The 72,089-nt window shown below is 34.6% G+C and overlaps 1 protein-coding gene across 1 annotated transcript; it reads left to right on the forward strand.

Moving 5' to 3' along the window:
• Positions 1-17,572: 17,572 nt before the first annotated feature.
• Positions 17,573-53,322, forward strand: Plppr4 (phospholipid phosphatase related 4). The gene is made up of 7 exons (XM_005007825.4): positions 17,573-17,788; positions 33,432-33,617; positions 41,454-41,583; positions 43,695-43,890; positions 45,453-45,510; positions 46,233-46,406; positions 49,456-53,322. The coding sequence occupies exons 1-7, from the start codon at positions 17,711-17,713 to the stop codon at positions 50,779-50,781; spliced, it is 2,148 nt and encodes a 715-aa protein (XP_005007882.2). The 5' UTR covers positions 17,573-17,710; the 3' UTR covers positions 50,782-53,322.
• The last annotated feature ends 18,767 nt before the right edge of the window (positions 53,323-72,089 follow it).

Here is a 72,089-nt window from a genome sequence, read left to right on the forward strand (position 1 = left end):
TCTATTCTTCTGCTATTATTTGTCCACTTTACTCCTTCATTCCACTGTCTGCCTTATTCATTGAGGACTCTCTGCCACTGTTGCTGGAATCTTGGTATATTTTCCTGATTTTATTCGAATTTGGTATGCTTGATAGTATCAAGTAGAGTAGAGACAACTACTCTGAAGATGACAAGACGTAAAAGATATCCATTCCAGTTTTGATTATTAACTGCTTTCAAGTCCTACAATGTCTCCAAAGATGTGTTTTTATAAAAATGGCTATGTAATGCTATGTTTAAGTATATAATGCCTGATGATGTGGACAATTCTATTGAAAATAACAAGGAAAAGCATACTAACTACGGTAGATCACCTAATATTGTGGTCTTATATGTCTTTTTCATTCCATGCTTTTCTAGGAATTTGTTTTGATCTGTTTTCCCTTAAAAATAGAAAAGATAGATATACATGTAGAGATTCAGACAAGGGAAGAATTTCTAAACTATTTACGGGAACAGATTATATAATACATGATGTAATGAACAGATACTCTGAAGAAGAAGAGACACTAAGAAACCCAATGCTAATTCTGTACCATTATGATATAAAATCTAGCAATACTATTATTCACTGTTCAGAGTGATATTAGTGTAGTCTCTTATGTTCAATTTCAGCATACATAAAGATAAAGACAGCTACTTTGAAGAGAATGAGAGATATTATGGTAGTCACTATTGACTTCCTCAAAATCAGATCTTGAAGACCTAAAAAGCCTTCATCATCCCGTAAATATTTCATTACTTCGATAATGTTCAGTATATATTCAATGTGTGTGAAGATGGGGACAACTATTTGGAAGAAAACTAGAGACAATAAAATAGACAGTGAAGATCTCCAGTGGACTTGCTTTGAAATCTGTGTTTCTTTAAATTGTTTCCTTATGAATTGTTTTGTTATGTTTAACCTTACTCTCTTTAAGATAAAAAACAAGTGTGTAGGACTGATAAGCATATTACTAAGTTTTTGTTGGATCATTGAGCAGAAGTGTTTGCAGTGTCACTATTTGAGTGTCACTTTGTATGCTTTAATTTTGTAACTTGAACAATTATTTCTAAGATGACAATATATAACTTATCAACTAGTGATTTCTTACTGTTTATTTTTCTGAAATTCTGTATTATTTTTACCCTTTTTCTGTTGTTGTTTCCTCTTTAAAAAAAAAACAAAGTAATCTATAGATTTAGTGCTGCCATAATAAAAATGTTCTTGGTACTTTTGATTAGTTCTTCTATGTGACTCACAAATAAGTTTATTCTAATATTTACAAGGAAAAATAAAGTGTTCAGAAGAAATAGAAAAGCATGGTCTATTTTATATCAAGATTTATTAGAATGTAGTAATACTAAAAACACATGCCATTGGTATTTGGACAAAAGAGAATTTTCAGAAAGGTATATATGGGCATTTGTCTTATGCATTAAGTATTACAGCTCAGCAAAAAGGATAAATTGCCACTGAATATATTATTGTATGACATTTGCATATCTTTTAGGAAAAGAAATATTGAATCACTTCTCATAAATTAATTCCAAGAATATTATAGATCTGCAGGTATAAATTGTAATAAATCGTTAACAGACAATTTTCACATTTCAGAGCAGAATAAACTTTTAAAACAAGACATATAACTGACGTAACTGTGAAGGAAAAAGTTAATTGCTTATATTTAATTAAAATTCAGAACTTTATATCATTTAGAAATTCTTTTCAGAAAAAAAGTGGAAATTATATTTACAGGACAAAACTGACAAAAATATTCAGAAAACATTTTTAAAATACCTGCAAATGAGAAACAACAAAAACTTCCACCAGAAAAAACATAAATAAAAGACTTCATAAAGACGGGCTACTCAGCTGACCAATGAATGTATGAAAGGATGACACCTCTCAGTAGTTATATAGAGAATACAAAGTCAAACCAAAATGTGATGACACAAATCACTAGCCATATTTATTGCAATTAAATAATTCTACAATACAGGGTATATGCAATAATGAGAATTATCACACATAGTGGTACTAGCACTTAAGAAAAGTCCAACACAATGTAGTAAAATTAAAATATTCACTCCCTGTAGAACCTCCACTATGATTTCTCGAAGATACGAGGGCATATTTTTGCCAGGAGATGTGTATGAGAGTGATAGTAGATGCATTAAATGTAATCAACAGAACCAGAAGTCAGACTAAATGTTTATCTGGAATGCATGATTCCATCATGATGTTTTAACACGACAAAAATTTGTAAAGCAACAGAAAATGGACTACCTTTATATACTCTACATGGATGAATCTTAAAACTATTACATTGAATAAAAGAATAAGCATGCAAAAGAAGGAACACTTGAAGAATTTCTGGCATGCTGGAAAAATGCTCTCTCTCTCTCTCGGCCTGATGAATTATTGTTACTGTAATTCATTAAATTATATATCTGTCTTCTGTACTTTCTTGTTTGAGTGGTTATATTTCACAGTTTTAAAGGTGGAATAAAATATGGCTCAAAGCTTGAATTCATTTGTAGACCGATTGTTCTTAAATATACAGAGATCAGAAGTGACAGTACACAAAAGATATCTCACAAACTAGAGAGCTGATTCAATTTGGGAGCAACTTCTTAGAATTTCAATCCATATGACAGAGAGAAGAGGGAAAGCCTCAAGGAAATATGGAGATCCGTGGAGAAAGTGAAGAGGTTTAAATGGCAAGTCATTAACACATATGTATTTATATCATAGAGCAACATCTTAATTTACATGAATTTATAAAGGAAAATGGTAGATATAAAATACATTCTCTTATGATGAATGAGAACATTTGACAACTGTAGATATGGGTCACCATTAAAATGAAAGATGATCACCAGGTGTGTGACATGCTTAAGTCTGCCTTTTAGATCATCATTCTTGTAAAAGAATAAGGTGATTACATGAAGGCAGAAATTGAGGCAGGATTAACAGTTCGAAGTATTTTTGCAGTATTCTCAGTGAGAAGTAATTAGGCCATTGGTAAGTGTGACATAAATGAGAAAATAGCTTAAGAAACCAGGAGGCCTCAGGGATACATAAGAGAAATAAATAAGAAAAGGGTGTTAGATGGCCAAGTGGAATCAATAAAGTAACACAGGAAGACGAATAATTTTTCAAGAATGACTCACACATAGAGGCATGGGGTACATTCAAATGGTATTTCTGCTAGCAACTGTTTGACAGTTTAAAGGATTATGCATCATTAGTCTCCATTAACAGTAATAATATATAAAATGAGGCCAAGAATCTAACATTGCTTTATTTATTTTTGTTTTCTTTGGTTTTTAATTTTATTTTTTGTAAACTACAGTATGTCTGGCCTATTAAATGTTTATATATCCATTGTTCTAATAAAATGTCCTCTTTTATCTCAATCTCCACCCTTTTTTAAATTAATCTATTTTTTCTTACTTTTTTTTCAATTAAGGGAAAACTAAATTTTAAAATAGCGGGATACATTATAGTAACTTTTTTGTTTTCCTATTAACTTAATATGAACCCCAGTATTGCTCTCCTCATCCTGTTCTGTCAGATTTTACTATATTCTATTTTGTTTGATAGTATCAAGTTTGAGAGTAAAGGCAACCACTTTGAAGGCAGTAAGATTCACTATGATGCCCATTGTGGTTTGACTATTACCTTCTTTCGAAATCCTGAAGGTCTCCAGTGTAGGTTTTATTGATCTTGTTCTGTGCTGTTTTGATCAATTCTATTATACCTGGTGATATAGGCAACTCTTTCTAAAAATAGCAAGAGGCACAATGGTAACCATTTTTGATCACCTGATATTCTATTTTTGCATCATGTACTATGCCCATCCTTCTGTTCTAACCGACTCTGTTTTGTTCAGTTACGTTAGGTTTTATTCTCTTCAAAAAAAGTATTAAGAACTGTGGGAGTAAAAAACCCAAAAAGTGTAATTGTTATTAAAAAGAGAGAAAAGGAAGATGGTCTAAGGGATATAACTGCATGTATGTTTGAGTGTGTAAGATGGAAATCCATATTACTGAGCTTTTGCTGGATCACTGAACGGCACTGTCTGCAATCTCATTGTATTAATGTTCACTTTATATGCTTTTATTTTACAATTTGGACAACTGTTTCTAAGATGACACTATGTAACCTATTAACTAGTGATATCTTACTGTATTTTTTCCTTGAAATTCTGTATTATTTGTACCTTTTTACTGCTTTGTTTTTTTTTTATTTCCTTTCTTTTTTTCTCTTTAAATTAAAAAAAATGTTTATATATCCAAGGACTTCAAAATGAGAACTGGATCTTGTGGTGGACACGTGAAGATTTCTCAACTGTGTAGTTTAAAGAAATCATTCTCCAATCCTCAACTTCTGCGTAAACTCCTTCCTATAACTGATCTACCTGAGAAAATTCCTGTTACAGGTACCATGTTCTTCATTATCATCTTCACATTGGCAACTTGGTCTTACTTTGCAAATGACATGCACTTGTCAGCCTCCTTGACTTAGGTAGTAATCAGATCTCATGATGTAACCCAGAAATTAATGTGCTGAATTTTGAACAACAAACTCCAATTAGAATTAATTTAACCTCCTCAGGGGGAGATACATTAATTAAATCAATGATTATAACCATAAAAGAATGATCAAGTCATTTATGTGCACTGATTCTTGTGCCCATTTCTCTGTCACATATTTTACAGTAATTTGTCATTTTAAACAGATTTGACATAAATTTATTTTTTTATTTCTATTAAATGGAGAACTTCAAATCCAGATAATTATCCCATAGTTACTGTTACTCTTCCGTCACACTAATTTTATTCAGTAAGCCAGTGTTTCTCAGTGAATGAACTGCAGTCCAAAGTCATTTGCTGTTTTCTCATAATATTTTCTTAGCATTTTTCTGAGCTGAGGAAACGGATGACTAATATCTAACTAAAAAATATTTTTCAATACAGTCAAAATTCTGGACCTTCTTATTTCAGTAAAATTTTAGAGATTGTCAGTTTTCTCAAACATTTTAGAATTTTTTAAAAATGATAGTCTTGATTATATAGGTACATTCAGGAGAATTAACAATTTTTTATTACTGAGTGCTCTAGTCCTTTAGGATGCATTGCAGTCTGTTGCTGCTAATGATGCTGACTGACCTTTGTTTAGTGCATTACATGCTTTGTAGTTGGAAATTAGTTGAGAGTAAATTTTATTTGAAAAATTGTCGGGGGCTGGGGATTTAGCTCAGCGGCATAAGCACCTGCCTTGCAAGCAGGCAGTCGTGAGTTCGATCCCTGGTACCAATAAAAACGAAAAAGACCAAAAAAAAAAAATTGTCTAGAGGTAAAGTCTGTGATTTAGTGTGCTCATTTTCCTCTGAGAGGAATTAGGTTCCTACATCCAGTTACCTGTGGGGACTTGTAATACAGGGTCGAATCTGGAGGATTCTTTGAACTGTCTAGGTGATACTCAGAGTAATAATTTTATCCTCTTTCTGGAATTGAGCCTCTCAAGAGTTTAACTCAAAAATGTGTGTTATGCTAGGCTTCTGCATGTGTCAGTTTCTGTGGGCTGGCTCAGCAACTCCTATCTCCAAAATACAAGTCTGACTCATAACTCCCTCTAAGTCATTTACTGGGGAGTTTGTGCCCAGGGTCTCTAGTCCTCCCAGGAGTCACTTCCTTTCTGCCAGCAAATGCTCCCGAGGTCCATGACTCCAGTCCACCTGTTTGTGCCTGCTCTAGGACAGGTCAATCCTCACTAACTTCCATACTATTCTGAGGATATGTACAGTGGCTCTAAGTTTTCTCATCAAAAGTGTTACTCTGGATCTCCTAAATAACCATTCTTTTCTTTCCTTTCCTTTTAGCTGGGAATTGAACTCATGACCTCACACTTGCCAGGCAAGTGCTTATGCTGCTAAGCTAAATCACCAGCCCCCCTAAGTAACATTATTAAATATAGTTCTTTTATAATTATTTTATTAATACATATAGATAAGTATAGAATTCAATGAAATATTCTACTGGACACACATTTAAAGTAATCTAATAGATTCATCTAACAGTACTTATAATAAGCCAAAGTTGTATCATTCATAATAATTTAAGATACTAATATAAAATCTCAGGAAAAACATTGAATTTTAACATTTTAAGTAATATACAAGAAAAAGATATGAAAGCCAGTGATGTGTTTACTAAGTATTCAGTTTCACATGTTAACTATAATTTGTATACTGTGAACTTGTTGAGTACTAGAGTTGTACTCATTTATCTCTGTAACGAGTATCGTGTATAAATTAGTCTCTTGTTTTAGTCTGTTTTTTATTATCATAACAGAATTCTTGAGGCAAAATAGATATATTTGGTATCATGGTTCCGAAGGTACCAAGATCTAGAGGTGACATCTGATGAGGGCTTTCTTTCTAGCCAACAATTCAAGCACCCCAACTTCACATGGGGTTAGTGTGCGTGTGTGTGTGTGTGTGTGTGTGTGTGTGTATGTATGTGGTCATTTCCCATTTTTTTTTACAAAGCCATCAGACTTTATCTAATTCTAAGTACTTCCTAAAAGCCTCACCTCTAAATACCACAGTCAGACTAAATTTCTACCTTCTTAATATCTCACACTGGGAATTATATTTCAACATATGATGCCTTAATTGCCATTCAATACTATATTCAGACTAAAGCACCCCCCAATAAATACTCATTGAACAAGTAAATATTTCATTTCACCCCAAATTTCTTTGAGTATACAGAGGTAGATGCGCTTCAGAAATGTAGCTACCTCTTGTATGTACGCGTGCAAGCTCATGTCAGTTTGTGTGTGTACATTCATAATGTAAGCTTCTTGAAATTATGTCATGTAATAATGGCAAAGAATAACTGGTCGACAATGTAAAACAACCTTGTTCCATCAAATCTAATCATATTCCTTTCTAATCAATACAACAGTTGGTTTCAATATTCAAATGATATTAAGACCAAAATTCCATCTGCTTTTGCTGAAATATTGGTTAATTTACTGTGATTAGCAAGTCATTTCAAACAACTTTCAAAGAACTCAACACAGATTGAACAAATTAAAGATATTTGTATAATGTGGCTTTTGCCATTTTATGACATTTTAAGATTTAAGATTTTCTCTGAGTATCATTTATAAAGGCAAATAAATGTCTGAAATTTAAATGTCATACTAAAATATTACTCTACTATATTTTGTGATATATTAGAGTATATTTTTAGCTTCTGGAAACTTTTATAAAATAAACTGTAGACATTATTTTATAGTCATCTTATTCTTGTGTGTCTGAATTGATGGAGAAGTTCAGAATGGTTAAAGAATTCACATCTGTAGAATGAGGCTATATAGTCACATACTAGTCAAGAGAATGGGATTTAATGTTGCTTGAGACCTCAACCCTAAGAAAACACCCAGTGATAAATGTAATCTGAGGAAAAAGTCATGATTTCTTCCTAGGACAGTGAGATCTACCACCTGGGCTCAGAGTAAACTTGAGACTAAACTTCAGAATTAGTGAGAATTAGCACAGACAGAATGAGCGATGTTGTAAAAGTTGTTGCGTATCATAGATCCACAAGATTTTCATTTGTGGGCCCAACACTATATCAGGTTTCGTGAACCACACCATTTCATTGCCACTCACTTCTGCCACCACAGTGTCCATGCAGCCTGGACAGTACAGAAAGGAATGGGTGTGATTGTATTCCAGAAAAACTATTTATCCAGCAAGCTGAATTTGGCCTGTGAGCCTTGCCAGAGAGAATTAAAAAGTCTTATATTTCTCATGACATTTTTGGTCCATTTGCTGCTCTACCCTTGTTCTCCATTTAGCCCAAGTTAGCTGGCATTGGCTGGGGTGCACTCAGTGACTTGCAATGCTGTATAAACTATGGCAGCATACCATTTGGTGACCACCAGTTAGAGTACTCTCATTTTGGAGTCACATGTTTGCTTATTGGTTGATCCTCAAAAACACAGCACACGCCAGGAGGGTGAAGTCCAGATGGGATACGTTGGTGACACACCTCCCAAATCGGTTTTTCACCAACAACAACTTGTCTCTATTATTTTGGACTAAAATCACCGAGCCCTTTGCCTCCCTGTGAGTTTTTTGTGAGTCTTTTGTTTCCTCCTGTTCAAAGACTTCTTGTTCAGGGTCAACTTAAGCCACGTATTAGATCCTTAACTTTAATCCAATAGAATCAAGATCAGCACTTGGATCTCTTTCTTCCATAAAAGTATTAGTATTTTTATACAGAAGATTCATCTCTTATACTTCGAGAAAACAGAGACGCAGCTTTATTAGACATAAAGTTGTGTAAAACATTTCCCAAAAAATGTATTCAATTTACATTCACCTATGTCAACTCCTTCCAAAACAGTTCTGTTCTGAGATGGCTTCTCTTTTTTCCTGTAGAATGAACTTGCAGTTTTTCTTCATAAAGATGAAATGTAGCCTTGCTTAAAACAAGTTTTTATCCAGTTGTAAAATCATTGGAAGGAGAGGTAGAAAGAAGGACTAGACATTCCTAGAGGATTAGTTAAATTTTTTCAAAATGCAAATTAAACCAACACTTCATATCTTGATTCTTTAAACTGCTAGTGCTATATTTATTTTTACTATCTTTGTTCTTTGTGAGGAGGTTACCACACAAGTGCTGGCCCCAACACACAATTTGCACAATTCACCAATTTAAACTTGCTGGCTTCAACCAGCCACAGAGAGTTTTGCACATGAGCATGTTAGATGTGTCTGCATTTAGGAAAGCTCTCCACTACATTGATGGACATCCTTGTCATCACCATGCCTGCAAGCTGTGGGTGGCACCATACTACACAAGGATGTATAATTTGTGATGTCTTCATTTGTAATCTGTTATGATGCCTTTCAGGAGGTACTGTAGCTTGAAATCAATCAAATGTTGGATGCTAACACTTCATATTTTACTCCCATAGAAAATCGTTAATATTATTCTACATTTTTACTACATAGAACATATATTACACAGATTTTTTTCATTAAAAGTGACAGCACACTTAACAAAAAGTAACTTAGATAAAATTTAGTAGGGAAGGGGGTGATTACTACTTAACTAACCTGAATTTCAGAGAAAATTCTATGGGAGCTCTCTTCATGAATAATTAAATCCAGGGACTAAAATAAATATCCTTAGGTATCTACATATTTTTATATTTTATTCTTTATTAATGCATGCTATTTTGTCCTCTACTACTGTAAAGCTTTCTTCATTTGGCCCAGAAGACATGACCATACTGGGTTTAGAAAGTGCATTTGCGTAACCTTGCTACCAAAGGGGTAAGGAGGTTTCTCTGTTAGACTCCTGTTGGTTTCATGGTCATCTCTAAACAAATCTCCATGGCCAAAGGATACCAGAAATCATGCAATCATTAGGATTCATTTCAGGTGTCTGCTCACCCCCTAATTATCACTATAAAGTTTGACAAAAAATATCTTCATGTCTGATACCATGTATTGCAGGGGAAATTCTTTCCCAATCCATGAAGTTTGTATGAAAGAATAGCTCACTGAGTTAGAATTAAAAATGGTATTCCAGGTAAGTGGTGAGTTAATGAATCAGAGAGTTTAAATGAACAACATCTCCACATCTGCAGAGACAAGAGTAGAGATCCTCTGCGATTTGTGACTCCACCTTTGTATAGTTATATAACTTTTGTACATCAAAAAGCTATTTTTCAAGCATTAATACATAAATTTATTTCCAATGAACAAAGAGGTAAAAGATTTACAAACATAGCTTTCATGCATTTTATGCATTACTACAAAGCTGTATGGAACCATAATTCTAAGTTAAGTGTACTTTAATTGATAAAATGTCCTTGCTTCAGCTTTTTCTGTGTGGCTTTCCAGAACATATTGCACAAACAAAAGTGATTTGAGTGTCAGGGAAGGTTACAAATCACTGTTTTACATCATCTTATATTGTTTTATTGTCTTTCTATATCCATAAAGATATAGAAATATATCCATGTTTTCTTTTATTAATTCTCTCAAAATAAGTTGGGATCTTTTCCAGATTTATCTTAGAATTAGTTATGAAATATCATAATAATTTCCATGGCAATCAAGCTAAGGAAGAACATAAGAAGTGTGAGTTTAGTGTGACAAATAAAAAGGAAGTCACAGCCCCCATAAAAGTTCAGCACTAAGGAATACAGGACAGACGGACAGTCACAGCACAGATACACAGAGGGAAAGAGGACGCTAAGACGGGCACTACAGAAAATATCCAGAAGTTTTCCGAGAAAACAACCTTGGTGACAACCCTGGAAAACTTCACAAGGAATGCGTATCTCCAATAGAATTTAGGAGAATTTGGAAAATAAAACGTTAGTAAATGTATGGGTAACATGGGGGAAAGTGAATAAAGGAGGATTAACCTGTGTTTCATTGAAGTACTTTTTTTTAGCATCCCCAGAGAGATGTTGAATATTCTTATGCAGAGCTAATTAAAATATAAACTTTATGCAACCAGTGGGTAATTACTAAAGACTTGAGAGAACAGAAGTCACTCTCAACTAATTAAAAAAAGTTCTAATTTGTGGATGTCAGACTCCTTTGACACTTCTTTTGAGAGATGAATATGTTTTCAAAGTATCATGAGAGCAAATGCGAGACAGAGGTTTATCCAAAAAATGATAAAATATAAAACCAGAGGTAATTAAATAATTTTTATTTAGAGTTTTACTTTGTTTTGGTTCTGTACTAAACACTATGGGGTCAGTAGAAATTATGGCATTTATTTATGCAATATTCACTATACATCTAATATTTACAAAAGACTATGTTAAGGGTCTTTGTAAAACCAAAAAATAAGATTAATCAGACAAGCTTATACATCCAAGGAGTAAGATACTTTTGGGGGGGAAAATGAGATACACAGAACAACATGTTAACAAAGAAAGCCTTAAGGGATCAAAGGGATGAAAAAGTTCGAGAAAACTTCACAAGGATGTTGTATTTTGATTGAAATTTGAAAGATGGTCCAATGAAGAGTATATAAAAAGCTTTTTTATAAGAAAGCATGGTTTGTGCAATACTATGTAGCCTATGGTGTCTGGAGTTAGTCCCTGCACAAGGAAAAATGGGAGATGAGATGAAAAGACGATAGAGGTCAGACCATGGAAGACCTCCTGTAACTGGCTGGACTTTAGATACAGTTTTCTCGGAATAGGAAAATGAGTATATTTGAGTAAAGGAGTGGCCTGCAGAAAGGAGTGCTTTAGGAGCATTTTCCTAGTGTGAAATTACTGTCAGAAAAAGTTTTGAAGTCATGAAAATTAGCAAGAGAGTTATTATAACATAATAAGGATAATGACAAGCTAAACAAAACAGTAAGAGCAGAAATGCAAAACAAGGAATAAACAGAAGAAAAACATTATTTATCATTTCTCCTGTTTATTCCTATAATTGAAAATAGAGGGCAGATTGTGTCAAATAAAACAAAAATTTTCATAATCAAGTTCTATATTGTGTATTTCAAAATAAGAGCTACTGGTTTTCAGAAAGAGAGGACTCTGGGGGCCGGTGTAGTAAGGATAAAATGCAGAAATATGAGATGGGTGTGTATTCCAGTAAAGAAAAGCATGCTAGAAAGCACAGACACAGATAACATGGTGCAAGTGTGGTTCAAACAAGCTCATCAGAGGACAGGGATGTGTCTGAAAATGTGTCTGCAAACAATGTTGAGTTAGTAGTAAATGAATATCTAATGGAGCAGGAGTCACCCAGGGGGATGTTGTATGATAGAGGAGTTTGAAGGTCACAGTGGACTTGTGAAGCAAATTAATTGGTACCCATGGAAACATGGAGAAAAAAATAATGAAGAGTAACAGTTTATTAGAAAGTCAGAAGAATTTGGAGACAGCACATAATGAACAAAATGTATGAATAAATTGAAGATAATGTTAGGATTTTCAGACCATGAGAATAGGGCCATCTATGCTTTAATTAGTTGCTGCTTGTTATTTACCAAGAAGATAGTGGAGAAACATATGCATAATATGTCCATGTAGGAAAGAGAATAGCCAATTTATGTGCATATATTTCTCACTTTCACATATAAAATCGTATATTAATACAACACATTAAGGTAAGTTAAAAAGGAATTAGGAATTGCTATTCTGAACTCGATAGAAAACAATAAATACATTGTTATAGTATGTAAGCATGAAACAAAACAAATTTTACAGAAATGCACTAAAAATAAAACTTGCAAATTTTATTGTATTCAGCTTTTAAATTAAAAATTTGAGCTTACTTCCAAGATAGTTTTGTGCATAGAAAGTTTGCATATATTTTCTGATCAAAGTTCTTAATTTTCATCTCTTTTAATTTTTGAAAGTCACCATTGAAGATAAACTGTACAAATAGATTATAAAAACCTGACACAGTTTCTTTACAATCATTAAAAACATAACAAACCTTGAAACTATACTTAATCCAACAGGTCTACTTTCACTGACAAAAGCGATATTTAATTTTTTGTGATAACTTGAATGTTTTAAAATCTAATTAAATATCTTTATTTCAAATATTTTACAGTAAAATTTACGTGCTCATTTGCAGAAAGTGCACAAATTTTTAGAGCAGTTGCTTTCCAGCCACTTGGATGCACATAAAAAATACAGCAGTCACCCATGAACAGAATTAACCCATGTAAGACAGATACAGTAGTCACTTTCTTTAGCTGTACCCATGAGGAGCCCTGCTGGGGCTCTCCATTCCCTCAGTATCCACTATAGGCCATGATTTTACTGGCATTGTCATGGCTCTCTTGATGTCTTGAGTCAATTCAAAATGCTTACTTTTTATAATTATTTTGACTTTGGAGAAGAACCAGAAGTTGCATGGTGCCAGACCTGATGTAAAGTGGATAAAGATGTACAGTGATGTTATTACAAGTCCATCTTGCTGTTGGATAGTGTCACTGATGGGGCAGTGACACTCCTGAAATTATGATGATAACTGATAAGAATATTCATAAAAGAGGACTTCCTGAACTACTTTAGAGAGGTGCAAGAATGATGGTATAGCTGTGTTCGAAGTGAGGAGGAGTATTTGGAGGGAGCTTAATGGCAGTGTGTCTTTTATTGTACACTACACTTCATACAATTTTTTTTTATGATCTTAAAAACATCATGCTCAACACAGTCTAAATACCTCATACACACATGCTCAGATATGGTATAGTTTCTTTGGCGTGAGGGACCAAAAATGTAAAGAAGGACCAAAATGTATATTAAATATTGTGAAATAGGAAAAACATGTTCAAATGGAATGAGGAACTAGGGCAGGCAGAGGGGGAAAGGAAGGAAGGGAAAAGGAATAAAAGAATAGAATGAAAAAACAGGAACAAAGCTTTTGTAAATAAGGAGAAAAGAGAAGGAAGAGGAAGGAAATGGGATAATATGAAGAATCAAGATACAATTTCCTACAATGAATGTTATCATTATGTATATCTAAAATATGCCAATGAAATTAATTTTTTAAAATCTCATGTTAATGTCCTCAGAGTAAACAGTTACAATGAAGCTTAAAAAACATGTACATTTTCTGTGGCCACGCAAAACCACTACAGAGGAAAACTACTTTCTTATCTGAAGAGTCTGACAGTTTTAATAATGATGTCAAATGAATTTCTGCTCCTTTTTTCCCAGGTTATTTGTGCTGTAAAGTCCTATGTCTTGTGAAATGTCAGAGTGTTGCTTTTTCAGTGCCATTTTTCATTTGAATGTACTGGGTCAAGATTTCCACTGAAAATGTTCAAGTTCTGTAAAGTACATTAAATTATTTCTAATGCTGTTTATTATTATTACTATTATTATTATTATTAAGTGCTGCAATTCATACATCTGAGGCATGTTCTCTCAGCCCATTTATTGATTTACATGGTGAAGATGAACGGAGAAGTAATTTTTAGTTCAAGAAAGTACTCTGGAGACTCTATGCTGTAAGTGGCTTCATTATCAACTCTTCCTAAGAAGTTGGAGCTCTTGATTACCTTACTTAAGAACTTGTTTCTCAGTGCAGTGACTACTGCTCCATAATAGTTTCTGTAATGTCTATCATAGACGTAATTACATGTTTGTTAAGAGAAGCCAGATGCATGACTCTTAAGATCACAGAGCATGAAACAACCTTCTGGATTCAAAAGTTTCAGGCCCATTAATTACAGGTGCTGTTTTTACATATAATAATAATTTGCTTCTCTGAGTCTGTTTCTTTAAAATGGGATAGTGGTACCCAATTTATAATGATTTTGTGAGAATTAAAGGAGATGTACGAAGTGTTTTAACAGTGCCTATTCTATAATGGACATCATGTAAGTGTTTTATTGTGGCTAATTTATTGCCAGTCCTCTTTATACTTGCATTAATGCTTGCAAATTGTACATATCAGGAACTATGCCTATTCTTTTCTGAACTGTGTCTCTACAGAGAAGAGTGACTCTCATATTACAGAGGATCAATAAATATTTTTAAGGTGAATGGAAGGACAAATGAGAGAGAGGATTGGCCAGTTTTACAGTTCACTCAGTACTTTCACATATATTGTCAAAATCAAACTGTAGAGCACAGCAATTGAAGAGCAACACTTTTGTCGTATAGAAAATTGAACTTCAGAAAAATGAAGTGACTTGAATCCAGAGCATGGTTGAAACATAAATCTTGGGCTTCAGCTCCAGTCTTCTCACTCCAAATGTCACATTCTTCGATTTAGTCTTTCACTCATTTATTTTTTCCATCTCTGCATCCTGTCTACAATATTTTATTTTATAAAATAAGGAAATAATTTCCCCTTCTGACTTTCCCACATTCTTTTGAATAACAAAAGTTAAAGTAGATAATGCATATCAACCCCTCAACACAATTTAAGTCATTATATGCAAATGTTATTAAGGTATCACAAAAGTTGGACAAAAGCCCCTCTACAAGTACACACAAAATAACTTGTTCCATAATAAGGAGAGTTATTGGTTAATCACACAAATAGTTAATGAATGGAATCAAACAACAATTACTGAACATATGTGTGAAAAACTTATGCTACCTGATTTTATAAGTACCATTTAACCAAATTGATTCATTCATTTCTTCAGTTTTACTGATGATCTGCTCTTAGTTAACTGGGATGCATAGGTTTAGTCACTAAGTGATTAAAAAATGCTCCATTTTATAGGGTTTATAATTTTGTGAACAAGACAAATTAGCAAAGAAATTCTTGAGAAACTATAAAGTGGTATTAAGTTCTATAAATCAAAATTAATATAAAGCAATAAAGAGTAATGGGGTTACGAATGCTAGTTCAAAATTATGTCAAAGAACCTTTCCTGAGAAGTTAAATTTGAGCAAAGACATGAATTAGATGAGGTGTTAACCATGCAATACTGATAGAATAGAGTTCGGAAACAAAGGAGTAGTGAGGTAGTGAAAAGCTAGCTGGGCTGCCCAACCAGTGAAGAGCTGAAGGATGCAAGTGAGTTTGGAGATTCTGGCAGGGATATCAGATAGGATTCAAAGAAAGATGAGGAGCATGGATTTTCTGTGGATGCAATAGAAAACTCTTAGATGGTTTAGAGAAAAAAAAAGGCACAATTGGATTTGCTTTTCATAAGATCATTCTGCTATTGTGTAAGGAACAGTTTGCAAGTTGTGGAGGAAGGCAGGGCAGATGGTGGAACAGTTAGGAGGCTAACCTTTGTGCCTCACAATGCAAAAGACAATGGGGGCTGGTGGTGGGCTTGGGGGAGGGGGCAGAGAGGATGAGTAGTCAGTTCTGGAAGATGACAGATCTTTTCTATGACTTGTTTCTCAATAAAATAATTATTAGTCGCAAACAAAGAGATCTGAGAAGTGAGAAGGTGTGAGTGACATACTGCAAACTATGGAAATTACTAGATATCTGTTACTTTCTAGTCACTGAAACACAGCACTGGACACACAATGTAAAGCAGGAGAGGTTTATTTTGGTTCACAGCCTGAGGAGGTTGCAGTCCAGTTCATAGATGGCTGGCTCCAAGGCAAGATGGCATGGCAGCGGGGATGGGGGGGTAGGGGGTGGTGACAGTGCACTGCAGAGAGCAATCAGGGGAGGAGGAGAGAAGACACACCTTTCCAGGCCATATCCCAGTGATCCACCTCCTCCAAGCAGGCATCACTTAGCAATAAGCACATTAGTAGACCGATCCACCAAGTATCATACTTTCCTCCAAACCCCACCTATGATCATATGAGACTTTGGGGGACATGCAGATGTAAACCATTACACTAGAGCTGTGGTGTAGTGGAATCTACTTAAAGCATATGATCCTGACTTTTATGTGAGACAAGATCTGTGTGTGTTTTTCTTCAACCATTGTTAGTTGTTATGGTAAAGCCAGAGAATTCAGTTCAACTGACACTGTGATTTTATCATGTAAGTGTGGTGAATTGGAGAGAGAGGAGAAAAATGAGCAATTATACCACTGGACTCAGAAACCCAATCTTGGTGGAAGAAAGTGAAGGCCGTGAAATGTGAAGCTGAGTATGGATGGTATGGTCCTGGATTGTCAAAGACACCTTGAGCTGACAGACTAAGAATTGGCCATCAAAGCCAGACGTGGAAACTTCAAAGACATCCCAGGGCATGTGGATCAGGGAAATGGGTTATCTTCATTAGCACTGTACAATGTTTTGTTTGGCTGGGTGTTTCTTCCCTCTGAATCACTTGATAGCTGTGGATTCCCAAAAGAATCAGAGCCATGCACACTGCCCAAAAGTGAAGGACTTATTTAGGTTTTAATATCCTCTGAAAACACTCATCTTTTTTACCTTGTGGTAGACGTATGGCAACGAAATGAAAACACGTCCTGCACTTTGGGCTCAGTGAGGATGTCACTTATCAATGATCCCTTTTGATTCAGAAAACCTTCAGTTGATAGTGTTTTTAGTGGGCGCCCTGGGCAGAGATGGTCAAGAGGAGCAGTCATTCCTGATCAACAGCCGGCTACCAGGCGGAGTGAGTTCCTGCCACAGCCTAGTTTTCAGTACTAGCTACATTTTAAAGTCATTTTGGTGGAGACCGTGTTCCTGGTGTAAGTGGCTGTCTTGGTCCAAGAGGACCCTGCTCTCCAGGAGTCCAGAAGTTTGCTTTCCTGGAGTGACCCAGTAGGCTTCCCTGGAGGGGACCAGGTGCCTCAGTTCCTCTCTGCGTTCCAGGAGAAACCTGAAGTGCGTCTCTCCATCCTGATCCTTGACGTCAGTCTCCAACAGTCCTAGAGCCTCGCCAGGGCGGTGAGAGCCAAGGGAGGGACGGAGAGCCGGAGCCATTGCAGCAACAGCTTGGAGGAGGGAGCTGGACATCTCTGGCAAGAAAAACACGAGCTAGAGCAAGGGCAGGAGAGAAAGAGGACTTGCCAGCTCCGGGAACCGCTGGGTTGCTGCAAAGAGGGGCGGGGAGAAGGCGGGGGCGCTGCACGCAGAGCGCCGGCTCCAGCGGTGCCCGCGGGGAACGTGACATCAGCGGCGACAGGCGCTTGCGGCTGGAGGAGGCAGCTCGCTTAGGCTGCGCTGTGCACACCTCGCCTGGGGGAGGACGCGGCCCCGGCAGGCGGCCGGGATGTCGGCGAAGGAGAGGCCAAAGGGCAAAGTGATCAAGGACAGCGTCACCCTCTTGCCCTGCTTTTATTTTGTGGAGGTGAGTTGGCCCAGAGCCTTGGCATAATGCAGATTTCCGAGCAGCTCCGGAGTCAGTTAGGCTCCTGTACTCTTTTGGAGGCGAGACCTTGCCAGGGAGCGCGCTGCTGTCCCCAAATGCCCGACCTTCTTTCTCCCTTTCTCCCTGGTTTTTAAGGTGCTCCCCTGCTGGTGCCTGTGCACACCTGCCGGTGCGGGTGATTACCGCTAGAGGTGTCCCTGCTGGGCGGCCCGTGGGAAGGGATACCTGTGTGAGTGTGGGTCTGGCTCCCTGGCCCCATCGTGTCACTGTGCACAACGACAGGCGGTGACCCAAGGGGCCATAATGCCTATATGTCAGGATTTGTGTCTTCAGTCTACTGAGTATGTGTCTACAACACTGCAAGCTTTTGGTGAGAATCCAAGTGCACACATCTATGCTCCGCGTTATGGAAGCTGGAAGTGTTTATTTAAGTACCATGATAATTGATTGCTTTTATCTTCCTACCCTCTCAAATAAAAACCTTCTTCTATTACATTTACTGTGATGTTCACTGCAGCTTCTAAAATTCAATCTTCATTTCAGGGCACCAATTTACTGACATTTTTCTCATATATATATATATATATTTTTTTTTTAAATTCATGACATCATCTGATTTTACATGATTTGCATCTGTGCATTTATTCTGTGCTAAGCAGTATTACTGATGAGCAATTATCATGCAGATATATTCATAATGAACCTCTAACTTGCCGAATGCAGTATTTGAGGGAGGAACAGTTTATGGGAGGACCATAAAGATTGACAGGTACAGGGATTGCATACACTGTGAACCATTGCACTAGGAAGACATTTTCAAGCAAGCTGTTTATTAAACTACAGGGAAAGAAAAGATTTGTTATGTAGGTTCAGAGAAATCAGATTTTGTTAAGCATAAAAAATTTTCTATGCAATTAGAGTCTGGGTTGCATACAGAATTATGACATTGTTGCTGAACTATAAAAAAATCTTTCCTTGGCTGTCTTTTCAGCCGAATATGGAGGTTTAGCACTTCCTAGTACAGATAGATTCTGTACTTGATGTCTGTGAGGCTTATCTGAGTTGAAGAAAAGTCACTTACCTTGATACTTGAAGGATAGGAGATTGTCAGACTGTTTTTGTAGGAAAGAATATATTTGGAAATTTCTTTTAACTGCCATACATTTTCAGTTTGGGGAAAGATGTATACAACTTGCATAAGTCTCAGAGAAATGATGGGTGACCTTTTTATCAGTGACATTTGGGAATTGTTTTTTTTTTCTTTGTAAAAAATGTGTGATATTTACTTAAAATAATTTATTGATTCATTTATCATCCTTCCTCTATTCACAAGGGACTTTGAAGCCATGGCTTAGGTAATTTTTGTTGAAAAATAATAAAAAGCTTTTTTCAGCAAAAATATGGGTGGCAGAAAATTCCATAATGAAAAGTGTAAAGGAATAGAAAGGTGAGATTCCTGCCTAAAAGTTCAATGTTTTGGGTCACTTGTTGCACATTGGTGACCCACTGTTGTTTTGCACTAAAGCATTGTCATGTCTGGAGTGTTGACATTTGTGTGAGAGAAATCGATTAATTGCTGGGTTTCATTTCTAGGAAGGTACACACCTGAGGTCAGCTATAAGATGAACTGAAGTTGTATGGCCTCAAAGAAAATACTTCGATGAAAGAGGATGTAAAACAGGCAGTTGAATTGTTCTCTTATAGCATCTAAGTGCACTTTAGAGGGCTCTTTAATGTGAATACATGCTTTTTACTCTAGGATTTTAAAAGTAAAAATGTCTTATAATTCATTTAAACACTTTCTCTAACAACTAACATCTCACAAATGTTATACTTCTTCCAAGAGTGAATATAACCCAAGTTCATTAATTTCTCTTTGTCCCATTCACATACTCTATGAATTCTTTAGCAGGACAAGTTATAGAACAGTAACTTGTAAACTTAGGAAGTGTGAATGAACATTTATGGATTGTGGGGATAACAGACATCAAAGGAATAATTACAAAACAGGACTGTAATTTTCTCCCTGGAACATAAATGCATGATGAAAATCATTCAAGAGCCTCTAGAATCTGGGAGAAGGTATTAGCACACCACTTACTTGAAAGGTTGACTGGAAGAACTACCTAGCTCCTTTGTAATGACTCATTTTGAATCAGGTGAGAATGGGCCTTACATCTCTCTCAGAGGATGAAAAAACATAGCTTGAATTAACATGTCAGTAAAATGTACCAGACTCATGACACTTTGGATTGCAGCATAATCTCCCAAGACCTTAGTAATTAAGATGGAAAAGTGAAACACGAGTAAGTCTCCTTCCATCACATATCAATCCAAAGCATATATTTGACCCTCCTCTGTTACTTCAAACTGTAATTGAAGAGGCTAAAAGGGCCAGATCTTGAGAGAAAAGCAAAATATCTGGGTTTCGTGATGCCCTGGACAATTTAAAATGCCTTTCTTTATGGTATTCAAGAAGTTTAAATAGCTATTCCTTAATAAGTGTGACACAAAGAGACTTACTTGGGAAACTGAGGAAACAGAAGCACTCCCTTGAACCAGAAGAAGCTGAAATTAAGTTAGAATGAATTATGGCAGAAAAAGGGCAGTGTGATCTGGGAAGAAACTGGGCCTGCTAGACAGTGATCTGAATCAACCACCTCCTGTTTTACATGCTGCTTGGATAATTCTGGCCATGTTACTTTTCTCATCCTTGAGTTTTTAAAATATGGCTATATATATGTGTGTGTGTGTGTGTGTGTGTGTGTGTTCCTATATATACATATTCATACATATATGTTCCTATACATACATATATGTTCCTATATACACATTCCTGTGTATGTCTCATATCTATCTATATATCTCATATATATACCCTATATAATAGAAATTATTATACTTATCTCTTAGAATACAGAATACATTAGGAAGTTACAGTACCACTGAGATAAGATAATCACACAATGTGTTAGTTTCTTCTGATATGGTGCCCTGATATGCTAGCCTGGACCAGTCCTGAGAAAATCTACCTTGGGAGTTCCTATTGTTCAGCAGAAGCCACATTCTCCTTACTTTTCAGAAGTGGTTTGGCTTCTACAGGTCTGTACTGATGGGCATGATTATGGAGAATGGAGTGTTGTTTAGTTATAATAACAAAGGTGATCATTTATGATCCACTTAAAATAAAGCCAAATGTTTTACAGGTGCCATCTCATTTAATCCTTAAAGATTGTCATTAAAAAGAAGACAGTTTCTATCCAGGCTTGGAATAAGACATGGAAATTTAAAAATGTTAAATAATGTGCCCAAATTTGCAAATCACATTAACCAAGGATAATCAAGTCTCTTTTGAAAAATGACTGACATGCTCAGTTCAGTTTGTCTCTAATGAGAGATTCAAGTTCAAAGAGTTGGTGGGCAATATTCTCTCCCCACATGGACTTGCTAGTGGCCTCTCAACAAGTGCCCATGGCTAGAAGAGGAATAGGAAATTCACAACTCATGGAAAGAGGTTCACGGTATGTCTAACTGTATCTCTGTGGGTACCAGACCAAAGTATCAGCACTAAAACTCTTGTTCCATTTCAACACCAAATTTGATGATAAGGAAAACATTAAGTAATACATATAATCATTTTACTTATGTCATTGGTTGAGTTTCTATTTATCTTCTGATAGAGAGGTTTGTGACCATGGTATATCACAATGGCACTTTGAGAAACACCTGATTTTCAGTAGAGTACATCACATTGGGAATGATTTTCTTAGTTCATCCTGGGATGAGAGAGGTCATGTCATGAAAGGAACTATTAAAGGAGAATATGCAAGACCTTATTAGATTCAATACAAAAGCAGATAAAAAGCAATGTCCACCAAAGAAGAGTTTTCCCTTGCCTTGAAAATTCCACAGCACTCTCTAATTGATGGATATATCACTTACACTGGTGATAGCAGCCAACTTCATATCTAGAACTACTGAAAGGTTTTCCAAACTAAGGAGGCCAGTATTGCAGGTAGCAAGCTGGTTGTCTGGGTACTAAATGTATTTTCTTTATGCTAAGCATTATAATTGCCCCCCTATGCTCGGAATCACAACTTTGTTTTCATTAGGCATTCTGTTCAAAGATCAATTCAGTATGTAACACAAACACATTAAAACTTACCTTTTAACCAAAACATAAAGTCTTAATATTAATTAGAAAGAGAATCTTTTTCTTTAACTATTCTGCTTTATGACATACTTTCTTATTACTAATCTAAATTATAGAGGTGGAGGTGTTGTCTTTGACCTATATCCAAAGATATTTGTTTAGGGCTATAGATAGAGATAGGATTTTGATGTGTCTTGTTGTCACGTATACACAATACATACATGCGCGTGCGCACACACACACACACACACACACACACATTCACACAGCTCTCCACTAAGCATAAAATAATAGCATCTGAAACATATATTTAGAACATTTTAATCTAAAAAATTGAAATTATTTGTTTTAAGTAACATTTTAAAATTTTTCTCTTAATTATAGCAAGCTTTAAAAAATAATTATAGTAAGCTTTAATTCACACAATCTCTGTTGCATTTCATGTTCCATGTGAAAATTACATAACTCTTTTGATCTTTTGCTTGGAAATATAGAGAATTTATTTCCTTTTATGGAAACCAACATCAGTAGGAAATACACCATCACAAAAGTGCTGCATTACATGTACTAAAATAGTTGCTACAGGTATTTTTTCTTGTTCTAGAGGAATAGTCTTCTCAAGAGATACTCTAAACTGTGCCAGCTGAAATGAGCTGGCAAGTCTCTTTCTTTATTAGAGTCATAATGCACAAAGTCTGATGCAAAAGAGAAAGTAAAGAGAGAATAGTAGATTTCTAAGTTTTGGAGATAGAGGTAAAGAGGGGCATTTGTGTAAATATCAGATATTGAACATAGAACTTACTATTAGGAAATTATATTATTCTATTCTATTCTATTCTATTCTATTCTATTCTATTCTATTCTATTCTATTCTATTCTATTCTATTCTTGAGCACCATCTGTGTCTTACTTTGCCTCCATAACCAAGCCCTTCAAAATGTTCTTTATTCTAGTTTTTCCTAACAGGAAAAAATGCAATTGGTATTTTCCAATTTCAAAGGGGTTTTAATAATGATGATGACAATAATCATAGTAAAAATAACATAAGGACAGCCAATTTTAAGTCAGTTTCCAGTAATGACCATATGGATACATTATTTTAGTCCTGAGAACTACCATGCACAGAAGATATTATCTTTACTTTTCAAAACAGGAAACTGTGGCTCAGTGAACCAAGTATCTTTACAGGAATGCACAGCAGCAAGGCAAGGAAGATAGCATGTATATACTTGTCTGTCTCATTCATGCATTATGATTATACCATGCTGTATCACAGGTGCTTTCGATGACAATGTTAAACTTACTGATGACATAGGATTAAAAGACTCACCTCTCCCATGATTTGGCATAAATGTGGAAGAATTGTGGTTGCGGCTCTGTCAGAGGTGTGAAAGAAGAGTTTTTTCCTATTTTTGGCTACTGAATTTGGTTTGCTTAGTGCCATACTTTACTTAACAGTTTATTTCTGGCTTCGATATAGTGAAGGCACAGTGGCTATCTACCTGTAGAGGAACTTCCCTTTGGCAAGCATAAATGGCCCCTGTCAATATGCTGTGCAGCTGAATGAGGAGCAGTAGCCAGGGAGGCAGGGGAAATTTGGGACAAAATAAAATGGAGGAAGGAGTCTCTGATCTATGAGGGAAAATAGAGCATAGAGGAAGGGATCTCCTTGAGATATACAAGCAGGCCAAGCTGGGTTAGGAGAAAAAGTATGAGAACACTGAGGGCATGAATGAAATGTGTGTTGGAGACCTAATGTGTGAGTAAGTCATGGAGGCTTCTTTAGCCATTCAGTGGCTTATTAAGTTTAAAAGCATAGGAGGCATAGTTATTTCTGTTGATTCTGGGAATGTATTATAAATTTTATTCATAGCAAACAGATTTATTCTGTGTATTTATACCTGCAGCATAGGCTATTTCTCAAGTGAGGTGTCTTTTTTAAAATGGGAATAAATACCTTGTTAAAAATTAAAAACTCATAAAATGAAGTCTAATAAAATTATGTAATATAAGAACAATGGATCTGCTTTTTTCTTCTATTATTTATAACAGAACTTAAAAAGTTTCAGGTATCTAAACATATGCTACAGTACCATCAGATGGAACACAGCCTGTGCATCCTGATTCCTGTTCTAGTACTGTTTTCTAAAAACTACTATTTCTGGAATTCTTTATATTTAAAAATTTCTGTCTGTATTATGACACTTAAAATACAAGTCATTCTAATCCTGGCTATGAGCAAATTGTGCTAGCTCTTTGTGCTAAATTTTAAGCACATTCTGTAACATCAAATTGCATTAAATAATATGTTAAAACAATTATGAATGGGTCTCTTACTTTTCCAAATTGTTAGGTTCTTTGAAAAGCATGATTACAGCTAACAGTAATATCATAAATTATACTTTCCAACTTATTGCCGAACTGCACACCTGTAATTTCATATATAACTGATTCACCTATTACTTCTCTTGACGTAAGTTCTCTTACAGACAGTAAAGAAAAGAAACACTGGAAGGACTAAGAGTATAATTTACACCAACAGTTACAAAAGAACTTTGAATTTTTCATTACACCTTCATTTAATTTTTTACATACTATATCTCATTTAATCTTTAAACACAAGCAAGGAGCAGATACTAACTTTCTTTTAAGGATTAAGTGATTGATGCTTAGAGGAATCTAACAAGTTGCCTAAAGCTCAACTATTGTTATTCTCTTGTCTTAGTCACAAAAAAAAATAATGTTTCTATTTAAACAATGAAGGTGTTATTTATGAGCAAGCATCATGAGCTTCTCAACTTTCTGATTTCTTCTAAAATAGATTAGCTGAGAAATGCATATCAAGATAACCAAGGATTGAAGTAATTTCTTCATTATCAAGTGGACTTTGAAATATGGATGCTGAGGACAGAAATGCTAAATTTGAAATAATGTTACACTGATTTCCTGCTCAGTAATTAGACTCCAAACCAAATTCTGCACAGGTCCATTGCTGTTTGTTTGCCTTTTAGATAGAAGACAACTTCAGTCAACACAAAGAACGATAATTGCTTTTTTATTTGTTGTAACACATGGCTTTTGCTTGTTTTAAAACTGACACACTACTTGGTCATAAATTAAAGAGAAAGGGGAGTACAAGTAATTAAAATCAAAGTAATTTACGCAAACGATTAAGAAATCAGTGCATTCAACAAAATAATGTAGGTTAAGAGTGATAACAATGAAGATAAGCTTGGGTATACAACTGCAGTTCAGTCATCTCTCCAAAACCCATGTTGTGGACTGCTTGCCCTAGGCAGGATTCAGAAAATTCATTCTTATACACAGACCCCTCAAAAGCCCAATATTACATCAAGTGTTCTACAATAAGGAGTGCCAAATTAAAATTCTGGGGATTGATCTGCTTTACATTTAATAATAATTTATTTATTTATTGAATAAGTATTTACTGACTGCTTATTCCATGCTTCTCGGTTAAATCAATAGAAACAACATAGAGCCACTTGCGAGCACACATCCTAATTTATAGTAGAACTCTAATAAATTTTCACTGAATATATGAAATCAGATGGTACTAATAATATAAACATAATTTTTTCATTGATGATCTTTTTTTAGCATGTGGAGTCAGTTTTGTCTGTAAAATGATGATGAATGCCTCATCAGAGACATTGCTCTGGATGGTATACTACAGAACAATTGAAGATTAAGCCAATGACCACAATGCATATGAGTCTTCATTTTCAAATTATACTTACTTTATGACCTCGGACATACCTATGGATTGATTGCTTGAGACATAACACTTTAAAGAAGCCATTATTAAAACAATTTGCAGTTTGAATTTTCACAGAAATTACTTTGTTGCATAAGACAGCTGTAGCTCTGTGCCCGTGGTAAAATAATTAGGTATCTACTTCTACTTTACCACAGAATTTACATTTATATATATACTATTACTTGAACTGCTTATTTACCTTATGATCCTGAACAAGTAACTTACTTCCTCCATGTTTTATTTTTCTTTTTTGAAAAATGGTAGAAATATATTAGTCAGGTTGAAGTTTTTGTGACTAATTCTATAAAAGTTATAGGCAACAACTTCTAAAGCAAAGTCAGTGCCTCGTGGATTTTCTCTTTTTCACTTATTGGTATCCATCCTCCATTTTATCTAAAGTAAACTTCCTCTATGGGTGCAGATACTATTGGACTTTCTGAAAAGGAGTTTAGCTTCCTCATTTATTTTCCTTTGATATAACAAATTAGGTATGTTTTAGACAATGTGCATGCAATGATAAAGCAACTCATTATAGTGTATAAATCTATAACAGCTCATTATTGAGATGCCTGCTAATTTCTAATGACAAAGGCACACACACACACACACACACACACACACACACACACACACACTCACAATATGGAGACCACTTACCTTAAGTACCATTATTTGACTTAGTAGACAGAGAAAAATTCACATTTACTGAACACTTTCTATATTCAAATGTAATACTTTACACCAAGTCTTGGGTTCAGAGGTGTTGGTTGTTCATATTCTGTGACACTCTGCCATTCTAATTTTTCAAAGCATTATGGTACTAAATAAAAAATTATGAGCAGCAAGGTTTGTCCAATGTCAATTGCGTGTTTTCCCATATTTAATCATCCCTGAAATAAAGGATAATGTGCTTTACAGAAAATGGTGAATGGGTCAAAGTATCATCTATTCTTTGGGAATAAGTGATCTGATTTAGGTTAGTAGTATGAAATTCACCGAATTTTTTTAAAGAAGTTAGACACACCCTAAAGAATTGGATATTGATCAGAAAACATTCCAATAACTGAGATTTGACAAATTAAAACACAGAATATTCACTGTGAAGATTTGGGCATAAACAGTAAGTCTTCTTCATGGGAACATCTTATTTTAAAAAATAGGCAGCAATCAGTACATACTATACAGAGATAAATTTTTGAAAATTTTTCTATTCAAAAATATCATTTGGTATGTAGTGTCCATAAAATTTTATATGTATAGAAAAGACTTATTTGGTGATTGAAGATTCTCCAAACTTTAAGTCTCAGGCTATGTGATTAACTCATGGTTTATGTGTCTTTTTAGATGGCTGGACCAGGAGATAACAAAGAATGCCTCATTTAATTCATTTACATACCAGATCTCTAGAAAAAACACAAATAATAAGTAGATAGTGTGCTCTGAATAAATGTTGATGCATTAATTGTTGCATTGGTCGAGAAATCTAAAAACCTAATTAAGAATAATCTAGAAAATAAGAGGGACAGAGAGTGCCCTGAGCTTAAATTTGCCCTGGCCTTTCTGTAGTCCTCTGCTGTTAGTAAAGGTTGGTGCAGTAATATTCATCAATGAGAAGAAACTGCTAAGATTTCAGGGCCTGGGTCTTTATTCCAACATGATTAGGAAGGGCCAAGTGTAGTGACTCCTAGGAAACTGCTCTTTGTGGCTTTAAAAGACTTTAAATCATCATTTAGCAGCTCCCAACATGTCTGCATCAACAGGTTTTCTTCTTTCTGCCACTTCCCCCATCTTCACTTTCTTATGATTTCAGAAGTGAGAGCAGCAGAAGAGAAGAGAAAGGGTTGATACAGGTTCTCATGAGAGCTGGCCTTGAAGTGCAGAAAGACCTTAGCAAATGGGTTTCTGTTTCATACTTTTGTAAGGTTGTTTCTTTCATTTTCCAGACCAAAAAAAAAAAGAAAAAATTCACAGTGGGCACATCAACCCCCAATTCAGGTGAAAGCTGTTTGACATGACAAAGAGAAGTCCATGATATTCTGCTCCGAATAGTTAATAGGTCAAAAAATATACCAGGTACATAGTAAACATTCAATAAACATTTGCTAAATAAATGAACTGGCTACTGTGTAACAGAAAACATGAATTTTTGTAGTATTTAACTGGTTTAATAAGTTTGATACCTGATTTAATAAACAATATGAAAAAAATCTCAAATACTGATAACCTTTAATTAAATAATTCCCATGTACATAATGTATGTAAAATACAGAAAGTTTCTTCTCTTAATACTATATGCTTTCTTTATGTAAAAAAATAAACTACTGATAATAAAATATTTAATCTGAAAATATTAAATATACTCTTTTTAGAAAATACCAAAAAACACATTGACAATACCACTTGAATAAATATATGGTAACATTTTCAATAGTAAAGAAAAATTATCTTCACATTTAATTTTGCTTCTTTCCAACGTCTTTGGGAAGGCATATGTCAGTGGTAAAAGTTCTAGAAAGAGGCAGTTTGTACAGTAATTACAACATGAAATCAAGAGCCAGATTTCTTGAGCTGGCAATTCAGCTACATAAGCTTTCATGCTTTGTATTATTTCTCTGTATCTCTTGCCTCATCTGTAATATAGCAATAATAATAGCACATTCATCAACCAGGTGTTGTGAAGATTGCATGAACTCAGACAAGTAAAGTCTTTTAAATGACACCTGGCAAATATTGGTAGCACTAAATTACTATTAGGATCATATTCTTAAAAGTCAGCATTGTGTTATAAGGGAAAAGAAATTACAACTAAAATAAAATAATTTAAAAGCAATAATTTTCAACACTTTAAATATAGGTCCCCAGCCTCTGGTCTTAGTCTCTAATTTGGTTTAAAGAACAAAATGCTTTGCCATATTTTAGTGTCTAATTATATAAAACAATGAAACTTCAGTTAAAGCTTATGATTAAAGCTTATGATTGCAAAACCTACTTCACTACCTAATGGTAGATCAATATTCAGGTAATAAAACAACCACTTATTATTTTAGATTACACTGTTAAATTATTGAGTGATTATGGTTAATCTTTTTAGAGCTGCAGAGACATAGTTCATATTCAAGCATAAAGATATAGAGGAACCAATTTTTCCCAGTAGACCTAACACATTTAGTAGGTCTATCAGCCATTCCTTATTCATTACTATCCCTATTTGGAAAACTTAATTTAAGTTTCTTTTGTTTTTCAACACTAGCAAAATCATTAGAACTCTATAAATTCAAAGCAGAAAGCATTTTCTTGAAATAGAAATAAATTAGGTTCTTTCAATTGGGAGATTTTCTTAACTGGAGTATAAGAACTGTCTAAACATTTGGCATGTCTGTTCCAATTATAGAAATATTCATTAATTTAATCTACACTGAGGATACATAATATGTCAAGAATAAAGAGATAAATAAGATAATTTCTCTGTTCTCAAAGACCTTGTTGAAAAACGAGCACCCCGTATGATGGTTGCTAGGATCAAGGCACACACAAGGTACTGCTATGCCCCAGAGACAGGGTCCAAAAAGAGCCTCCGAGGCGGGGAAAACTTTGGACCCCAAAGTGTGCCAAATTTCTGATATTTTATATTAGAAACCATTCACTAAGGAAGATAAAAATGAAGATAAAACAGATCATGTCCAAAATATAATTTAAAACTCTTAAGATATTACTCAAAAGATAAAAATACAAAAGAATGACTTTGGAGAAACTGCACAAGGAAAAAACCTTGAAGAACTTGGAATACAGTATCAGTGTGATTTGAAAGTGTCTGCCACCCCTTCACTCCTAGTGCCACTTGAACTCCTCACAATGGGCATCTCTTCCTTCTGTCCTTTAAATTTGCATTCGCATTGAAGCCTGGGGCTAGCCTTTCCTGAAAAACATCAGAGAAGTGCCAGATGGCGACATGTGACAGAGCAGCAGCGGGGATGTAACAGGGCACAATTCTTCCAGGAATTTGGCAGACCAGGTTTCAAATATTGGCTTTGCTGCTTAAAAATCAGACACGCCGTTTATGTAATCTGGGGCAAAGTCTTTATCTTGAAATTTATCTTAAATTTCTCATGGAAGTTGTCAGAGTTCAATGAGTAATTGGGGAAACATCTAAAGAAAACCTCAGTAAATGAACTTTTCCTTTCAGGTTTGAATACATACTCAAAAAATTCTACTTCTAAGTCAAAAGGAAATGAGCTCAGAAAGCCTAGATCCTAGCCATGAACAAAAGAAATGGTTTTCATATTTGACTAATAAGCAAGAAGTAAGTAGAGAAATTGTTTACAAGTATTAAGAGTTAAGAACACCAGATTGTCCTTTTTTCAAAGTATACATATCTCTTTAATATCCTCTTTTCCTTTTTGGGATCCCAGCCATTGTAGTAATAAAGGTAATACTAAGTGGCTACACATGAGAAGAAATTTAATTTATTTTCATATTTTTCAAGTTGAGAAAATTTTACTCATCTTTTTTCTGAAGATTCCATATTCACCTTAATGGGGCATGAACATTTAAAAATGAGATGATTAGTAGTTATTTGTATGAGCATTGAAGATCTCAGATCAGATTCTTACTTGCAAAATATATGTATAAAACCCAAGAAGGGATCTAGCAAAGTAGAAAGATGATGAGTTATGTTATCTGGTTTATAAATGAAATATTTAACACTCAAATTAATGAGAGAAATCCTTCTGTATTTATGGAAACCATAGGTTTAAAAGAATGCCTCTTTATGCTACGTGCGATATATTTTTAAGAATTTGAAAATAGAAAATTTCAGTTAAACAGAACTTTGACTTGCACACTAACCCTATGAATTGATGTTGTTTGGATCTTATTGTCTTTACCTGCTATTCACAGTGTTAAGACATAAGACTTTGAAACTAAAGTTCATGGCTTTAAAATCCAAGTCTAGCTTTTAATATTGGTAACTGCTTCTTATTTGCAAATGAGGGTAATTATAGCACCTAACTTCTATTCCACCAGAAAGTTTTAAAATAAATGAGTTAAACATTAGTTAATGAAATTGAATAAAAAGTTTAAGTAATATTTTCTGACAGATAACAAGCACTACATGAAGTATTTGTTAAATTAAAACTAAAATAATGTGTATTTAAGTGGAAATTTCAGTCACACACAAACACCACGAAATACTGATTTATTAGTCAAGACTGAAAGCTACTATTCTGCATTACAAGAAAGAGGACAGGAGAAATAATCAGACATTTTGCATGATCAAGTAATCATGCATAGGAGAAAATATACAGGTTTAGATGTACTTTTTGTTCTCTGGAGAACATTGGGAAAGCTGAAAGATAATGCCAGATTAATCATGCATTACTAATTTTGCCAATAAATCAAATGATCAACTCACTGCAAAAAGATCTCTTCAGAGTAGACTATATAATACTGTCTGGTTAATTATTTTTAAGCAAACATCTAGAAATAATGGGTGGCCAAGAACGCCTTTATCAAAAAAACCTTTCCTGCTTCATTAAGTAAATATTGTATCTTCCACAAATTACAAAGCTTTAAACTAAACAATCTATTTATTTATGTGTTTATTTATTTCAGTTAAACTTATTGGTATGATTTGGATATACATCATGATCATATTTGTCGTAGGGAGTTTATAGCCGTACTTGATATGTTTTGATTATTCTTTTATTCCCAATCCCTCCCTCAAACCCTCTTCCCCTCCTTATTTACAAAAATTTTGTTTTCATTTCTCCTTTTATCATTTTTTTTTCTTTTCCCTTCCTTCCTTTCCCCTTCTCCTCTCCCTAATTCTCATTTCTTTGGAACTTTGCAGTACCTATTATATACTTCGGGCCTTATTCACTTTTGGTTTCTCACATCAGAGAAACAATATGATATTTACACATGTGTCTGATTTATTCCGCCTAAGAGTGTGGTCTCAAATTGCATCCATTTACCTAGAAATGTCAAGTTTATTCTGATTTATGGTTGAGTAGTACTTCATTGCATAAAGAAAACACATCTTTTTTTTATTCATTCTTCGGTTGATGGGCATTTGGATTGCTTCCAAGATTTATCTATTACAAACTGTGCTGCTATAAATACTGATGCACATTCACTGCTATGGTATGATGTTTTTCATTTTTCTGGGAAGATACCCAGAAGTGTAATAGCTGAGTTAAATGGGACCTCTAATCCCAGTTTTTTGAGGAATCGCTACACTGATTTCCACGGTAGTTGCACCAGTCTACACTCCCATCAACAGGGGAGAAGGGTTTCTTTTCCCCACAATTTGGCCAGCATTTGTTACTGGCTGATTACTTGATGATTTCTTTCATGAGTAAGATGAAGTCTCAGGGTTTTGTTTTGTTTTGTTTTTAGTGCTGTATAAGTCTGTACTTCTAGGTTCTAGGAGATAAGGCATTAAGCAGTCTGTACATCTAGGTTCTAGGAGATAAGGCGTTAAGCACAATATTTTCTCCTTGATTGACAGCAGGTCTCCCACAAAGCTATGCTCCTTGATAACCAAGTAATATCCTGTTCCCTGTGTTACAGATAACACTTACATAGTGCCTCATACATTACAGATTGAATAATTCAATTCACTAGTCTACACAAAGTCTACAAAGAACTTTATATATGGAATTTAGGCGATCATACAAACACATGGCCAGTGAAATTAGGATCTCAGATAAACAATAATTATTAGTACAAACATCTCCCAAATATTGCATGTGCTTAACCTAAAAATTATTTGTTGCTAACTAGAATCTTTATTTGACTGGGTGACCTGTGTTTTTATTTGCTGAGTCTGGTAACACTAATCTGGTTATAGTAATAAACTACAGTTTATACATTGTTTAATTAGCCATTGGCACAATTATATGCTATTTAGATTCTGCAATAATTATTACTGGTGGATTTTTACTTTTGGGAGGTTTTTTATTTTAATGAGCAATTAGGGAAGATGAAAAATAAATTAAATGTTAAATCTGCAAGATAATCCAGCAAGCGATAAGAAGTATGGAAGATTCTCGAGGTAGATGTGAAGGACATCATCAAATGATGGAACGAAACTAATTGTGTAAAGAACCAAGGAAGGGACATGAGAAGAAGAAAGAACACCCAATGCAAAGGACCCTGGCAGAAATGACTGACTGCTAGGACAAGAGTGAAGATGAGTCTGATTGTAATGGGCAGGGGTTGAAGAGTGGTGAAATTACAGTGTAGGAAGAGTAAGAAACTGAAGCATGAGCCAAATCATGTAGAAAGTTCCATTCTGAGGGAGAACATCTGGATTTTACTTAAGCAGAATGCAAACCACAAAACAGTTAAGCTAAGGAGTGATGTGAGCTGACATATTTGGGACGCTGTGTATAGATGGGGTGTGAGGCAAAGAAGGGAAGAGAAGCAGCAGTTACAAGGTGTGGGATGCCACAGGCTCAAGGTGTGCGATGCCACAGGCTCATAGCAGGCTGGTGACTGGGCGGGTATATTCATATTTTGAAAGCAGAAACCACCAGGCTTCTAAATGATTTTAATTCTGACCCAGAGAAGAGTCATAAAGAAGGAGAGAAATACCCTTCTTTCCTACTTCAAGATGTCCTGACTCAATGTGTGTCCTGTTTGTAAGAATAAACTTGATCTTATATGTCTTTTATGTCTTTCATTCTCAGCTACCTATATTGGCATCATCGGTGGTCAGCCTCTATTTCCTTGAACTCACAGATGTCTTCAAACCCGTACACTCTGGATTTAGCTGCTATGACCGAAGCCTCAGCATGCCATACATTGAGCCCACCCAGGAGGCCATTCCGTTTCTCATGTTGCTCAGCCTAGCCTTTGCTGGACCCGCAATTACGGTAAGAACTGCTCCCAAACTTGTTTTGTGTGTACCCCAAAACTAAAAATCATCCCATCTATGTAATCAATAAGTTTTAAAAGCAAGCACATTCTAAGTCTTGAACAATGAAGATCATGTCTAATGTATTTTGATGGCGTCTTATAGTTAGTAACTTAAAATTAGACCTATTAAAAGTTTTAAAAAGACTATGATTTCAAGAAATGATTGATATCCAATGATAACTCTAACAAATTATTATGAAAAGAAGTTTTATAACTATACTAGTTCTTAACTGGCCAATATGGGATATCTGATACACTATTAATTATGTACTTTTCACGTATTTATTTGCTATCTGAAGTCTGGAAAATAAATAATTATATGCCAATAGATCTTCTTCACAAAAGTGTGGTTTAGTATCATTTAGATTTCATATTTTGCTAGGTTAGTACTTTTATTAATTATGAGCAATGAGCTCAATTATAAGAGATCAAAATTCATACATACAAATGGAATATGATGCTTTCAATTCAGAATAAGTATTTACATTATAAAATGTGTACATCAACAAATCAAGCTAAGCATGTTGGCACACATTTGTAATTTCAGAATTCTGAAAGGCTGAAACAGGAGGATCAGAAGTTCAAGTCCAGGCTGGGCAACTTAGCTACTTAGTGAAATCCTGTCTCAAAAATTTTTTAAAAGGCTGAGGATATGGCTCTGTGTGCAAATACCCTGAGTTCAATTCTAAATACCAGGAACACAAGGAAGTATCCTAAGCCACTGGACCTGAATTTAAAATAACACATAAAATTTTTATGTGTTAATGCACACCATAAAAATGTACTTTTAGATAAATTCACCAATAAATGAGATTAGCCAAGGCTTTTCATCATCTCTTCTGTTTACATATTATTAACTGAGAGATAAGAAACGTGTTTCACTGGGAAATAATATTTATTTCTAACTTTTTCTTTACCTTGTTCATGTTCATGAATGTCAGAGCAAGAGCTCACTAAATTAAGAGCTGCATTTAAATGAATTTTTATAAGGTACTCTAATGAATTTCAATGCAGTAATTTTAGAAAAAAAAATCCCTGCATAGAATTTTTAAACTGTGTAATCTTTATAATCTATCAATTTATTTTAAAATTCTCTATGCCAAATAGAAAAACAGATGGCCAATAAATGCACAAAGAAATGTTCAACAACTGGCCACTAGACAAATGCAAGTTAAAACAACACTGAGATTTCATCTCACTCCAGAAAATCTAGCTTTTCTCAAGAAATCAAGAAATAACAAATGCTGGAGAGGCTGAGTGGTAGGAACATTTCTTCACTGTTGGTGGGAGTGTAAACTGGTGCCATCACTATGGAAATCAAAATAGGAATTCCATTTGACCTAGCTATTCCTCTTCTTGGTAACTTTATAAAAGAATTAGACATCATACCACAGTGATATATCCATATCCATATTTATATCAACATAATTCCAATTCATAATAACTTGGGAGCAGCCTATATGTCCGTTAACAGATGAGTAGATATAAACTGCTGGGTGTGTGTGTGTGTGTGTGTGTGTGTGTGTGTGTGTGTGTGTATTACTCTACCCCTCAGGAGAATACATTTAGGTCACTTGTAGGAAAATGGATGCACTTTGAAACCATAATATTAAGTGAATTAAATCAGACACACAAGTTTAAATAGTGCCTGGTTATCTTTAGATGAGAAACTCAGTATATAAATAAAGTACAAAATAAATGAAAAAAAAGGAAAAAAGAAAGAAAAAATTATTGTAATCCAACATGGACAATGTATCTAAAAATATACCTTGATTTATTATAATTGTTTTATAAGTTTTGTGTGTTCTCAGCTTGTTAATCTACATGTATGTTAATTATCTTTAAAGACTTATAAAGTGAATAAATGAATCTGATGACAAAAATAATAACATACTATTCACACTATATAAATTATATAAAATAACCTCAATGACAAAACTAGAATTGAATTTTTCACTGAACTTGATCATCAGACTTAAATAAAGCCTCAAATCACTTTGTAAATTACAGTAATGAGTTACCTAAGCTACAATGACTCCAGATTGATTAGAACTATTAATGGTATAGTTGGAAGTTTTGAGACTCTCAGAAATGTGCTTTGTAAATTTTTTTATTTTAAAAAAGCAAAACAAAAAATAGAAATGATACAGAATTATAAAAAATAGAAGAAAACTAAAAATTATTAATATATTGCATATTGTTATCTGAGAAGTAATTGTTTGAGCTACATAATCTAGGCATAAAAAATGATCAGTCAAACAATGACAGCACAAAAAAACATACTTTTAAAGGATGATATTGCTCAAAATATCAGTATCTTCACATCATTTCTCTAAAAAAATCTTTTAAGAAAAAGCATCTCAGTCATTGAGTCATTGAGTTAGAGCAGAAACAATGTTTACTTTTAATCCATCACACCAGAAGGCATTTCTTAATTGGGATATAATGCTCTAATTTATTATAATCGATACATTTGAAATAAAATAATGCAGATGTTCATGATGTTGCTAAAAAGTGCTGATATTTAGTCACATAAACAATTTTCTTTTTAGTGTCCAGAAGTCTTTTACTAGAATGTGTTAAAGCAAGTCCATTGGGAGGATCCCAGCCAGAACAATTTATCTCAATGTAGGACCAGTGACCTTGGCCTCACGACTCTGTTCTTGCTTCTATTGATTTCGTCACCTCACATCAAACAACAGATTTTCAATATGCCCTTTAAAGATTTTTTCTTTGTCTTTTGTCTCTTCTCTTCTTTTTCTTCTCTTTTCTTTTCTTCTCTCCTCTCTTCTGTCTTCTCTTACTCCTTTTTCTTTCTTTCCGTCTTCCTTTCTCCTAGCTTTCATGGTTCTGAGAATTGAACCCAGGACCTTCACTCTGAGAGCTACATTCCCAGCCTTTACAATTTTTTTTTTTTTAATTTTGAAACTGTTTCACTAAGTCACTAAATTACCCAAGTGAGGCTTGAACTTGTGATCCTCCTGCCTCAGTGAGTGCACCACCATATCCAGGTGATGACTACAGTTTTTAGGCACTCAATAAGATACAATTTCAGAGTAGTTTTATTTTGTTTTTGGTTTGTTTGTTTGTTTGTTTCTGTCCTGGGACATGAACCCAGCCCTTCTCATTGAGTTATATCCTCAGCCTTTTTATTGTGAGGCAGGGTCTTTCTAAATTGTCTAGGCTGGGGCTGAACTTTCAGTCCTTCTGCTTTAGACTCTCGGAGTGCTAAAATCACACATCAGTGCCACCACACCCAATAGGGGTGCTTTCTTTATTGAGCTGTGAAAAATGAAAGGGAATCCACCATGCTCTTTTCCGCTGAGCTCACCTAGAAATCCCAGTGCAAACTCCCTACACGGAATTTCCATGAGGCCCCAATGGCTTCTGAACCCCCCTAAATAAACAGAGACACAAGTAGGTACTATTTGCAGCCTTCACCTATCACTTGGAAGCTCCCAGCGTGCTCCAAGGTGTTGGTGACTGTTTTCTGCCACACTGATTTCATGAGTTTTGAGTAAACAACTAGTTGATAAGACAGATTTTTGACATTGCTGACATTCAACACTTTTTTTCCACATTTCAATAAAAAATATTGCATATTCCTAAAACCTGTTCTAATTTCATGCTTCCCTTTAGTTCTAAGGCCTCCCAAATCTTCTCACCATAAATTCTGTGATATCTGTAGTCATCTTGTTCTAAAGCCATAATTCTGACTTTAATTTTAGTATATATACTACCTTTTTAACTTTTCCTCTCTCTTCCTAAAAGTGAAAATAGCAGATTCTAACCTCTTTCAAGGATATCATTTTCTTTCTCATCTTTATGGCAGCATAAACCTGATCCAAAAATAGAGTTGTGGAGAAAGAAGAACACAAGAGCAGGTAGCTTTCCAAAGTCACCCATTCACGTCAGAAAAAGACAAAACAAACCTCAACCAATTTTTATGCAAGCATTAAATACACATCATTTAGTGTTTGCTTCTCAGATTTTTTAATATTTTGAGGTGTATTTAAAATTGTCTTGTATTCATGATGTTCTACATGGACTGTAAAAATTCCTTTCTCATCTGTGAAATGCATATTCTTATTTTTATAAAACAACTTTAAACTAGAAAACATCGTCCTTAGCATTCAATTTTCATTTACTTGAGAATAATAGCAAAATAAGCATTCTGTTTGGGTCCTATGGAGAAAAACAACAAAATGTCAAGCCCATTGTAAATCTTCATGAAATCTACATGAACAGAAAAAAAATGTACACTTTTTCTCCCTGAAAATACAACTTCATTGCATATTTTTTTAAGAATGAATACATCTAACTTTATAGGAGAATTCCATCTGAATTTGATTATACTGCTTTGAGACTCACCTTGGTGTTAGGAGACCACAAAACTGAAATGTCAAATATTAAATCAGTTAGGGTTTCTATAGGACATTCATTGGAAATGTAAACATTAGAGACACTGTAACAATGTTACTGCAAGTGACTGCAATGTTTTTATTGTTTTATTTTGTTTACAAGAAAAGTATTTTAGAGAGATTGGGATGCAGTTTAGTAGAAGAGTTGTTGTTTTACATGCTCAAGGCCCCGGTTCAATCCCCAGTAAAGAAAACAAGAAGACATTTTGGGTATGAGTTAGCCTTATGGAACCATTCCAAGAGGAAGGCCTTTATAGGAAAAGAAAGGCACTTCCTTTCAATAACCCACCTGGAGTAGAGTCATTACAAAATCTCTTCCCATGACATCCCCATCCATGACATTTGACACAACAACAAATTAATTGTTATTTCTTCTTCAAACTTGGCTACAGCAAAAAAAAAAAAAATTACGAAAAGGTACTTGTCATCAACTGTTTTCTGTTTATAAATGGTAACAGTAACAAACAATTTGATTGTTAAACATACACATTTCTATGGGATAAATAAGCAGGTGCATTTAGAAATGCATTAGAAAGCCTCTCTATTTGCCTTGAAAGTCTCTTTAAAACAAATTCAATCACTTTGAAAATGCATGCACTGACATATAGGTCAAGGTTAAGTGAATAGAATTATGAAGAAAAATTAATATGTTCCTTGTGAAGAGGGACAATTGGGTATTATAAATACTGACAAGAAACCTCTATCCATAATCAAGGGAAAGAGTATTGACATACTGTCTTGATATGAGTTTTGAACATATTAAGGCAACTAAAATAACACTCCTAAAATGCCATTTTCATTTGAGACCACTATTGGGTTGTATGATCAGGCATTTTCCTAATAATATTGCACCAGTAAATTCTGATAAAATTTAGCACTCATTGACAAGGTGTAAATTGTTATGCATATAATCGAGAAGAGAAAAATAAAATTATTAACAGAACTTTTATTGAACAATTGAAGATAAAATCAATCTTTTAGTTATACAACACTAAGGAATGGGTGGTTAATTTTCTATAAAGGATGAATTGAGTCGGTGTTGCATTATTCTATAAGTTGGTGAAAGGTATCCTGTCTACACAGACCACAGAACCTACAGCAAGCATTCTGACTGAACTGATGATGCAGTATATTCTTTCAGATGTATAAATATATTAACTCCATGGTCAATTATTTGAAATAAGCGCCTTCTCACTATTTCTATACTGATGAATCAAGTCTAACATACTTCATGATTTTCATATGCATAATTATTGTCAGAGCTATTTTTTGAAATTCTGTATTATTTCTACCCTCTTTCTGAGTGATTTCTTACTGGTAGCATTCTTTTAAGAAATTATTTTAAATTTTTGTACAGATTAAGATTTTTCATAATGGTATATATGTCACATTACCTGTAGAACTAAATATAGCAACTTGCACGTTTGAAGCAGAGGGAAATAAGCTCACTGCCAATAGTTAAAAGCTCATGCTATCATTTTAAACATTTCATAAAAGAGATCCAAATGCAGTAATGAGAACTTGGAAGTTTCCCCTGGAAAGCTAACCCTAACCATAATTTCAGCTCTGAGTATGGTTATAATCTTTATAAAATCTCTTATATCAGAGAGTGTTATCTCAAGAAATCCCACTTTCTTCAGTTCCATACATTTTATACAAATCAACATCTAATTTCACAGCTATTAGAGCAATAATCCCAAATATTTGGAAAAATTTCACAAATACAACTTAAAGTTCCATTCCAGCTGCTATTGTACAGAATATAACAACCTGAATTTTCAGAGAAGTTAGCAAACACAAGCTCCATTGAGAAGACCACGAACAATCTAACAGGGTCAGGCAATGGGTACAAAAGGTAAATATAAAATTATTCCTCCCTCAGAGTATCCTGGTCTGGAAGGAAACACTCAAATTAAAATCCACTTGAGTAAATCTATACTAGAGAAAAGGACAAAGTCTATTGGAACCAACTAATTGAATTTAGGGTACTGTAAGAATATTCAAGGAAAAATTCCTGAAGGAAATGATGCTTGAATAATACTGAGTTCTTACAAATGACTCATTTTTAAGAACTCAGTATTACTCAGGCATCATTTCCTTGAGTCATTTGTAGGAAAATAGATGATCCTTGAGAACATAAGGCTAAGAGAAATCAATCAGACTCAAAATGGTTTCTCTTACATGAGAAGCCCAATGTACAGATAAAGTCCAAACTAAAGGACAGATGGTAAGAAATAGTAAGATGGATCTTTGGCACACAGAAACGGAGCCAAAAGATGGAAAGAGGAAAAATTAAGGCAGAAGGGGAGGATGATGCAGTGCTGCGTACATGCACCAAGTCCCTATGAGGAATATGATCATCATGTTCTTCAAACATATGCACATGAAGGGGACCAAGAGGAGGAAGAGGTGGAAGGGGAAAAAGAGTTTAAAAAGGAATTTAGAATTGAATTCCCCATAATGAAAGTAATCATAATGTACTACAAATATGTATCAACAAAAAATTAAAATCTCATGTGTTTTAAACCTTATAATAAACTGCATTGTTCCTTGACTTAAGATAATCATGAAACTGTGATATGGCTCTATGTCCACCATGAACATGTTGTCTATTTGCTTATCCCAAGGAAATACCATCCTAGACTCTCTTGTAAGCTCCATTCTTCAGTAAGACAGTCACTAGCCTCAAGTGGCTATTTTGAACTTAGATTTATTTATTCTTTTAAATTTACACAACACAAAATTAAATATTCAACTCATTTTTAGTAACTAAATTTCAAGTGTTCAACCACCACATGTGGGTAGTGTTTACCATATTAGACAGTGCAAAAAAATAGTTTCAGTCTTTACAGAAATCTTTATAGGACAACTAAGCTCTAGGCAGTACCTCTTTACATACCTGCATACTTTCCATAGATTCATCGTTCTGTTAAAATCCAAAACAGTTTGATGTAATCTGCTAGTAAAATATTCTGGATCCTAATTCTGGTACTTACTTTATTCCTCCCTAAGCATTCTGTTTTCATGATTTTAGAGGTGAACTGCAAAGTCTCTAACTGGACAGAATCAGTCACCATGTAATTAGTTAAGGAAGTGTCACTGGGTATTGTTGGGCAAAGGGTTTAAAGCCTGATTTCTGGGACTGATGGAAAACACCAGAATATATTAGAGTGCAGAAGATACAACCAAATCCTGATTGTTCACTTCTCACTGCTACTCAGGAAAAATTGCTTATATCTCTAAAATTTTTAAGAGAACACATCTTTGCTTTGTGGAATTGATGATGTGGTAAGACACAATCTATAATTCTTATGTAATTACTCTAACAATTATACCAACACTCTTTTGCCTACATCGCCCCTTGTTTTGCAGATTATGGTAGGGGAAGGAATCCTCTACTGTTGCCTGTCCAAAAGAAGAAATGGAGCTGGACTGGAGCCTAACATTAATGCTGGAGGCTGTAACTTCAATTCTTTTCTTAGAAGAGCCGTCAGATTTGTTGGTGGGTGTGGGGAATCACAAAGAGAGGAAATGTTTTTTCCAATTGAAATGCTATATTTAATTACAGATATTAAGTCTGTAAGGCTATAATTTAGATGTTTAGTTTCAGTACGTGAAGAGTTTTACTTTATATAGGAAGCTGTTAAACACCAAAATTTAGGCTTTGTATCTGGAATATGTTATTTACAGTCAAGGCCTTTGCTTTGAGGGTAACTTGTCATAGATTTCAGTGTATTTTTGTTTTCACTCTAGACAGAGCATGAATTTGTGTTAAAAGGATTTTGCTGAATGCGTGCTTAATTTTTTCTAAATGGAGATTAAATGTCAGCAGGCCAGTATGAGTAAATAACTCTTCAGAAATTAGTCACATCAATGATTCCATTAACTGAATTTTTTTAATCAAGAATTTTCTTCACTGAAAATATCACCATGGAGTACTGCATCATAGCTATTTCTCCCTGGTTTTAGTTTCTAACTTTGCTTCCTATTTTTCATGAAACTTATAAGACAGTGTATAGGGTTGGCTAAACACAGCTGAGTTAAGTCGGTTTCTAAATGCTCATCTCTTCTAGGAAGCATAGAATATCTTAGTGAAATTTGAGCCACATGCCCTTTTTTGTTTGCTTCACTGAGTTGAGTGGTCTTCCACAACATATTACACCAAACTAAATGTTGCATATTCATTTCAGATAAGTCAGTGTACAGGTACTTTTACCTATGCCAGATCAGAGGAATAAGTAGCTACTTTTAATGTCTAGTCAATCTTTAAATGTAACTTTCTCTTCCATGAGAGGAAATATCTGATCTAAATGATTCTCTAAATTTGGCTCCTCTGAGGATTTACTTACCATCTATCAAGATGGTGAAGGAAACAATGGAATCCTCCACAGGATCTGATCGATCATAGTTGATTTCAGGGAAAAATTTCCCTAACATAACAAAATATTTTGGAAAAATGGAAAAACTGCTCTCTCTGAAATGGTGTCAATAACTGTATCCTCCATAGGCCCAGAGATTCTCACTTTCCAAAGGTAAAATAATGAGTTTCCCTCCTTATTGTAACTCTTCATCAAGATTTTGCATGCTTTGGGGGCTGGGGATTTAGCTCAGTGGCATAAGCACCTGCCTTGCAAGCAGGCAGTCGTGAGTTCGACCCCCGGTACAGATAAAAAGGAAAAAGACCAAAAAAAAAAAAAAAAAAGATTTTACATACTTATAGGATTTAGAATGTAGAAATAATATGCAACCAGGACATTTGGTCTGGAGGGGTCTACCGAAGAGTTACCCAGGTTCTTCTCAGAATTTCTAGGAACAACTCATAAATAAGAATCCAAGTAGCCAAGTCAGAACGAATTCAGGTGTCAGGTTGACCTGGAGAGAGATGGTGAATTCCAGATCATCTGTGTAAAAGGAGAAAGCTATTCTCCCGAAGAGGAAACCAAGAAAGCAATTTTCAGAAGGCATACAGTTTCAGAATTTGTTACTTGTGTTTTAAGACTCATCCCAGGAGACAAACAAAAGATAATATAATTTGGATGAAAGATATAAGTATGTCATCCCCAAATTCCAAACATTCAGGCTGGCTCAGGATAAACCGCCATTCTGTGACAGGCCCTGCCGGTCTTCTCTCTTTTAATTAGCAATCATATGTGACCACAGCCTCAGGGAAACTAGATGGGCTAGAGAGCTAGACCATCAGAAAGATATCTATCTTTAGCAGCTCAACAATGCTCAGCAATTTTTTAAAAAAGATTTTAATTTTGCTTTGTTCCCCACATTTAATCCATCTGAAATCAGTTTATCATCTTAGCATGCTTCAGGTGACTGACTGACAAGTGACCTATGGTAAAACAGCATTAAGATCTGTCTAACAAAAGTGACAAAAGTACTTTAAATTACTACTTTGAAAACACTGACTGCTCTTACTTTGCCCTTCAGTATCTATATGGGAATTCGGGTTCTTTTTACTGCCATCTTCTCAAAGTTAGTTCAGAGAAAATGGTCGAAACACATACAAAGTTGACATATTAATATGCAACACACACTATTGACGTTGACACAATATTAGCATTAACCATCAACTTGGTAAGTTGTTTTTCACTTTTCTTCCAGGTGTTCATGTATTTGGACTCTGCTCTACAGCTCTCATCACGGATATCATACAATTGTCCACAGGATATCAAGCTCCATACTTTCTGACTGTGTGCAAGCCAAACTATACCTCTTTGAATGTGTCTTGCAAAGAAAATTCCTACATTGTGGAAGACATTTGTTCAGGATCTGATCTTACAGTTATCAACAGTGGCAGGTTAGAAACTAAGACCTAAAAGCATTCCATCTCACTGTTCTAATTATTCAGTAATTGTTTGGAATACCATTGTAAGTATGCCTTTTTCAGTAATAATGATTTTGATTTTGTCTTTCTTTATACTTTCAATTTAAGGATGTTTTTGATAAAGATAACATAGAAATCCACATTTGGCTCATTCTAAATTCTTCTCTGTCTTCAAATTTCAGCTTCATGGTCTTGCTACTCGTCCTCACAACACTGAATCTACTCATGTTTTATTATCTGCTCATTATGATTTTAGGTAACCACAATAAGCTTATTGTAGGATATTTATGGTCTATTATGATTTAATAAACATCTGTTATAGTTGTATGCTCATTGTATTTTTAATCAAAAGAACCATGTGACTTTTCTCTTTGGTTAAGTTTGAGAAGAAATAATATCAAGAATGACATAAGGTTTATTCGAGTAAACCCAAAATGACCTTAATAGTTTTGGTCTTTCATGTCCAAAAATAAGGAACAGTATAGCTCAAGAAACTACACTGAATTTTGAATGCACTTAATTTTTTCAATAAAGTAAAAATAAACTCCATCACAAGTAAATTACCTGAGGAACTAAAAGTAAATAGATTACAGAGGGGTAAGGGCCAGTGAATTTGTCATTCGATGAGTTCACAAGGATCTTTTGAATAATGAAAGGTAAGTTGGTGAGTACAGTTAATGAGTGACAATCTGATATTTTGCGATCATACACATTCAACTTCTCATAGACAATTCAATGATTTGGTACCTTTGTTCCAGCCCTGTGTTCTGTATTCTTTCTCAATCCTATTACAGTATCTATGTTGAATAATAAGGACGAAACAATTAAGAGAGGAGTAATACTTGTGAATATTGTTTTTCCAAGTCCTTTGTAAGACTTTCCTATGATGTTTTGCCTACCTTTTTTCCATGTCTTTTCTACTACCCTGTGTTCTAGCCCTAGACCCTGCTCTTTCCATTGTTTAACTAAACACTGTGTTCTGCAATTCTTGAGATAATTACTTTAAAGTAGAATATACTGACAAATGTTTTGTTGAAAATATACTTCTCTCTTGTTTTCTAGAATACAAAAAACATTCAGATCTACTATTTTGAAAAATAATTTTGTCTTTTGAAATTTTTATGTAAATAAAACTATATTTAGAAACATCAAAAAAGTTTGAAAGCTTGAAAACCCTAGCTTTTTAAACTTTTACTTTAAATTAACATAATCCTAGTACTAAAGAATAATTATGTTTTCCAACCCAATTTCTATTTTCAAATATCTTTTCCATACTATGATCAACTGATCTCTTGTCACGTTGACATTTAGTTAAATTGGAAAGTTCATCCTACTATTTCTTAACAGTTTTTAACAGTGACTAGAAATGGACTTTTTAAGCCATTTTTTTGTTTCCCCAGAAAACTAAATTATAATTCATTGCTTATTTCCTTATGGCTCTAAGTTGAATATTTTGAACACCTGGTGTTCTTGAATTGATTGTTAGCAGTGTATCTGAGCTAAAAGGCATAATTTGACTGCATTCCTTTTGGCAGGAAGTCGTTCCCTTCTCAACATGCGACCCTCGCTGCCTTTGCAGCTGTGTATGTTTCGGTAAGCAACTAGTTGTTTTTTTGTTAAATTATGTCCCATAGAATAATCCCAGGAATAAATAGTCTCTGGATAACTGATGAGATTGTAAACTTCAGCACTGCAGCCCTTCAGTACAATGGTATCAAAGCAGAAAGCAGATACATTACCACTAGAAAAATAACACAGCAAAATAATTTTTCTACACAATCATAACATTTATTTATTGCATCCTTCTAATGCAGCATTGTATTTTGTGAGGGAATGCTGTGAAATTTATAAATGTTACAAATACTAAACCTGAAAGAATTGCATTAAATGAATACAAATACACAGACAAAACTACTTTCAGTATTTACATAGCAAAGGGGAGCTCTAAGTCAGGTAAATTAGATAAACATTTTACAGTGGATTTTTTTATCTAATTAATATAATGGCCCATGAAATTTTTATGAAAAAATGAGCTAAAACTATATGACAAATTTCATGGTAATTAAACAGATGCCTGACCAATTCTACTACTTTAATATTTTTCAAATTTTATATGATTAAATAAAATACTTTTTATTAGATGAATTTTGCCATGCATTTACCTTCTTGACAGGTAGAGAATACACAGTCTTAGAAAGGGGAAATGGGACAATAAATTTGATATGAACTATATCACTTAGACTTTTTAATTTGACTAGAACTGTTGAATAAGATGATCCTTCTAACATACTCAATCTTCTTCTTTCATTTCTAAGATGTACTTCAATTCCACACTAACTGATTCCTCTAAGCTTCTGAAACCTCTCTTGGTTTTCACATTTATCATCTGTGGAATCATCTGCGGGCTAACACGGATAACTCAGTACAAGAACCATCCGGTTGATGTATACTGTGGCTTTTTAATAGGAGGAGGAATTGCACTGTATTTGGTAAATAATTTATTATTATTATTAAATGAACTACAATTTATAAAGGAAAAACGCATAGTATATTTTGAATAATAGCAATTTATTCCGATGCATTTTATGTTCATGAGAAAGTCTCTGGTCACAGCTCCAAACTATATGTTCCACTTTCCATGTAAATAATTTATTGAATTTCTACTATGAGTCAAAATTGTGATTTGAGAAGAATTACTGTATCTTATCCTTACAGCACGTAGGAGGAGTTAGGAAGAAGGGAGAAAAAGATGGATTATGATTACAAATGCATTTATAATTTTACAGATAAAAAAGTGAATATTAGTAAAAATATAGTTAAAGTGAAGAGGGTACATAATTTCGAGAGGTTCTATAATTTGCCCAACACAAATGTAACACCTGAATACAGCTACATTCCAACTAAAAGTGCATTCTTCAACAGTGTGTTACTTTCAGATCTGACCTCTAAGATAAAAATATATGCAACGTAAGAAAATTGAGATTTTCCATTTTATTCAGTCATGCATTCATTCATTTTATATTTATTCAGTGTTTAGTTTTTTAGAGGTACAAGGCTGAATTTAAAACAGTAAAAAATAAGATGCATTTTGAACAATGAAAAATTAACACAAACATGGTTATGACATGTTAAATGATATAATATGGTATAACAAAGTACTTTACAAATAGTGGACTGCCTAAGAAGTGATATGCTGTTTTTAAAAAATTAGAGGTTTTTTTTTAGGGAAAGGAAAGGAAGAATGACATTCAAGATGAGGAGATAACACTAGCAAACAGATAGTCATGTAAGAGGTCAAGCATAAGGGGTGGATGAGAGAACAGTGGAAATGAGAGGTAATGGCCACATTTCAAGCTTAAGGACGGGGTGATGGTAACTTCATTATCAGACCAGGTAAATAAGAAAAGAAGCAGGTGGTGTGTGGAAAAGGGAGTTGATGAAGTCAGTTAAATCAATAGACTCTAAATAATTGTGTCTGGCATTCAAAAGAACAATCAGCACAGGGTAAGTAGATTTGGATGGAAACTATTGTTAGAAGTATAACTGTAATGTTTGAAGTATATAAATCTACGAACTTCTAAAATAAAAAGAAGCCAGGGATTACCTAGGCAAGTAACAAGAGAAAAGGAAACTGAGAGGAACTTATATAGGAAAAAAATAGTACTCATAGAAACACTTGATAATGGCATTAGAGAAAAGGGTTAGAGAGAATAGTAAAAGTATTAAAGTGTACAAAGATTTACTTCAGTACAGTCAGAATCTTCACTTTAAATCATATATTTATATTGTGTCTTTACTGGAGGGGAAGAGGTCACATTAAAGGTAGTGTAGAAATGGTACATAGGCTTAGGTTGTTATGGGAATCTCAACTGACGATGAATGCTTCAGAAGAAATAAACAGGCTGAGAACCAATTCTCTGTAGGTTTTTTTTGTTTTGTTTTGTTTTGTTTTGTTTTGTTTTGTTTTGTTTTTTTTTTGCTGCTGTTGAAATCATAGTGTTCTAGAGTTGGCCTAGGCTTTACAGATCAAAGGATTTGAATGTGAATTTTAATTTTCCTGCTAATTGACCAAATAATGTAGCCTTTCAGAAGCCTGTTTCTTCACCAATAAAATTGTATTATCTGTCTCATATCATAACAAGCACTAAACAATTATATTACCGCATGTGGCAGTGGATTTTGGAAAGTACAGTCATACCTTACAGGCTCATGGAAGATTTGCTCAAACTCGCAATTCTAAGTACAACTAATTCTAAGTAAAACTATTGGTTAGTTCACTCTGGTGAGCTCTGATGGTAAAGTCTTAAATATATTATTTAATAGAACATTTTAACCAGAATTAAGATAGCTAGAGATGCAGGAACTTGAAACTAATTCATTCCTGTTTGCACTCCATGCTCTGAAACTGGAAATTAACTGTTCTAAATTCATGCTGTTGTCCATTATAAGCATCCGTAAAATGTTAAATCCATGAAATTCCATTGCTTACACTTAAAAAGTAGACAGTGGCTACCTTCTATTGAAATTAGCACATGGGTGGATGTCCCCTGCTTGTCTTATGTTAAAAACCTTAAAACCTAGCAAGATGTACATTGTCTACATATAAAAAGGCTAATGAGTTTGAGTCTGAACTTCAACATCTTCCAAATCTAAAACAAAAAAAAAATTGATAGACTGTGTATGAAGGCAAAACAAAATAAAACTTGGTTCATATTTAGAGCAATGACTCTATTTAATTAAAATTGCTCAATTGAAGGTCAAGTTTTGATCAGAAAAGAATATGGATGCCACAATCCGATTACTGTTTTGGCCAGCCAATTGCACCCCTACAATGCTGAACACACGAGGCTGAACCCAGTATGAGTCGCAACAACATCTATCCGGACCTCATTTCAAAACCTATTATCATACTTTATGAGTAATCCATTGTTCTATATTTTCTGCAGAGTTTTAGTTCCATCATACAGTATGATTGAAAATGGAAGCAAAATAAATCATTTAAGCTATTTGAGGTGTCACTCAATAAGAAGTCTTAAATTCAGAAGAACAAGTTGCTTTGAAAGGTGGAAAAATATCCTTATTTCTCTCATTGTCTGCCTTTTCAAAATAAACAGGGCAGGGCATGGTGGCACGTACTTGGTATCCGGTTACTCAGGAGGCTGAGGCAGGAAGACTGTCACAATTCTGAGGCCAACATGGGCTGCATAGTGAGTTCTACATAGTGAGACCTGGTCTAAAAACAAACAAAAATCCAAGACAAAACAAAAGATAAAACACACTGGGCAAATGGCAAAACATCAGTAGAATGAAGAAAGGAACAGGGTCTGTGCTTCTGAGGCATTAGTTCATTGACTCATGAGATACTGAATACATTATTTCCCTTAAAAAATGTACTCTTAACTTTTTGTTCTTTGCATTAGTCATCAATGTACAGGGAACACAGACCTTAGTTGTGCACATCAATGGGTTCTTCTTAGGGAATTCTTAGTAGCTGTGTCTTTAAGTTGCTTGATAGTATTGTTTTCCTTTGAATACCAGGGCCTGTATGCTGTGGGGAATTTTCTGCCCAGTGAAGAGAGTATGTTTCAGCACAGAGAAGCTCTCAGGTCTCTAACAGACCTCAATCAAGACCCCAGTCGTGTTTTATCAGCTAAAAATGGCAGCAGCAGCGATGGAATTGCTCACACTGAAGGCATCCTCAACCGTAACCACAGAGATGCTAGCTCCTTAACAAATCTCAAAAGGGCGAACGCGGACGTGGAGATCATCACCCCTCGGAGCCCTATGGGGAAGGAGAACATGGTGACCTTCAGCAATACCCTGCCCCGAGCCAACACTCCGTCGGTGGAAGACCCTGTCAGAAGGAACGCGAGCATTCACGCCTCTATGGATTCCGCTCGATCCAAGCAGCTCCTCACGCAGTGGAAGAGCAAGAATGAAAGTCGGAAGCTGTCGCTGCAAGTTATGGAGACTGAGCCGGGGCAGTCACCGCCCAGGTCCATAGAAATGAGGTCCAGCTCGGAGCCCTCCAGAGTGGGCGTGAATGGAGACCACCACGGCCCCAGCAATCAGTACCTCAAGGTGCAGCCCGGCACCGTCCCTGGCTGCAACAACAGCATTCCTGGGGGGCCCCGGGTGTCCATCCAGTCCCGCCCCGGCTCCTCCCAGCTGGTCCACATTCCCGAAGAGACCCAGGAAAACATCAGCACGTCTCCCAAAAGCAGCTCGGCTCGCGCCAAGTGGCTGAAGGCGGCCGAGAAGACGGTGGCCTGCAACCGCAGCAACAGCCAGCCGCGCATCATGCAGGTGATCGCCATGTCCAAGCAGCAGGGCGTCCTGCAGAGCAGCCCGAAGAACAGCGAGGGCAGCACGGTCTCCTGCACCGGCTCCATCCGCTACAAGACCCTGACGGACCACGAGCCCAGTGGCATCGTGAGAGTGGAGGCTCACCCAGAGAACAACAGGCCCATCATCCAGATCCCGTCCACCGAGGGCGAGGGCAGCGGCTCCTGGAAGTGGAAGGCTCCCGAGAAGGGCAGCCTGCGCCAAACCTACGAGCTCAACGACCTCAACAGGGACTCGGAGAGCTGCGAGTCCCTGAAGGACAGCTTCGGGTCTGGAGATCGCAAGAGAAGCAACATTGACAGTAACGAACATCACCACCACGGAATCACCACCATCCGCGTCACCCCCGTGGAGGGCAGCGAGATCGGCTCGGAGACGCTGTCCATCTCTTCCTCCCGCGACTCCACCCTGCGAAGGAAGGGCAACATCATTCTGATTCCCGAGAGAAGCAACAGCCCCGAGAACACCAGAAACATCTTCTACAAAGGAACGTCTCCCACGCGGGCTTACAAGGATTGAGCTATGAGCAGTCGGTCGTCTGGGTGACCTCCCCTCCCACATGTTGATTCGATCTGTTCCAGAGGATTAGGAAGCTTTCTTGCCAAATTAGACTGTTCACCATCAGCCCGGAATTCTACTAACTCTTGAGAACTACCACGCTAAACTTGTAGACTTTACATCACGGGAGGGGTAAAGCACAATGCAAGAACCTAACTAATGTGATGATGTGACGAGTTTTCTTCCTAAAACCTGGCATCCAGTTTCAAAGGTTTTGCAGAGGGTGGTGTCAAAAGAAAGTGGTTTCCTTGTATGTATACTATTTTACTTCCTGAATGTGCCAACTTTGGAGATTTTTCTTTACAATTAGCTGTGGGAATCCAGAACACACATGTTTTTCCCTACAGCAGAGGCCATGCAGTATTATATATTCACTTTGCAGAATCTGCACCTCAAACTCAGTATGGGTGGTGCTGGTTATTATAGTACATATACCATGTAAACTCTCAGACTCTATTTAGCTGTGAAGTAGTGGTGTGCAATTCCTTGTCAAAGAAATGCTACTTTATTAAGAAGATGCTGGCTACTTTGTGTTAGAGTTAGGACATCTGCAGCTTCCCCCGTAGTGGCTCTCACAGTAAAAAGAAAAACAAAACCTTTTATGTGCATTTCTTCAAAATTATGCTTTCTGCAACATCAAAAATTGTGTAGGAATATTTTCAGTGAAAGGGAATAACTAGTACTTTTTCTGCATAGTTCTTCTGCTGCTTACTTTTCATTTAAGTACAGGTACTGTTAATGAAGGAACTGTTTCTTTGTGAGTAAATCTGCATTATTTGAAACATACATTGTTTTAGAGAATCCTTTGAAGTTGTTGTGATTATATTTTGCATTTTATCGCTTCTCTTTAATTTATTACTTAATTTTTTGATATTCTATATATGTTCTATTTTAAAAGCAAAAATAACAATTGACATTCCTTAAGCAAAATATACTACTATGAAGTTACAAACAAGAAATCTGAGCCAAAACTTGACATTGTGGGTTACATTGCCAGAAATGTTGATAAAAATCTATCCTTATATGTCTCCAACTAGCCACTTTAGGTTGCCATCTCAATAAGTAATCCAAAACTTTCATTGTGTTCCACATTGCTTTTCTTTTTTAATATCCTGACAACAAATAGATTAAAATCACAGTGGTTAAGTTTTAACGTGTTCCCTAAAATATTTCTGTGACTTGAGCACCAACAAGAAGAATCTGGGGGGAAATGCAAATTGATAAGTAAAAGTATCTCACAATATAAATTATGAATGTATCTCTTCAAAATATCTGAACAGGCACAGCTTTATTGATAAATAGGCAATCAACTATTTTGCTACCTATCTTGAATTAAACCTTGAGCCTAAATCAAAGGAAACTAATATTGTCAATAAGAAAATTATTTTGAAGTATTTTCCAAGATAAATATTTAAAGTGTGAAGAAATATTTGGTTCTCGGAATTTAGCATTAAACTTTTTTTACACCATTTTTTAAGAATTCTAATGTACACTCAATGATTGCCAAGAGAATAAATGGAAACAGCATAGGCTAGTTGATCTGACCTTAGTTCAATTTTTAATAAGAACAAGAGTTGTCCAGAGATGAACAGTATCACATCATTATCAGTTTCTATGGGAAAAGGGCAGGGCTTTCTAGAGAAGTCAACCTCCTAAAGCATTAGGAATTTAGCTGAAACCAGCAAAATTGAAAACCTGGCAATAAAATACAGACTCAACCATATCCCTCTGGCAGTTTCCTTCTCCGAGAAGAAAGTGGGAATAAGATGCTGCCTTTCCCACTTCTTACCATCGCTACCACCATGACACTCCCATTGGCTTTTGCCAATGTATAGAAGGAAAGATGGGCTGGTTTTAGTACTCTGAAGAAAAACTAAGCTGCAGCATTTCAGGTGCAGTGTGATATTTCCTAATCTTTCATATTTCTTAACAAAAGATTTTAAAGTACTTCTCTAGTCATTGAATTTTTTTTCTTTACATAATATTGATATATTCTTTTTCTACTCAAAAGTGCCAAAGGCTACAGTTTTTAATGACTTAACTAATTGTACCACATTGTTAAGGAAATATATGATAGACACTATAACTCAGACCTCTGCATGTATATTTGATAACACATCTTTTATAAAAAAATTACAAAAAAAATTGTTTACATTCCACTGGTACCTTAATTTAAGATAAATCAGACTAACAGGTGGTATCTCTTCTTAGTGTTCTATTATCTTATTTGCAAATGGGAGCACTTCTTCCTTTGTTAGGCTGTGCTTTATTGATAAAACCAAGTATTGAATAAAGAGAGTTAATTATCTTTTTAAAGTAAATATATTATGAATATATACAATATATAAAGTATTGTGTTTAATAAAATGTTATGCAATGTTTTCCAAACTGATAAAGTTTGTAAAGTGCTATAAATGTATTTTGTTAAGTACAGATCAAAGCTATTGTGTGAGTATATTGTGCTAACATCATAGAAATAAAGATTAGATTTCTTCATCAAAATTGAAATATTTTGGTTTTTACTTCAGACAGAGTATGAATGAATAACAACTTGGCTGATAGGAAATAAGACAAGGATCTAAAAATGTCAGAAATTATTAAATCATAATTGTTTAAAGAGTCACATTAAGAAAGAAGTTTGTCAAACACATTTCTTGTTTATAGTTTTTACACTGTGTTTATTAAAGGAGCTTCTTTATACTTACTTAGATATAGATTATTTTACTATCAATGCCATTATTCTACTAATATTATAGAATATTATTAGAAAGAAACTATGAAAGAGTCAAGATCAAGTGTTCAGAATCAATTTTTGACTAAGATAGTAGCTGTGCGTATTTCCTGAAATATTACCACCCTTTTGTGCACCATGGGCATGGATGTTACAGCTTTTTTTAAAAGATTGCTCACTACTTCTTTTAAGCCACTAATTCTCATTATATAAGTTTCATGCCAATACTTCTACACCTCTTTAGAAGGTATTAACACAAGTTCTCAGGCCACAACCAGGATTTACGCTTTATGATGCTTACATGGTGTGGTATGTAGAATGAAGGATGAAGTTAAGAGTTGTCCAGGATAAACAACTGCCCAGCACAATCAAGTTCATTGACTACCAAGCAACTACATCATGACTACTGCCTAAGGAAGCATTAAAATGTGTGAAGTAACAATGTATTACTTATTACGGGTGAAATGCCTTTCTCAGTTGTGAACTTTTTCATCTCTAAACCAAGAACATTCAGTTATATTACAATTTATAAAGGATAGTTGGAAGTCTCTTCTAACTTTCATGAATTAGCATTATGTATTTTAGCTAGTAAATAAAATAATTAATGTGGCAGTAAAAAATAATTTGCTGACCTAAAAAGGCTAAGTAATGTGTATTATCCTCTTTGACCACAAGACCAGTAGAGGCAAGCTGATTTGGATTGCTGAGAGCCTATATCAACCACTTTGCTACACAATATATCAAAACAGATGCCTTACACACGTGCACCCCTGGCTCCGGTGCCTTTCTCTTGAGGAATCAGATGAGTAGATTCTGAGTTATGTAGCTAAGAATCTATCACTAGTGACATGTAATTTTTCCCTTTTAAAGACTGAGTCTTGATTTAATGTCATTTTATATTATTTTACATTATAGATCATTTTATATTTTATTATTTTAGGTGAAAGGGAATATTAAAAATTATGCTTGATCTAGAGCACGATTTAAGTAAAATAATATAATTAAAAGATAGTAAAAGGAATTAAAGTAGTTTAATACAGAAGGAAAATATAGCCTGCTAAGTAAAGGATTTTCTGTTGACAATACACTACTTAATTTTCTTGGCTGACTATATATGCCTCCTGCATTTAATTCTCTAGAAAACTTTGCAAATATTCCAGTGCCAAATATTCCACTTCGAAGACAACATAGACCTTGGTAATAGGATGTAGATTATGCTAGCTAATGTCTAGATATATAAAATCATCAGAGAGCATGCTACCTATTCGCAAGAAAATATTTAGAGAGCCATTTGATCTAGATATATTATTTCACTGCTTGATTGTTAGTCAGTGAAAGTCCCTAATTACTTGTATTTATGCACCACAGTCAATAATGAAAAGTACCACTCAACTGAGTGTAACCACATTTCCATGACCAATTCTGTATAACAAACTTTTGAGCTCCCCCTATATCTACTACTCCCTGCTCTTAAGATTCATGATCACTGCCTGTGAAAAAATCTATAAAAATTCTAAAGTTTCCTTTTGAAAAAAGGTACAATTGGCCCCTTAGTGGAATTAATCTGAACAAAATAATACATAAAAATTGCATTCATAGGAAGTCTCTTTTCCCCTTCATGACTTCAGTTCCAACTCAATTTTCCCCTTTTGAGTCTAAATTAATGACAAGATATTTATACAGCTATGAAGAATCTTTTGTAAATTACCACAAATGTGTCAAAGATTCAAATATAAACTGTAAAGCTTTTATTTAAAAGAAAAAATTCTTGGTTTCTAAGGCTAGTCTTTTATTAGATACTGATTTGTTAATATTTTCCTACTAGTTTATAGTTTATCTTTTCCTCCTCTCAACAGGATCTTTACGCCTTTAGGGTTGTCTAATGTATTTGTGTATAATTGACAAATAAAATTGTATGTATTTAAGGTGTACCCCATGGTGTTTTAATATATCTACACATTATGAAATATCACCACAATAGAGCAAGTTAACATATCACCCCACACAGTTATCATTTTTGTGTGTGGTGAGAATGTGTAAGACCTACTTTCTTAGCAAATTTCAAATAAAAAGATAGTACAAATTTAAATCACAATGCTTCACATTAAATCTCCAGAAGTGTCTCATCCTGCCTAAATGAAACTTTTTTTTGACCAACATTCTCATTTATCCAAGTCCCTACCTCCTGGTAACTATCACACTGTAGTACTTTCTAAATGGTACAGCGAAATGGCAAAATATGTGGAAAGTTCACCAAAGAGGGTATACAGATAAAACATAGGCAATATTCAATATAATAGCCATTTACAAAATGAAATTTAGCTTCAGATCATTGAAGCTAGAAGTATGCAGAATAGTTAGAGAAATGCTAAGCACCCCCCCCCCAAAAAAAAAACAGATGGTGGAATGGAAGAACAGAAAAAGAGGGGAGAATTGTTTGATGGACAAAACAGAGAAAGCATAGAATATGTGAAGCAGGTTCAAAGGGACTACCAAGAAACTAAGAAGTCTATTGAAAACTGGCATAACAGCTTGAAAGAAACTAAGGACAGACTATCTGAACTGGAGGGCAGATTTGTAATATGGGAGAATGAAATGAAAAACTTCTTAAAAATAACAAAGAAACAAACAGCAATAATACAAAGACAAGAAGATGATAAGAGGATCCATAACTTAAGGATTAAGAACATAAAAGAAGAAGTAGGGACACAAACAAATGAACTACAAAAGCTACTCACAGAAATAATCCAGGAGAATTTTCCTAATTTAGCAAATGGTAAAGATACTCAGATGTATGAGGCATACAGGACCCCAGCTACCTACAACCCAAACAGAGCAACACCCAGGCATATAATAATCAAAATTCCAGAAATCCAATACAAGAACAGAATATTAAAAGCTGTCAGAGACAAGAAACAGACCACTTACAAGGGAGCACCCATCAGAATTACAGCAGATTTCTCTGCACAAACCATCAAATCACGAAGAGCGTGGGGGGAAATAATTCAAGCTTTGAAAGATAATAATCTCCAGCCAAGATTGAGATATCCTGCACAACTGTCCCTGGAAATTGATGGAAAAACAAGGTGCTTCCAGGATAAAGAGGAACTAGGGGAATTTTCAACCACCAATTCAACTCTACGGAGAGTATTGCAAGATATTATAAAAAAGAAAAATACAAAGAATCCAGAAATAGTGGTGGGGAGGCCACAACGAATGGAGCAGAGAACAAAATGAAGAAGACAAACTGACAGCTACTGACAGAAAAAGAGCTCAACAGAAATGAGGCAGAGAAGATTGGATGATAGGAACAGCTATTTTGGAGAAAATGACATCTTAATAGGTAATACTGATTTACTATCATCTTCTTTTGAAGTCTCATCAAGCTTTTGTTCTTCTGTCTCCATTGGTCTAAATAGGTTGTATCTTATTGGATTTTATTATGTACGATAGTATAAGCAAAAACCTTTTAAAGACAAGGTGATTATACAGAAACCATTGTTCATTTTCTGTTAGTCAATTCTAAATACTCTGTAATGCTGTCATTCTCTTAAATGGTTTTACATTGTTTTGGTATATTTAATGCTACAGTATACGAAGTTGTACTCAAGGATTTCAAGGAAAGAGACAATATGGTAACTACTTTTATGTCAGGATTATCTGGTGGTGAAACACTATTCTGCTTAAATGGTTATGTTTTGATCTGCGCTGTTTTGCTGTTATGCCCTCTTTTATCTCAATCTCCACTCCATTATTTACTTTTTTATTTTTACCCTTTTAATTAAGGGAAAAATAAATAAAAATAGCAGGATATATTATAGTAACCCACTTTGACTTTCCATTATCTCGATTTAAAGCCCTGTATTACTCTCACCATCTTGTTTTTGACTGATGTTCCCCTATTCTGTTTTGCTGGATAGTATCAGGTTCGAAAGTTTAGGCATCAGCTGTGAAGATAATGAGATTCATTATAACGCCCATTCTCGTTGACTTTTATCTACTTTTGAAGACCTACAATGTCTCCAATGTTTTGGTTTTGTCGGTTTTGTTCTTTACTGTTTTGTTCAATTTTATTATAACTAATGATATAGGCAATTCTATTAGAGATAGCGGGAGGCATTATGGTAACCATTGTTGATCACCTTGTATTATGTTTTTACATTATCTATTATGTCCACCCTTTTGATTTGACCGATTCTGTTCTGTTATGTCACATTTGGTTTTACTCTCTTCCAAAAAAGTAATAAGAACCATGGGAGCAATGAAACCCAAAATGTGTAATAGTCATTGTACAAAAGAGAGGAAAAGAAAGTGCTCTAAACTATATAACTGCATGTATATTTAAGTGTATAAGATAGAAAATGATATCACAGAGTTTTATTGGATCATTGAACAGAACTGTTTGCAGTATCATTGTTGGAATGTCCACTTTACAAGCTCTAATTTTGTGACTTGAACAATTATTTCTAAGATGACAATATGTAATCCATTAACTAGTGATTTCCTACTGTTTATTTTTTTTCTGTAAATCTATATAACTTGTACCCTTTATCTGCTTTTTTTCTCCTTAAATAAAATTTAAAAAAAACAAAATGAAATTTAGAACTGCAATGAGATATTACTACACACCTGTCAAAATGATGAAGTTAGAAACAATAATATGAAATGCTGGTATTAGTATAGAAAACCTAAATTATTCATGCATTCTAATGGGAATGCAAAATGGTATGCCTATTCTGGTAAATGGCTTGGCAATATATTTTAAAAACTAAATGTTACCACACAACCCAGTCGATACAGTTTGAGAATTTATTACACAGAAATGAAATTCTTTGTCTACAAATTATATATATATATATATATATATATATATATATATATAATACATATACATATGTACATGTTTATGTATGTATATATATGTATATGTATGTAGATATGTATACATATATGTATCCAGACTACTTTTTCAATAACAACCAAAAACTGAGAGCAATCCAGATGTCTTTCAGAGGGTGAATGATTAAACAAACTGTAATATAACCATACAGTGGAATACTGTTCAGCAATAAAAAGAAATGACCTACTGATACACACAACAGCTCAAATGAACTTCCAGAGAATTATGCTAAGTGAAAAAGCCAACACAAATCATTTATATGCTATATGATTAAAAATAGCAAGAAATAAAGTATAAAAATATAAGCAAGAGAGGTATAATTATAATTTTCTAGCAGGGATAGGGATAAGATAGGGGATGTCAGTATAAGCAGCTTCATCAAGATGACACCCATCTTATATAGCTCATCACTTGGCCGGCTCAAATCTTTTGTCTTTCCTAAGATGTGAAGAATGCTTCCTAAGGTTTTTAAATCCTCTTTTATCCTTCAAGACTAAATCTCAGTCTTCTTTTATGCAATTTTAGAACTGAAAGGGGCCTCAGAGAGCACTAATCCCTTTGTGTCTGATCACTGTAATTACTTATGTTTCACAATGAAGAAAAGTAAAAAATACAGAAAATAATTTATTTAATCACACAACTGTTGGATTTCAAGAGCTCACAGGGGAAGACAACACTTATTTCTGTTCACTTTTTAATCCCTTCTGACTAGCTCACCATACAGATTGGTAACCCAAGAAATGATTTGAAATTAATGAATCCTTTTAAAGTCTCAAAAAGGCTAACTTTATCTTTCTTTTTGAGAATACTTACAGATTTCTTTGAGAATGATCCACATATTTACTTAATCACACAATTGTATTATTAATCAATTTGATTAATGAGTAATTTAATATTTACTATATATATTTACTATAAATAGGTAAGTACTACCTATCATAACCAGTGTTTGATGACTATCAGAATAATTGAATAAGGACAATATATTCTGTGAATAATAAAATCATTAAATAAAATAAGTAAACAACAGAATTTAATACACAAAGGAAATAATGAGAGTATTTGGGAGAGACAGAAACATTTGTCCTTTTGATTATGCCCCAAACTACCACAGTTTTCAAAACTCCATTCCAAAACTTTGCAGCCAAATTTCTGCTGTTTGTTTTTCCTCTTCCCATTTGAAGCATTTTTAAAAAGTGTTGACATAATATAAGCCAGATCTCTTGGAACAAACTGTCTCCTTATAATATTTGTGATTTAGCGACAGTTGTTTTTGCAAATGTTTCCACCTCCACAATCATCTCTGTAGAAGAGACAAGTGCCAATAAACAGCACCTTCTTATTCTATCATTTAAAAAAAAACCCAGAAAACTCAAAAGCCCTTTTTATAGTCAAGCATTCAAGGTTATTTTTAAATGCTAAGTCAACTATAAGAACCAAAGACCTATCATGATTGCTTTATAGTTTGCATACCCACTGGTATCTTGAGCCCATCCAATTTATTGCTAGGATACTGAGATTTTTTAAACTTTGGATTAGTGAAAAGTCTTTTTGTAAATTCCATTTTCCAGTCTTTACAATACAGATTAGGGTAGCTACAGAAGTTAAATGATTAGCTATGTGTGAAATATTTAAAACATCAAGTGGCATTTGATCGGTAGTATGTAAGTTTTAGTTCATGCTTTAGCAGAATTATGTGACTTTTTCATCTCTAGTCCTTACCGCTCTAGAATTCTGAACTCAAATGCACAACTACATATTTAACCAATATCACCACATAAATATCTATCTACAATCATTGCAAATGTAATATATTTGAAGTACATTCCTAATTTTTATCCCCCAATTTTAGTTCCCTTTTTAGTGTTAACAGTTCACACTCTGATCTAACTGCCAAAGAATAACTCTAAATTATATGTTTAATCTATTCTTTTCCCTCACCAATTCACTCTCAATTCAGACCCTATCAATTTTACCACCAAAATATAAACTACAATTCCCTTTCTCTAGCATCACTCCCTTTACCCTTAACTGTGCCACTATAAGCTCATGAGACGCTCATCCAGTCATAGGGCCACTATAGTCCTCATATGGCAGGCAGGGTGGATTTTTGTTTGTTTTGTCTTGTCTTGTTTTGGTACGGAGGGATCTAACTCACAAGCTTTCACTTGCCATAGAGCTAAACCCACTGCCCAAGTGTGAATATTTAAAGACACAAATCAAATTAGCTATCCTCCTAAAATTCTCCAGATGGCTTGAAGAACTTAAGGTTCTAAAAACATTAAAATTTCATACTTGGCATCCTGTTCTCTTTACTCTCAGGTAGAAGTTTCCTAATAAATTAACTTCAATATCCAGTAATGTTACCTGTGAGGAGAGGACGTAGCGGAAAAGACTGTAAGTGCCCTCTTTATTTCAATCTCTCTGTGAACTCTAATAATTTCTGGGAGTCCCAGTTAGCTCACTGTTCCCTTTTTTGTTATAGACCAAACAAAACATTTCTCTTAAGCATTAATAGACAGTCATTATTTAGTCAGTGAGCTTCTATTCAAGATAAAAGGCTAGATTTAAATATTTCAGTGCTTCATCACAGTAGTGAAAAATAGGTTTTCAAAGACCCCCAAAATTCTTCGGTTGCTCTCTTTGGAGTAAAAACAAGTCAGTGTGTGTTTTAACACTATTCTTTCAGAACATAATTCTATGAACTCCTATTTACTATCTTTAAAATTAAACATCTTTTAATATATGACCAAGTCACAGGATTGTGAATAGCAAACTCTTCAAAACAAGCTCAAAATTTAGATCCTCCTTACAAACATAACAGGACAGTATAGTCTTTCTTCCCATTCCTATTCTCAGCTTGTTTGCCCAGTCCTGGTAGGAATGTGGATATGGTAGATATCACCAATATCATCAATAAGCAGCCCAGCAAGATATCATCAAAATAAGATATCATCAAAATCATCAATAAGTAGCCCAGCAACTATGGTCCTCCAAAATACTCTCTCTTGGATAAAGTCTTCTGAGAACAGAGCAAAGCTAATGTGTTCAGATGGCAGCAAAGTTAATAGTAAGTAGTTCTTGTGTCAAAACTTGATTTTATTCCAGTGCTCACCAGCTTTCAAGTCAGTGGCTTTTGGGTGGCTGGCACCTGCTCCTGCAGTAGCCACCCAAGAAAAAGTGAGGTCTATTATTCAGTGTGTTGGGCCCTGTGGTAGCTCCTCATCAATCTAGCTTGCTTGCTGGCATTTCACATCCTCTTTAGCTGGATCTCCTGTCTGGCTCCAGATGAAGCTGTGCTGCTGTACGGTGATGCCACTCATCTCTTTCCAGAGAAATCCTGTGGCAGACACTGAGCACACGGCTCAAGTGTCTTTTATTTTTCTGCCTGGCATATTTAGAAATTTCTGTTGCCAACATGGCAAAGAAGAACCAAGACTCACTGGGGAACTGTTTTTTGTTTGTTTGTTTTTATCTTTGTTCAGAAATTTCCAACAAAACTTTGCACTGGAATTTTTTTAATATGAATAAGACAACACTTCTCCACTCAGCAGTTCATCCAATGATGGGAAATCAAATGATTAAAAAATCATCAGTTTTAGCCATTAAAATCCAAAAGACAACATTTGAGTCAGAAGGAGGCTCTTAATGAATAGTAAATGCAGAATTAAGATAATGTTGTTACAACTAAAATGTGACTATCTCTATAACTTTGGTAGTTTTTTGTCTTAGGAAAAGAATATAGTATAATGATCCAATTATTGCAGTCAGCTAATTAGGGCATGATTGCAGTGCTGCTTGATGAATTAAGAAATGCTCTAAGAAAAAAATACAGATTTATAACCATACTTTTTTAAAAAAACTGGCCTTTTTACAGAAGGGAAAGCCAGATTATTAAAATATGTCTTAAAAATCTCAAAACAATCAGTCTTTACAGTTGAACTCCTAAATTCAGTATAAATTTCCTCAGTGTTCAAATAAGTAAATTACAAGTAAATATACAGAAGATTATTTAATTCCCACATAACCTAAAAACTAAGAACAATAGATTTGTAGCATATTGTGTTGCAAGTTTATCAATCCTTGTACCAGCCAGAGTTGCATGGCAGTTGTAAACGTGATACCTGCGAATTACACAGTACACAGTGACAGTCAATTTGTCATGTACCTGAACCCACTCAGTATACAATAGCTATGCCACACATAATTGTGGTTCTTGTATCATGACTTTCACCAGAAATAGGAAAAGAAAATGTCCAGTTAAACACAGTCACTTTATCACACATTTAACTTCTCTCTTTTTCCAAAATTTAGTAAAGCAAATGTAGGAAAGCTATATACTTAGTAATAATACAAGTAATATATAAAAATTAAAAAATAGAAGATGAAGGAAAAATACATTGTGAAGTAGAAATAACATGTGAATATTTTAAATTATTTATAATTTAATTTTTTTTTATCGGTACCTGGGATTGAACTCACGACCGCCTGCTTGCAAGGCAGGTGTTTATGCTGCTGAGCTAAACCCCCTTATAATTTAAAATTTATATTTATCTTTAGTTTAAAAACAGAAGTAAAACTTGCAATCTGGATGTCCATGAAGATATAACACTAAAAAGAAAGAACCCCTGAAACACTGATCTCTGGCTGCCGGGAGTACTCTATTAGATAGGTGTAGTTTATTTTATAAAAATGACCTTATAAAAATGTATACTCAGGTTATTTACATCCCTGCCACACTTTCCATCTGTGTATAATCACCAAACAACCTGTTCCTTGGAGAAGACAGAGGTTTACTTTTGGAGGAAGTGAGAAAGGTATTAGGGAGCATTTTAATGCACAAGACTCAAAACAAGGGCATGTGAAAGTCTGACCTGTAAGAATCCCAGACTTTTTATCCCTTTATTTATTTATTTTGATTTTTGGTAAAATACTGCAATTAGCTGATGCAATCTCTTTCTTTCCCAAGGAAGCATGAAATTGAATGATCTTTTCCTAGCAAAGTAAACTGTTCCATAGAAAGTACTCCCACCTGCTGACATTTGGAGATCCTCCTTAAAAGACTGACATACTCCCTGATCTTCCTATAATATGCCAATAATCAAATTCAGTATTCACATACAGCATTACTAATCAACACTTTAGTGCTTTTCAAAAATATGGATAGCCTATATTTAGGTATTCCTTTGAAATTTATATGTGAAAAATGGAGATCGACAGAAAATACTCAGTAAAATAATACTATAAAAATAAAATTCAGAAAGAATAAATCTTTAAGAGAAAAATATAATCAATCCAAAAATAAAGGAAGGTATTTTATCTGTAAAAAGGAAACATTGCATGAAAAAGAATAATCTCAAAATAAATAAATCCTGAAAATTAAAAAATATTTAAAGAAAAAGTTAGAAAATCTCCAGGAAATTAGGGAAAACAGACGAATAAATGAGCAATGGAGACCAGAGATGGAGAAGAAAATGAGAATAATAATCTTTTAATATTTAAGATGAAGATAAAAAGCACTGAACAATATAAGAGTCTTTCTCAGGACTGAAGGATCTATAAAAAATTCCATTAAATGTTTGAAACAATAGCAAACATAAAGAATCACACAGAGATGGCTGCTACATTTAAAAGCAAAGAAAATAATTTTAGTATCTCCTTAGAGACTAAAAGAGAAAGAAGGATCAGATGATATTTGTCTTCCCAAAAATCAATACTTGATGCCCAAAGACAGTAGAATAAAATTTACAAATTCAAAATTAAGAAATAATCATTTTGATCTAGGATTTGATATCCCTCTAAACCATAACGCAAAAGTACTAGCAAAAAGACTTTTTTAAAAGGCTATAGTCTCAAGCAAATCTAAAAATGGGCATCTGAGATGAATACACACTTCGCAGGTGAAAAAATAAAACAGCCAATAAACACATGAAAAAAATGTTCAGCATCACTAATCGTTCAAGAGATGCAAGCTAAAACAACTCTGAGATTCCACCTTACTCCAGAAAGAATGGCTAGTATCAAGAAATCAACCAACAGCAAATGCTGGAGGAGCTGTGAGGTAAAAGGAATTCTTCTCCACTGTTGGTGGGAATGCAGACTGGTGCAATCACTGTGGAAATCATTGTGGAGATTCCTCAAAAAACTAGGACTAGACATCCCATTTGCACCAGCTACCCCTCTTCTGAGTATCTTCCCAAAAGAATTAAAAACATTATATCACAGTGATATATGTGCACCTATGTTTATAGCAGCACAATTTGTAATAGCCGGGTCTTGGAAACAATCTAAGTGCTCATCAACTAAGGGATGGATAAAAAAAAAGATGTGCTATTTTTATACAATGGAGTACTACTTGGCCATAAAGAATGATAAACTGGAGACTTTTATACATAAATGGATGCACATTAAGAACATACTCAGTGAAATAAATAAAACATGTAAACATAGTATTGTTTCATTAATGTGACAAGCTGAAAGAAAAAAGCATACATATATGTGTATGTATATGTATATAAAATTGTTAAGATAGTTATACTACTGATTTCTCTGAGTTTACTGAAGAGAAAGATGTGTACTGGTATTGTTTGGACAATTGAAGACAGATGTCTTGTGCTCTGGGTGAATAATTTGGGGATGACAATGTGCAATGTATTTACCTTTGTTATCCCTTGATTGACATGCTTTGTAATTTTGTTGTGGCTTCTTTTCCTTTCTCTCTTTCTTTCTTTCCTTTTTATCTATGAATAAAATGAATTTTTAAAAAAAGATGGTCTCAGAGAAAACATTTTTATAGATTATTACATAATGCACCCATTTTTAAAATGTATTCATTTAAAATACATAATGATTCAGTCTGATTTTATGCTAGTAGCATTCTGACTTATTTCCAGTAGCTTTATAATGTATTTTGAAATTGGGTAATGTGATGCTTTCAGCCTTGAAGTTTTGTTTATTTGTTTGTTGTTTTTTGTTTGTTTGTGGTTTTTTGGTTTGGCTTGGTTTGGTTTTGATCAGTGTTGTTTTTCCTATTAGGGTGTTTCAGGGATCTGTGTAAATTTTAGGATTGTAATTACTATTTTTTTTAAATGACATTGGAATTTGGACAAGGAGTACATTGAATGTGTAGATCTCCTTCAGGAGTTTGGACAATGCTGCTATAGTAATTATCCCAATCCTTGAACATATAATATTTATTCTTTCATTCAAACCATTTTAAATTTTTTCCAGGAACTTAAATAGTTGTGAATGCATAGATCTTTCACCTCTTTAGTTAAATCTACTTTTTGATGCTATCATAAATGAGACAGTTTTCATCATTTCCTTTTTGGATAGTTTGTTATTAATATATAGCAATACTACTAGTTTCTGTAGATTGATTTTCTATCTCAAAACTTTATTGAATAGTATTTCTATTAGTTCTAATAATTTTTATGGAGTCAATATGATTTCCTGTATAAACACAGATACATCTACCAAAGTTTCAGAATAGAACTCCTGAGAAATAAATTCACACATATCCAGTCAATTGATTTTTGACATAGGTGTCCACAAGTTACAATTGTCACTGAATATTGCTAAGAAAACTGGCTATATGAATAGAGAGGAATGAAATTAAACCTTTATCTCTCCACTATATACAAAACCAGCTCAAACTTGATTGATATTTTGAACATAAAACCAGAAGTTGTGAAATGAATTCTTAGAAGAAAATGTAGGTAGAAACTCCATGACACCAATCTGAACAATTAGTTCTTGGATATGAACCCAGTAGTATAGATCCCAAAAGAAGAAACAGACAAAGTGAATTAAATCAAACTGCAAATTTTTATGTGGTAAAGGAAACAACAAAGTAAAGAGAAAACTCCTGGATGAGCAGAAAAATTGAAAACTATGTATTTGATAAGGAGATAAACTATAATATAATTATAGGAAAGTCAAAGAATTCAATAGCAAGAAAGCAAAAAACTGGATTTTAAAGTAGGCAGAAGACTTAAATAGATATTTTCCAAAAAGTGGCCCACAAATGGCCAACAGTTACATGAAAGAATGCTCAACATCATTAATTGTCAGTGAAATGCAAGTTAAAGCCACTATAAGTTATCAACTCATACCTGTTAAAATGACTATTATCAAAAAGGTAAAATATAACTTTGTAAAGGATGTGGAGGAATGAGAACTCTTGTGCGCTGTTGATGACCATTATGGAAAACAGTTCAAAACCTTAAAAATAGAACTATTATATGATCGAGCAATCTTGTTACTGGAAATATATCCACCATCTAGGAAATGAGTAGATCAAAAATGTACATACAGTTCTATATTTACTGGAGTGTCATAATAATAAGACATGAGATCAACCTTAGGGTCTATCATTGAAGCAGAGAACAGAATGGTGATTAGCAGAGATTCAGGGTCTGGTGATAGGAAAAGGGGAGATGATATTAAAAGGATACAAAATTTCACTGGGATGGATGGGTGAATTTTAGTGATCTATTATATAGCATGATTGACATAGTTGATAATAATGTATTTTATACCTCAAAATTGAGAGAGTAGATTCTAAATAATCTCACTTTGAAACTAAATAGCATGATGAATACATTAACTAGCCAGATTTAATTATACCACAGTGTGAACACTTATAAAATCAACATGTTTTACCCTATAATTAAATATATAACTAATTAAAAATAAATGCTTTTTTTAATTTAATGGACCATTCTGAGTATAATTCTAGGTGGTAGACATCTAGTATGGGGATAAATGTTTCTTGTTTCATGATGCTTATGAAGTGTTTTTTATCTGCATCAAAAAATGGAAGAGTAAACACAAAGAAGACATCAGAGTCAAATTTACACACTTAACAGATACAACTATTGAAAGGAAATCTCGAAAGTCTAACTGTTACTAGGTTTAGAAAGCAATTGGTCCAGATTGGAGCAAAAGGCTGATGGGGGTTAGAGAGATGTCAGTAGAAACAGGATTCCAGCACTTGGTATAAATTATCAACTGGAACTTTAAAGAAGAAACTAAGTAAATCATTACAGCATCTATTGAGCCAGTCAAGCTGGCAATCAGTATTTACTATCATGTTAATCCATAGAAATTATTGATGAGGACTTCTGGAAGAACGTGGTGGATAGAGAGCAGCAGCTACGGAGGCTCTCTGAGATACCCCGCTTAAAATCCAGGAATGGTGCCGTAAGAAGAGTCCTAAGCAAGGGGAGATACACCCTGCCGACCCAGGAATGAACTAAGCTAAGAGAAACCAACTGGAAATCCAATCCTGGTGATATAACAGGAACAGATAAAATCTCAGCGCAGAAGCTAGAACCCGCGCCACTGGAAACCGCAATTTGAATTTCCTGCTGTCCCTGCTGCATCCAAATCTGCAGGGCAGGGAGAGAGACGAAAGCTCTGAGAGCGGGAATCTGCGAACAGAGTTGAGAGCAGGACTAGCAGAGAGCCCTACATCAACTTGTGGTGAGTGAGTGGAATGGGGACCCTTTCATAGAGTAGGAGGTTCCAGCAAAGGACATACTGGGACTGGGCAGACTTGTTGGAACACGACACAGCAGTGACATTAGTCGGCATATTCCCCTCTCAAGCGGGATTGGTGGGGAGTACCTGGCCTTCGTGATGCCACTGACTAAGACCTAGTAGGCTAGCCCAAACCAGGTCCCAGCGCCTGACGGTGCACCCTAGCAGTGCAGCCTTTGGTAGGTTGACCTGGAGGGGTGGGCCCAGCAGAGGCAGCCCAGGCTGGTGTCTCCCTAGTACACTGCAGTGGGCAGGAACACCTAGCCAGCGCAATTCAAACAAACCGTAACCGAAAAAGAGAAAAAAATTGGGCCTTCCACATTCGCTTGTATGGAAGGAACAAAAAGTATGGGAAGAGGAAGCAACAAGAAAGAGTCCTCAGTCCCCAATCCTGAGAACACTGATCCAGGAAAGGGAAACGCAAAGGAAGATAGAAAACATGCAATATCAGACATGGCACCAATAGACATAAAGCGATATCTCCAGAGCCTCATAGACAAGTATAAAAATGAAGTCTTTAATGAAATAAAGCAAGATATAGGTAGAATAGTTAGAGAAATGCTAAACACTGCCCAAGAAAAAACAGATGGTGGAATGGAAGAACAGAAAAAAGGGGGAGAATTGTTTGATGGAGAAAATAGAGAAAACATAGAATACGTGAAGCAGATTCAAAGAGATTACCCAGAAACTAAAAACTCTATTGAAAGCTGGCATAACAGCTTGCAAGAAACTAAGGATAGATTATCTGAATTGGAGGGAAGACTTGTAATTATGGGAGCACGAGATGAAAGACTTCTTAAAAATAACAAGAAAACAAACAGCAATAATACAAAGACTAGAAGATGATAAGAGGATCTATAACCTAAGAATTAAGAACATAAAACAAGAAGTAGGGACACTAAACAAATGGACTACAAAAGCTATTCACAGAAATAATCCAAGAGAATTTCCCTAATTTAGCAAAAGGTAAAGATACTCAGATGTAAGAGGCATACAGGACTCCAGCCACCTACAACCCAAAGAGAACTACACTCAGGCATATAATAATCAAAATTCCAGAAATCCAATATAAGAACAGAATACTAAAAGCCATCAGAGAAAAGAAACAGATCACTTACAAGGGAACACCCATCAGAATTACAGCAGACTTCTTGGCACAAACCATCAAATCACAAAGAGCAGGGGGGGAAATAATTCAAGTTTTGAAAGATAACAACCTCCAGCCAGGATTGACATATCCTGCACAACTGTCCCTAGAAATTGATGGAAAAACAAGGTGCTTCCAGGATAAAGAGGAACTAGGGGAATTTGCAGCCACCAGTTCAACTCTACAGAGAATACTGCAGGGTATTCTAAAAAAGGAAAATACCAAGACTTCAGAAACAGTGGCAGAGAGGCCACAACGAATGGAGCAGAAAGCAAAATGAAGAAGACAAACTGACAACAAAAGACAGAAAAAGAGCTCAACAAAAATGAGGCAGAGAAGATTGGATGGTAGGAACACTATTTTGGGAAAACAAGACATCGTAATAGCTAGTGCTGATTTAGGATCATCTTGCTTTGAAGTCCCATCAAGCTTTTATTCTTCTGTCTCCATCGGTCTTAACAGGTTGCATCTTATTGGGTTTTATCATATCTGATAATATAAGCAAAAACTTATAAACAAGGAGATTATACAGAAACCATTGTTCATTTTCTGATAGTTGGTTTGAAATACCCTGTAATACTGTCATTCTCTTGAATGGTTTTACTTTGTCTTGATATGTTTGGTGCTACAGTATACTAAGTTATACTCAAAGATTTCAAGGAAAGAGACACTATGGTAACTACTTTTATGTCAGGATATCTTGTGGTGAAACACTATTTTGCTTAAATGGTTATGCTTTGACCTGTGCTGTTTTGTTGTTATGCCCTCTTTTATCTCAATCTCCTTTTTTTAATTATTTGCTTTTTTATTTTTATCTTTTTAATTAAGGGGAAATTTTTAAAAAGCAGGATACATTATAGTAACCCACTTTGATTTCCTATCAACTTGATTTGAAACCCTGTATAGCCCTCACCATCTTGCTTTGACTGATCTTCCTCTATTCTGCTTTGCTTGATGGTACCAAGTTCGAAAGTATAGGCAAAACTGTAAAGACAATAAGAATCATTATGATGGCCCATTCCGGTTGACTATTATCTTCTTTTAAAGTCCTATAATGTCTCCAATGTTTTGGTTTTATTCTTTACTGTTTTGTTCAATTTTATAACTGATGATATAAGCAATTCTTTTTAAGATAGCAAGAGGCAGTATGGTAACCATTATTGATCACCTAGTATTTTGTTTTTACATTATCTATTATGTCCATCCTTTTGATTTGACTGACTCTGTTCTGTTATGTCACATTTGGTTTTACTCTCTTCAAAAAAAGTAATAAGAACTGTGAGAGTAATAAAACCCTAAATGTGTAATTGTCATTGTACAAAAGAAAGGAAAAGAAAGTGCTCTAAAGAATATAACCACATATATATTTAAGTGTATAAGATAGACAACCATATTACTGAGTTTTGTGGGATCATTGAACAAAGCTGTTTCCAGTCTCACTGTTTGAAAGTCCACTTTATATGCTTTAATTTTGTAAATTGAACAACTATTTCTAAGATAACAATATGTAATCTATTAACTAGTGATTTCCTACTGTTTATTTTTTCTGAAATTCTGTATAACTTGTACTCTTTTTCTGTTTTTTTTTTTTCTTTTTCTCCTTAAATTAAAAAAAATTATTGATGAAGTTGGGAGTTTTTGTCCAGACCAGACATACATGTTTCTCCACTATAAATGTAAGTACTAAACAGTATCTATGATAGAGAATGAGGTGCTCCCCTATTCACTCTTCTGCTGAGAAAAACTAGTAAAATATTGTAGACTACAGGAAAATTCTCACTTCAAATTGATCTTGATAGCATGTAAAATGCATAGTCGTCCTTCATTATTCCTTCATGATTTATATTAATTATTGCGTCACCATATTTAAATAATTTTCATTTAAAGATCCATTAAGCATACTCCCTGTCATACCTACCAATCATCAGGAATTCTTGTTACTTTCTGAACTAATAAAATCTATATGAAAAAATCCGTTTCAAAGTATCAGTGGCAGGTGCAATGTTATTCTGCTAAAATAAACTCAAAGGCCAGTAAAAATGATATTCCCATAATTCCCCATACCTTAAAAATCTTTTCTCCTCTTGATTCCCTAAATAAAATACTGGGGTGCTTGAACAGTCTTTTTTGGTTTTGGTGTGATATTACTCTTCCTAACGCAAGCCACTGGAACAATTAAACTCATGCTCCCAAATTCATGTAGCTAACCAGGAGGCTCATCTTCAGTCTCTGTTACACAAGAGCTAGTGTTCCATTGTTGAAATGAACCCAAATTCCTGATATCTGATGTATCCCAAAACTTTCTACCTTTTCTCACAACATATTTGCTAATGCAGATAGTCCACTTCCTAAATCCCAATAGCTGGATTAGTCTAATGGAATTTTCAAGAACCTGTGGCTCTCATCATATCAACTACATTCAACTTAATCCTCCAGGAACCAGACTATTCTCTGCTTTTCCATGATTTCTATTCTACCTTCACGCAGCCTTTCTTCTTCCCTAAATCAGGTCTAGTTTTCCTTCTAGTATAGCACAAAACTGAGTAGTATGACCTAATCATACCAGAAGACAGCAAAGTTATTTTCATTAATTTTAATATTTTATTTTTACAATCATACTGGAGTTTGATTTTATAATCATTTGAATTTTTAAAACTAAACCAAATGGAATTCCAAGTCCATCAGGTTATTATGATCCTCCATTTTTATTTTTAAAATGTTGGGACCTCATTCAAGGTTTTGTGTTTTGTACTTTCAAGAAAAGTTCTAAGGACAGACATGCACCATGTTTGCATTTTATTTCCATCACATTCTCCTTATGCATGGAGTCTACCAATTTCCTCATTTATTCTTAACCCTAGACAAAATATGTCTAGGATATTTGTTAGAAGAGAGTAAGTGTCAGAGCATAAACTCAACCTCATAGAGGATGGCAAAAGGTTGCAAGC

The sequence above is a fragment of the Cavia porcellus genome, unplaced genomic scaffold (genome assembly GCF_034190915.1).
Source record: "Cavia porcellus strain 051 isolate PalLab524CR breed Dunkin Hartley unplaced genomic scaffold, mCavPor4.1 scaffold_1, whole genome shotgun sequence".
In the NCBI taxonomy this organism is placed as follows: Eukaryota; Metazoa; Chordata; class Mammalia; order Rodentia; family Caviidae; genus Cavia; species Cavia porcellus.

Coding starts and splice junctions, on each gene's coding strand:
- Plppr4 (XM_005007825.4), top strand. CDS start 17,711: ATGTCGGCGAAGGAGAGGCCAAAGGGCAAAGTGATCAAGGACAGCGTC. Junction 43,891..45,452: donor ACAGTTATCAACAGTGGCAG/GTTAGAAACTAA, acceptor TCCTTTTGGCAG/GAAGTCGTTCCCTTCTCAAC. Junction 45,511..46,232: donor TTGCAGCTGTGTATGTTTCG/GTAAGCAACTAG, acceptor TTCATTTCTAAG/ATGTACTTCAATTCCACACT.